This window comes from Phyllobates terribilis, unplaced genomic scaffold (genome assembly GCF_046119375.1).
Source record: "Phyllobates terribilis strain yellow unplaced genomic scaffold, ASM4611937v1 Scaffold_3__8_contigs__length_932513732, whole genome shotgun sequence".
Classification (NCBI taxonomy): Eukaryota; Metazoa; Chordata; class Amphibia; order Anura; family Dendrobatidae; genus Phyllobates; species Phyllobates terribilis.
Genome location: NW_027362763.1, coordinates 98,298,343 through 98,370,431, shown reverse-complemented (window position 1 = coordinate 98,370,431; position 72,089 = coordinate 98,298,343). Strand labels below are relative to the sequence as shown.

Sequence of the window (72,089 nt, the reverse complement as noted above, 5' to 3'; positions counted from 1 at the left end):
GAGTTGGGCCAAAAAATGGCAAATGGGGTTCAATGCTGATAAATGTAAGGTCATGCACATGGGAAAGAAAAACAGCAGTCACCCATACATATTAAATGGGAAACCGTTGGGGAAATCTGACATGGAGAAGGACCTGGGCGTCTTGGTTAATAGCAAATTAAATTGGAGTGCCCAGTGTCAGGCAGCAGCTGCGAAGGCAAATAGAGTCATGGCATGCATCAGAAGAGGAATAGGGGCACATGATGAGAACATTGTTCTTCCTCTGTATAAAGCGCTGGTAAGGCCGCACTTAGAATATTGTGCACAGTTCTGGGCTCCGGTGCTCAGGAAAGACATATTGGAGCTAGAGAGGGTACAAAGGAGGGCGACTAAGGTAATAAAGGGAATGGAGGGACTAGAATACCCAGAGAGGTTGTCAAAATTAGGCCTATTTACGTTGGAAAAGAGAAGGCTTAGGGGAGACCTCATAAACATGTATAAATACATCAGGGGGCAGTACAGAGATCTCTCCTATGACCTGTTTATACCAAGGATGGTGACAAAGACGAGGGGGCACACTATGCGACTGGAGGAAAGGAGGTTCCTGCACCAGCATAGAAGGGGATTCTTTACGGTCAGAGCCGTGAGACTCTGGAACTCTCTGGGAGAGGAAGTGGTGATGTCCAACTCACTTAATGAGTTCAAGAGAGGCCTGGACGCATTTCTTGAGAACAATAAAATTACATCTTATGCTTAGTGATAGTTAACTAATCCAGGGATTTAATCTGACTGCCAGATTGGTGTCGGGAAGTGAATTTTTCCTCAATGATGTAAATTGGCCTATACCGCATGTTTTTTTGTTGCCTTCCCCTGGATCAACGCTGCGGAATAGCTGCAGTGCACAAGAAATAGGCTAAACTGGATGGACGCTTGTCTTTTTTCGGCCTTATAAACTATGTAACTATGTAACTCTCCGTACCCCGCCATGCCCTCCCTGGAGCAGCTGCTCAGCCCGGAATCTCCACCCCCGGGCGCTGATCCTGAGGACCTTCTACTTGGTGCCCTCCAGGAACCTCCGCTCCCGGGTGCCGAAGCCAGGAACCTCCTGCTCGGTTCCCTCCCGGAGCCTCCACCTCCGGCACCCGAGTATGGTGTACGGCGCGCCGGCCTTCGAGGACCAGCAGCCGTGCCCGCTACTCCCGACACCAGCGTCCCCGGTTGCCTGGCCCAGCGGAGAATAGTTTAGTTGGGACAACCAGGGGGGGACCTGATGGGGTTCCCGCAGGAGACCCAGGCCGAAGCCCTGCAGAGGAAGGAGTTCTGCAGGCGGGAGCTCCAGCAGCTGGAGAAGGAGCGGCGCGCTCGGCGGGCACGTTGTGAGTGACTGGAGGCCCGGAACAAGGCCGCAAAGGCTCAAGCCCGTCAGGCGGAGTCTGTCCACCCCAGCCCTCGTGAAGAAGGACTCGTGGTTAAGTTTGACCTGAAGGCTGGGTGGGGCTTCATACGAGATCCCGACTTTGCGAGGGACATTTTTGTAAACTGGCGGGATGTGGAGCCCGAGCTGGAGCAGGGCCATCCCGACTGGAACCTATACCCCGGTGACCGTGTCACCTACACTCGGCACCACGGGGACCGTGGGTGGTACTCCCTACAAGTGTACCGCGTGATTGAGGACACACCCCCGCAGGACATACCTTGTGACCCGGCTGGGTCCGGTAAGAACCAGAAGTACCCCAGGCAGGGACCCCACTACTAGTCCAGTAGTTGGACTAAAAAAATGTAAATAGTCACCCGTAAGGGTACCACCAGTTTTTCTAATAGTGTGTAAATAATTACCAGTCAGGGTATGCAGACTCCAGGCCGGGGACTGTGAACAGCTAAAAACTTATCTTGTATATAGTTTTGCACTTCTTAAGGTGCTTCCTATTGGTTTTATATTAGCAACACATGACCTCAGAAGAAAAACCCATTTGGCGTGGCGGAAGATGTGGTCCAGCACCAGGATCACCTATGCCCTGCAGCCACGCCCAGGGCCTACATTGAGGGTTTGCGGACGGGTCCCTCATGCTGCTACCTTTGCACCAGTTTAAAAAGTAAAAAGGACATCCTGCTACAAAATGTTATTAAAAATGTTTTTATAGTGTAATAATGACCTGTAACGTTCAAGAAAAGTGCCTCCCAAAAGGGGAAGAAATGTTATGTTTTATGATCTTATATGTGATGCATCTAAAAATTTGCATGTCTGTAATATATGTGTTTCCTGCTGAGCCCTGTCACTGGCTGGAGTGGGGGGAACCCAAAGGTAGGGGGAACCAGTAGTGGGTGTGGGTGGAGGAAGCAGTTTAGGGGAGCACTTTGACAGTAGGTATATAATGGGAAGCCATCTTAGGGTGGCAGGAGAGTCAGTAAGAGGAGTGAGAGAAGACAGTGTAGGAGCAGAGTCTCTTTAGGAGCTCTTCTCCACAAGTAGGACCCAGGCCTAGAGGCCCAGGAGGGGAGCAGAGGAGTAGGATCCGATCTACAGAAGGGATACTAGGGAGTACGGCGAGTGCAGGACGGCACCCGTATGCCCCAAATCTGTCAGAAGACAGAGGGATCATAGGCCGCAAGAAGGGGAGCGGCCCCTGGACCATTTGTGTAACTTCAAGTCTCGGCTGGAAAAACCGGAGGCTTCTGGCTTTCATAGACCAGTCACCGCAGCCTTATTCCAATCCCCGTGAGGGTCAAGCAGGTCCGGAAACTCCAGTAAGATAGGATGGACTTCAGAGCACCCGAGCGGGATTGAGAGTGGGGAAGCGCAGGGCAGGAGGGAGAAGACCCAGCTTGAAGACGGTCTAGCTAGGACCATTATTTCAGCTGTGCCATCTTTCCCTCCCTACTAGTGTTGAGCCACCCCCGTAGTGTTCGAGTTCGGTTCGGTTCGTCGAACACCCGTGTGTTCGCCGAACTGTTCGTCGAACTGTTCGTCGAACACCTTCGAACACCGTTAAAACCAATGGCAGGCAAACAAAAACACATAGAAACACATAGAAAACACCTTCAAAGGTGTCCAAAAGCTGACAAACTGCTCAGAAGACATAACTAACACATGGAAAAGTGACAAGTACATATAGTCATGCGAAAATAAAAGAGGTGGAGGAGTAAAAGGAGGGGGAGACACAGATATAGGCATGTCATGCCCTTCTAAAATCCAAAAAGTGAGAAGCCGACACGGCCAGTCCGCTCCTGCCCGTGCCACCTCCGTGTCGCCGGGTTTGTGCCAGAGCCGCGGTGAACCCTGACGGCCAGCCCCCCTCTCCCAATACTGGTGCCTGTCCGCTGGTGGGTCGAGCGAGCCCCCCTGTGGTGGAGGCAGCTCTAAGCTTTTTAATTTAAATTGTCTCTCTAATTTGAATGAATACACTTTAAATCCATTTACAAGGATCTATTGGAGGGCAAGTCTCATGCCAGCAGCCGCGGTAATTCCAGCTCCAGTAGCGTCCACTAAAGCTGCTGCAGTTAAAAAGCTTTTATAAGGATCGAGCTCGGCTGTCCACCGCAAGGCATCCTACTGCCAGTCCCAGCCCCTATGCCTTGGGGTGCCTCCTGATGCTCTTCACTAAGTATCCCATGGTCCCGAAGCATTTCCTTTGAAAAAATTAAGTGTCTAAACTACAGGTGGTGCAGCTTGCTTAACAGCCGGGATAATCCGCTTACTAGCAGACACTGCTACTAGGCACAAAGTATTTCCTGGGCTAGATGCAGTTAAAAATTTGTAATTAGATACTCTCGTTGGATGCTGAGAAAGCATTCCATAGAGTCTCCTGGCACGCCATATATGATTCTCTTAAAAAGCTTGGGGTAGGGGTCTAGGGGACCCTTTTATAGCCAAAATCACGGCCCTGTATCGCAATACGTCACCTAGGCTGAAGATAAATGGAACTGTAGCACCCTGAGGGCTCGGTTGCTAAAGACGTATTGCACCTCACCCAGAGGTGTGATATCTCACTCTCAGGTAAGGATGGAGTGTGGATCAGGACCCGACACCTGCATGCATTACACCACATTGCCGTGGGGCAGGGCGACCAATATGCCCCTGAGATGGGCACGACAGTCCCTGTCCCTGGCTGGAGTGGGGGGAGGGAACACTGAGGAAGGGGAACCCTGTAGTGCAGGAGCAGGGAGGAAGCAGTTCCTGGGTGCATTGAGAAGGGAGTATAAAAGGTGGGCACCATCTTAGTTCAGTGCAGAGAAGTCTGAGCAGAAGTGGCAGGGAGCAGGGGCTCTGCATGAGCTCTGCTCCGGAGGCGGGCCTAGTAACAGAGGCCCAGGCCTGGAAGAGGGAGAAGGAAGGAAGAGGAGCGGAGAAGGCTCCAGGAACGAGGAATGAAGGGATCCCAGGGGTGCGGACGGGCGAGTCGCCACCGCACGCCCGAATCCACCTGCGTGGAGGGGTCAGGCCAAAGGGGGAGACCGGTCCCCGAACTAGTGGAGGCAGGAAACGACCCTCAGCTAGAAACCGGAGGCTCTGACATTTTATGTGGCGCAGCCCCTCGCTACACCCGCTAGGAAGGCACCACATAGGGTCAGGGAAACTGGCGCCAAGTTTACCAAGAGGAGGCCCGAGGCAGCCGGACAGAAGTGTTGGTAAGAAAGGCCAGACAAAGGACACACAAAGGGGGTCCTGTGAAGTGCTCCAAAGTTATCTGGGAGTTGTCTGAGCCCCTCACCTGGTGAGCACAGTACGACGTGGGCAGCCGTTACCTGCAGACGTGGTCTGGATAATAAGAACTGTGAGTAAAGGCCCTGAACTGCATCACTGACTCCGTGTCGTTACTGCTGCTGCCCTGCACCATCACCCCCATCCTCCGCATACACTGCCCTGAGGCTATACTCCTCCCGTGGGGAGTTATGCTACGCTCTGCTGCACCCACAACACCAGCCTCAGTGGTCTGCCCTGTAGCGGCGGTTCACTCTGACCGCAATCCACGGGTGGCGTAGTCGGACATTTAAACATGAAAACCACATAAATAGTTCCGCCACTGGTTTGACCGCCCTGAGCCACGGAACTGGGTCGCCGCCACGAAGACTACAACCACCAGCATCCACCAAAAAGGGTCCGGCTCCGGGTGTCCCAAGGCCCAGGGGGTGCGTCAGAACATTTTCATCACCTTTCACAATCACCAATGGGACAAGGCAGTGATGTCCTCTGTCCCCTCTCTTATACATCCTAGTGACGGAGCACCTGCTCTCATCAATTCGCCATAACCCCAATATTAGGTGGATTGAGGTGGGAGGCACCGAGTACAAGTGCTCTCTATTTGCTGATGATGTCCTAGTATATATCACTCAATCACATATATCCATCCATGCTGTTATGGCTGAAATAGATCACTTTGTTACATGGTAAAATTTTAAAATCAATGCAGCGAAGTCTGAGGCCCTCGAAGTCTCCCTCCCCAAATCCATATAGGATTCCATCCAGTCCAACTTTCCCTTTGCCTGGCCCTCACAGGGTATCAAATACTTAGGAATTCCTATTCATAGAGACCTCTCCCATCTATGTTATCTTAATTTTGGGCCCTTTATTGAACAACTCCATACAGACCACGGTTGGCAAGTTAGAACTGTAAGATTCACTACGTGAACCACTGGTGTTTTGTGGAAAAGCACATGTACACTGCGTTCCAAATTATTATACAAAAAGTGTTTAGGAGTGATAAGGGAAGAATTTGTTTGTTTGTCAGTTAAACTCATTGATGGTGATGTGTGTCAGGGCTCTTTATATCACTGTAAGCAATTGCAGACACCTGTGCTAATTAGTTTGGCAGGTGTGTCCAATGAAAGGCAAGACTACTTAAGAAGGCTCTCTCACATTATTAAGCAGCCTACATTTTCTGCCAAAATGGGAAAGAAAAAGGATGTGTCGGCTGCTGAGAAGCAACAAATTGTGGAGTGTTTAGGTCAAGGCATGACTACAATCAACATTGTGCGATGATCAGGATGAAGTGTCCTGGCAATCAAGAAGTATGTAGCTGATTCACAGTACACACGTGTGCGTGCTGATAAGGGCAAATTGAGGACTCTTTCCTACAGGCAATTACGTCAGGTTGAAAGAGCAGCGGCAAAAAAGCCTTGTCATAGCAGCAGACAAGTTTTTGAAGCTGCTTGTGCCTCCAACGTCCCCCGAACAACAAGATGCAGGGTCCTTCAGAGGTTTGCAGCTGTGCATGCGCCATCCTGTCGACCTCCTCTATCCACTTCACACAAGCAGAAACGGCTCCAGTGGGCCAAACATTACATGAAGACTGATTTCAAAACTGTTTTGTTCACGGATGAGTGCCGTGCAGCGCTCGATGGTCCAGATGGATGGAGTGGAGGATGGCTGGTTGATGGACACCCCACGCAAACACGGCTACAGCGCCAACAAGGAGGAGGTGGAGTAATGTTTTGGGCTGGAATCATGGGGAGAGAGATTGTCGGCCCCTTTAGGATCCCTGAAGGCGCTAAAGATGAACTCCATAATGTATGTGGATTTTCTCAAACAGCACTTCCTGCCATGGTTCAAGAAGAAGAACCGTGTATTTCACAGCAAGATCATTTTTCTGCATGATAATGCACCATCTCATGCTGCACATAAAACATCTGCATCTCTGGCTGATATGGGCATAAAAGGGGACAAACTTATGGTGTGACCCCCATGCTCCCCTGACCTCTACCCCATTCAGAACCTTTGGAGCATCATTAAAAGGAGTGTCTATGATGGCGGGAGGCAGTTCACATCTAAGCAACAGCTCTGGGAGGGTATTCTGTCCTCATGCAAAACAATTGAAGCAGAAACCATCCAAAACCTGACAAATTCAATGGACGAGAGAGTTCAGAAGCTCCTTTCGAACAAGGGGTCCTATGTGAAAATGTAACATCACCTAGAATAAAGTTTTGAGTTGAAAACTGTTTGATTTCAGTTTCTAACAACCTGCTAATGCTTATAATTTCAAAAATGACCATTTTTTTGGTCTTTATTAAAATGAAAAGGTTGATCGAAAAGTTTGGGGGATCTAAGAGTGTGGCAACCCAGTAGTCATGATTACTTCGAATTCTGACAATATGAGGGTCATGCTGCAGGTAGTGCAGCAAGAAGGCACTTATGTGCCTTGCGCATCTCGGAGCCCCAAAATTATTTTCCGGGCTAGATGCAGCTAAAAATTATTTTTAATTTTAAATCTGGTGAAGCTTTAGTATAGATGGCCTAATAGGATCAGTGCTGCACACTGCTACAAAGCCCAAATTATTTTCCAGTCAAGATACAGATAAACATGATTAGTAATTTGAAAGCTTAAAACGGTTGGTAGGGTGATTTTAACCAATCATCAAGCTTTTACTCTCCCCAGGATGACACAGGGGTAGAAAAGTCGTTTCGGATCCATGATTTGTTCATCTTTATGAACGTGAGTCTGTCTACATTATCAGTGGAGAGCCGCGTGCGCTTATCTGTCAGCACACCACCAGCAGCGCTGAACACATGTTCAGACAGAACGCTGGCTGCGGGGCATGACAAGATCTCCAAGGCGTAAGTGGCTAGCTCCGGCCATTTATCCAGATTGGAAGCCCAAAAAGAGCAAGGGTCCAGTGACACAGTCGTGGCTTCAATGTTTACTTGGAGATACTCCTGTACCATCGTCTCTAGGCGTTGACTATGTGTCAGACTTCTTGTCTCCTGTGGCCTTGCAAAGGATGGGCTAAAAAAGTGGTGAAATGATTCCGCAAAATTGATGTTACCAGCAGATACTGTGGTTCTGTTACGGTTTGAGTGCTGAACACTTGACGGTCCCACGGTTGGCAAGTTGGAACTGTGAGATTCACTACGTGCACCACTGGTATTTTGTGGAAAAGCACATGTAAGATTCTGCAACAGTCTCTGCTGATACTCCTGCATGCGTGCATCCCTTTCTATGGCAGGAATAATTTCTGCAAATTTACTTTTGTACCGGGGATCTAACAGTGTGGCAACCCAGTAGTCAGGATTATTTCTAATTCTCACAATTCGAGGGTCATGTTGCAGGTAGTGCAGCAAGAAGGCACTCATGTGTGTTGCGCATCCAGGAGCACCAAGTCCCTGTTGTGTTGGTGGCGAGGTAACAATCATGCTTCCTTCCTCTGTCCTCTCCCCCCAACCTCGCACAACAGAAATGTGATCAAGGTCTCCCTCATCTGATGAATCTTCCATCAGTTCGTCCTCCACTTCTTCCTGGGCTCCTGCACCTTCCTCACTAGTTTGGCTGCTACCATGTGCCCTGGTAAAACCATCTCCCCCACCCTCACATGCCTGCCGCCTTGGTGCTGCCGACCGTCTGGACCTTGCAGATGTTAGCCCTTCCGCATACAACTCCTCCTCCTCTACTTCCTCCACCTCCTCTTGTGCCACCACCTGACTCCGATTTCTGTTTAACATGTGCTCCAGCATGTAAATCACCGGAATAGTCATGCTGATAATGGCATCGTCAGCACTAAACATCTTCGTCGCCATTTCAAAACTGTGCAGAAGGGTGCATAGGTCCCTGATCTGAGACCACTCCTCCAGCGTGATTTGCCCCACCTCTGAATCTCGTTGGCCCAGGCTATACGTCAGAACGTATTGCACCAGGGCTTGTCGGTGCTGCCACAGTCGCTGCAACATGTGCAGAGTTGAATTCCACCGGGTAGGCACATCGCATTTTAGCCGGTGAAGTGGCAGGCCCAACGACTTCTGTAGAGATGTAAGTCGCTGAGCTGCGGGATGCGAACGGCGGAAGTGAGCACACAGCGACCGTGCCCTCTGCAGAAGGCCATCTAGTCTGGGATAGTGGGCTAAAAATTGCTGGACAACCAGGTTCAACACGTGAGCCATACAAGGCACGTGTGTGACATTGCCCCGGCGAAGGGCCGCACCCAGGTTTGCAGCATTGTCGCACACGGCCTTCCCTGGTTTCAGGTCCAGTGGAGACAACCATTCATGAAATTGGTTCTCCAGAGCTGACCACAACTCCTCAGCTGTGTGACTCACATTTCCCAGACATTTCAATGTAAAAACCGCCTGATGACGTTGAGCCCTACTGCCAGCATAGTAAGGAGGTGTGCAGGATCCCTTCTGCGCAGTTAGAAAGCTTGTGGCATGACCAGACAGGCTTTGGGTGCAGGTGGAAGACCGAGAGGAGGTTGAGGAGGCAGAAGCAGTGGAGGAACTTTGACATAAAGAGGATTGACGCACAACTCGTGGGGACGGCAAGACTTGGACAGCAGCCCCTTGTCCTGCTGTCACCATAGTTACCCAGTGCCCAGTCAGCGACATGTAACGCCCCTGTCCATGCCTACTCGTCCAAGTGTCTGTGGTGAAATGCACCCTGTCACACACAGAGTTTCTCAAAGAAGCGGTGATGTTGTGTGCGACATGCTGGTGGAGCGCAGGCACACCTTTCTTTGAGAAGTAGTGCCGACTGGGCATCTGGTACTGGGGCACTGCGACGGACATAAGGTCTCGAAAATCCTCTGTGTCCACCAGGCGGAAAGGCAGCATTTCTGTAGCCAAGAGCTTGCAGATGGTGAAATTCAACCTCTTAGCTTTCTCATGGCTAGGAGGAAATGGTCTTTTACTTGTCCACATCTGAGGGACCGAGGGCTGGCTATTGTGCTTAGACGGGGTTGATAAGGGTGTCCCCGGCAAACTGCCGGTCTGTGAGGAAGATGCAGGCGGACATGTTAGGTTGCCTTGATCCAAAGGTGGTGCTATCGATGTCGGACAGCGCTCAACACCAGCTGGTGTTACCACCTCCAAAGAAAATGATGACCTGCCAATCACGCTGGCTGTTGCGGGTAAAGAGGTGGCAGGTCTGCGCCCCAAAACAGGTGTGACTGCTGTCCCCCCAGTCACAGAGGATGAAGAGGCCGCGGATGCACAAGATATGGCAGACGGTGATTGGCCCGGCCGGCTAGGCCGCATTGTAGCACACTGAGCTTCCCACTGCAACTTATGCTTCATGTCCATGTGCCGGTTCATGCATGAAGTACTCAAACTATGTATTTTTTGGCCTCTACTTAGCTTTGGCTGACAAATGTTACAGATAACACGAGTTGGGTCATCTTTATCGATCTGAAAAAATGCCCAGGCTATGCAAGGCTTAGCACCCATGCGACCTGAAGAGCCACCACGACTTGTGGTGAGAGACAGAGTTGTGTTTGAGGATGCAGTTGTTGACGTGCTTCCAGTACTACGTCTCTGTCCAGGAAGGCGCAACCTGACCTCGTCGTCACTAGCATCTTCCTCCACCTCCTCTGCTGACCTCATCTCTTGGCTGACTGTGGGTTGACAGTAAGTGGGATCTCCGACCTCATCATCATCACCCTGTGCGTTATCACACCCGTCGTCCTCAGAGCCAACCTGTTCCTGCCCTGACAAAAAACTAAAGTTGTCGCTCCAATCAGGTATTTGAGTCTTATCATCGTCTTCCTCATTGTCTCCACCAACAGGAGTTACAGTTTGGGAATGAGGGTCTACATTATGGTCAGAACCTTCTGCGTCTGGTCCTGGATCCGACTCATAAAGATTCTGGGCATCAGTGCAGATCATTTCCTCGTCTGGATTCACAGAAGCGCTGGAGTCGACCTCTGATTCCCAGGCTATAGTATGAGTAAACAGCTCTGCAGACTCAACCATCTGTTCTACCTCACACTCAGACGGGCAGCTGGAGATTTGGGAGCTGTGAGGAAGCAAGTGCGATTTGGGTGACACCTTTGAGGACTGGAGTATTTGTGATGTTGAAGTTGATGTGGAGGAGAGCCCACTTAAAGGAGCACTTGATATCCGTTGAAGCACCTGCTGTTTTTGTGCCTCATCTGGAATTTGTAGCGATTGGCGTGGCCGTAAGAAAGGGATCTTATCACATTGTCCGCTAAAAGAAGTAGACATTTTAGTTTGGCTGGAAGATGGTCTTTCTTCTGCACCTACCCCACGGACACAACCTTTTTTCCCCTTCCCAACACGCCTATTCCCCTTTCCACCAGCAGCAGGCCTTTTTCCACTCATTTTGGTGGTTAACTAATTCACAACTCTGGAGTTGTTTGCACAAAAAAACAATGGATGGTAACCGAGCAGAGCTGAGTGGCCAAACTGTGGTATTAGGCCAAAACTATTGGCTGGGTTAGATGCAGAAAAAAATTATTTTTAATTTGCAACCTGATGGAGGTCAGTATAGATGGACTAATAGACCAAGTCCCACACACCGCTAGAAGCCCAAATATTTTTTCAGAGCTAGATGCAGAAAATTTTTTTATTCAATTTGCAACCTGATGGAGGTCAGTATAGATGGACTAATAGACCAAGTCCCACACACTGCTAGAAGCCCAAATATTTTTTCAGAGCTAGATGCAGAAAAAAATTATTTTTAATTTGCAACCTGATGGAGGTCAGTATAGATGGACTAATAGACCAAGTCCCACACACTGCTAGAAGCCCAAATATTTTTTCAGAGCTAGATGCAGAAAAAAATTATTTTTAATTTGCAACCTGATGGAGGTCAGTATAGATGGACTAATAGAACAAGTCCCACACGCTGCTAGAAGCCCAAATATTTTTTCAGAGATAAATGAAGAAAAAAATTATTTTTAATTTGCAACCTGATGGAGGTCAGTATAGATGGACTAATAGACCAAGTCCCACACACTGCTAGAAGCCCAAATATTTTTTCAGAGCTAGATGCAGAAAAAAATTATTTTTAATTTGCAACCTGATGGAGGTCAGTATAGATGGACTAATAGACCAAGTCCCACACACTGCTAGAAGCCCAAATATTTTTTCAGAGCTAGATGCAGAAAAAAATTAGTTTTAATTTGCAACCTGATGGAGGTCAGTATAGATGGACTAATAGACCAAGTCCCACACACCGCTAGAAGCCCAAATATTTTTTCAGAGCTAGATGCAGAAAAAAATTATTTTTAATTTGCAACCTGATGGAGGTCAGTATAGATGGACTAATAGACCAAGTCCCACACACCGCTAGAAGCCCAAATATTTTTTCAGAGCTAGATGCAGAAAAAAATTATTTTTAATTTGCAACCTGATGTAGGTCAGTATAGATGGACTAATAGACCAAGTCCCACACACTGCTAGAAGCCCAAATATTTTTTCAGAGGTAGATGCAGAAAAAAATTATTTTTAATTTGCAACCTGATGGAGGTCAGTATAGATGGACTAATAGACCAAGTCCCACACACCGCTAGAAGCCCAAATATTTTTTCAGAGCTAGATGCAGAAAAAAATTATATTCAGTTTGCAACCTGATGGAGGTCAGTATAGATGGACTAATAGAATGATGCTATGCCCAAAAGATTTTACTTCACTAGGTGCAGTAAAAAAATTGGTATTCTATACACAGGTGGTATATCTTGCAACACAGATAGGCTACTCCACTGACTAACACACTCTGCAATAGGCCAAAAAGGATTAGCTTTGCTAGATTCAGCCAAATGCTGTGAAAAAAAACTTGCACAGCACTGGCACAGACCTGCCTGGCAAAAACTGATAGGAACTCATGTAACCTAGTCCTGAAAAGGACTCCAATTACAATTAGTCTTTACTCCCACAACCTATCTATTTAAGAGCACAGACCTCCCTGATAAAAGTCGTAGGAAATGCTGTAACCTAGTCCTTAAAAGGACTGCAATCACAACTATTCCCTACTCCCAAGCTATCTGTATATTTGTGCGAAAATTGGCTTGAAATTAACAAGGTATAGCGCACACAGCAACAGCGGTGCCGTCTAACACGCAGCTGCAGCAGTGAGAAAATGGTGGCGACGGGGAAAATGGCTTGGTCTTATAGGGCAAGGACATGTGACATACACTGCCAATCACACATGCCCTTGCTTGTGTGAAAAAAAGCACTTCGCTCCGTGTGTGCGCTGCTGATAGGCTGACAGATTGCACCTCCCCACTGCAAATGCGGGAAAGAGAAAAAAAAATGGAGATCTTCATTGTTCCTGCAGAGATCCATCCCCTGCCCCTCCCCCCGCCCCGCTGTACACTCAAACTGCGTATTAACATTAATTTTCATCATTACTGAGAAAAAATCCAGTTATGATTTTGGTGCACGAACAGTTATCGAACATAACCTCGAACAGCCGAATTTTTCTCAAATTGTTCGTGTTCGCCGACCGGCTCGAACACCGCCCAAAACAGCTCGAATTTGAGATTGGCGAACAGTTCGAGTAGAACAACGCTCATCTCTACTCCCTACACTACAACGCCCAGCACAACCCTCACTTTCTACACTGCCCTGCGGCCTGCTGCTCCACCTGTGGGGAGACGTTCTATCATAAGCTGCCTTAACATCTGCCTCAGAGGACTGCTATGCAGCGGCAGCTCCATTTAGACGCATTCCACAGGTGGCGTCACGAACTTTCCAAATCCCCTATAAATAATCCCCCCTTTTTGTTGAACGCCATGGACCGGGCCAGCCACTGTGATTCCCCCAACCGGCATCCAGAGGCCCGGCTGCCGAGTACCCCACGGCTCTGGGGGCGCGTCACTGGCACAAAAAGGAATAACAGAACAAAGCTCAAAATAACAAGTCCATGCAGCACGGCCTCAGCCGTTTAAACAAAGTGCCTTCCTCTGCCTGCAGCAGAGTCTGAGAAGCACATGCAAGATCTGCTCACCTTGCCCAACACACACGAACAGTCTGAGACAGGGGTAGCTGTCTTAAATCAGCCTTCCAAGACCTGGACTGGAGGTAAGTGAGCAGCTGCCCCCCCCCCCCAGCTCTTTCAGCTGCTCGTAAAATCCGGCCTTGTAATCCGGGACCTTTAAATTCCTCTCAGCACTGTGTGTGCTGGAGTCTGCTTCTCCGGGTCCTACATCACAGAAGCCTTGCACTTCGGGGACACATACCTCCCGTCCACGACCTGTCTGGCAGCGACTTTACAACAGATACAGAAAGAGAACATCTGAGGGGCAATACCAGGAAGGCATAGCAAAAGTATTCTAAAGCAGCAGCTGATATCATCAAACATGTGTGTCAACAGATATGGACATCTAGCAAATGGCCAAGGACTGGACAATATCCGTGTTTATTTCTATTCCGAAGATTGGAGATGCTACCGGTTGTGGAAATTATCGGACAATTGCGCCCATACCTCATGCCAGCAAAATACTATTGAAGATCCTACAAAGATGGCTACAGCCTTACTTTGGCAAAGAGCTGCCAGAGAAACAAGCAGGATTGTGAAAAGGCAGAGGAACAAGAGATGTTATTGCTAACATTAGATGGATAATGGAAAAAGAGAAAAGAATACAACAATGAGATCTTTTTTAACTTCATCGACCACAGCAAAGCCTTCGACTGTGTTAATCACCAGAAACTTTGGAATGCCATGAAGGATATGTGTGTGAAGAACCATCTGATTAGCCTCATTAGGAACATTTACATTGACCAAGAAGCAACAGTCCAAACAGAACACGGTGACATGGCATGGTTCAAAGTAGAGCATGGCGTGAGACAAGGCTGTGTCCTGTCACCACTTTTCTTCAATTTATATGTGCAAGCTATTTTCAAGAAGGTTGGACTTGCTGAAAAAGAAGAAGGAATTAAAATTTCTGGATGAATCATCAATAATTTTAAATACGCAGACAATACAACATTGATAGCAACAAGTGTAGATGGAATAAAGGACTTATTATGGAATGTCAAGATGGAAAGCTCGAACATGAGACTGTTACTCAACACAAGGAAGACAAAGATATTGACTACTGTCAGGTATAATCGGGACACATGAACAAATGAGAAAACAAATCCTGAAAATCACATTGTTTGATTTGGACAGAATTTTTTTTTCAAATTTTGGTGGAAAATAAGTATTTGGTCTATTACAAAAGTTCATCTCAATACTTTGTTATATATCCTTTGTTGGCAATGATAGAGGTCAAACGTTTCTGTAAGTCTTCATAAGGTTAGCACACACTGTTGCTGGTATGTTGGCCCATTCCTCCATGCAGAGCTCCTCTAGAGCAGTGATGTTTTGGGGCTGTCACTGGGCAAGACAGACTTTCAACTCCCTCCAAAGGTTTTCTATAGGGTTTAGATCTCTAGACTGGCCAGGCCACTCCAGGAGCTTGAAATGCTTCTTACGAAGCCACTCCTTCGTTGCCCTGGTGGTGTGCTTGGATCATTGTCATGCTGAGAGACCCAGCCATGTTTCATCTTCAATGCCCTTGCTGATGGAAAGAGGTTTGCACTCAAAATCTCACGATAAATAGCCCCATTCATTCTTTCATGTACACGGATTAGTCGTCCTGATCCCTTGGCAGAGAAACAGCCCCAAAGCATGATGTTGCCACCCCCATGCTTCACAGTAGGTATGGTGTTCTTTGGATGCAACTTAGCATTATTTCTCCTCCAAACACGAAGAGCTGTGTTTCTACCAAACAGTTATACTTTGGTTTAATCTGACCATATGACATTCTCCCAATACTCTTCTGGATCATCCAAATGCTCTCTAGCAAACTTCAGAAGGGCCTGGACATGTAATGGCTTAAGCAGGGGGACACGTCTGGCACTGCAGGATCTGAGTTCCTGGCGGTGTAGTGTGTTACTGATGGTAGCTTGTGTAACATTGGTCCCAGCTCTCTGCAGGTCATTCACTAGGTCCCCCTGTGTGGTTCTAGGATTTTTATTCACCGTTATTGAGATCATTTTGACCCCACAGGGTGAGATCTTGTGTGAAGCCCCAGATCGAGGGAGATTATCAGTGGTCTTGTATGTCTTCCATTTTCTAATTATTGCTCCCACTGTTGATTTCTTCACACCAAGCAGCTTGCCTATTGCAGATTCTGTCTTCCCAGCCTGGTGCAGGGCTACAATTTTGTTTCTGGTGTCCTTCAACAGCTCTTTGGTCTTCACCATAGTGGAGTTTGGAGTGTGACTGTTTGAGGTTATTTTCCACCAACATTTGAAAAAAAATTCTTTCCAAATCAGACAATGTGATTTTCAGGATTTGTTTTCTCATTGTGTCTCTCATAGTTGAGGTCGACCTATGATGTCAATTACAGGCCTCTCTCATCTTTTTAAGTGGGAGAACTTGCACAATTGGTGGCAGACTAAATACTTTTTTCCCCATTGTATGTCTTATATTAATATTCTATGAAATGAATGTTATTTGATTATTACCAGCTTTCTGAACGTCCCTTCTCATAACATAGTGTTTATTCTTCCTATCCAGCTCATACCTTCAAACCATATATTTCTTCTAAGTTTTATTAGACTCTGTTCACATATGTGTTGAAGACTCTGTTAGAAATTCCATCAGATTAAGTGATAAAGGCGGTGTTAATGGAGATTTTTTTCCATTAAAATTAAAAATAAAAAAAACTGATGGACCACATATTATATCAATTCAGTCTGGGAAGTGGCAGTCTACCCATCAAATAACAAATTCAGCTTTGCCACTTGATTTCTGTATTAATGGAAGCAGTGAAACTGATGTTATCAGATTCTAAGGTTTACCAAGTAAGTCTATTTGATATCTAATGAATTTTATTTTCTGTGTATTATTGTGTTGTATTTTTGTACACTTTTGCTGTAAATTTAGCTTTGTACTTGTCATTGGTAAATCTCTTTTTACATGTATATTTCTTAACTGTGTATCCTGTACAATTAATATTTTATAAAAAATGATAATATATATGTAAAAAAAAACTCACACTGTTGACGTAATGTCAGTGTTGCAGACGATAACAAACACCGAAAGTAGCAGTGGAGTGAGTGAGTGAGTGAGTGAGTGAGTGAGTGAGTGAGTTGTTTTCTGAAGCCATAAACTGGGTCAATGTCCTAAAAAATAAAAGTAAACTAGAAATAGGAGAAACCCAGCTGGTCTGAATAGAGCTACATAGGAGCAATAAATGGCAAAAAGAAAGAGTATACAGCACTATAGCAAAAGGGTAAAAATAATGCAATGACAAATTTTTGAGAACAAAAAAATTATGAAAGAAACAAATCAAAGTAGAGAAACTCATGGGAAAGTAAAAATCTAAAAAAAAAATGTTCTTCGACATGAACAGTAAGAGACTCAAAAATGATAATGTTAGCCACCTCAAAAATAATGTAGGTGAAATGGTGGAAGAGGATGAGGGAAAGGCTGCTCTATTAAGTGCCTTCTTCTCTACAGTATTTATACAAGAAAATCCAACGACATGATCAGAGATACCATAAATTCTCCATTAAATGTCATCTGCTTAACCCAGCAGGAAGTACAGCATCTCCTCACAACTACTAAGATACACTCCTTAACATTGGAATTGCAAAACTAAGAAGGCAATGTTGTGGAATTATGGAAATGACAAGATCGATAAACATGCTAATGATAAATGATTAAAGAAAATTTTAAAAACATCTTAATTTATTCAGTATAGATTATGATCACCTTGTGATGAAATCTCAGCACTTACAGCCTTGGCTGCTATCAATGAGGTTATGAATGGTCGTCTGAGGAATGTTCTGAATGCACTTGGACAAATCATCAAGATCCACTGCTGGCAGTTCCTGTGCAATGGCCAACCAATTACATCCTAGATGTGCTCGATGGGAGACAAGACCGGGGACACTGCAGGCCATGGGAGTATATTTAGACCATTTGTGTAAATTTCCCACTTTCCTTTAATGAGCTCATTATCTGATCACAGTTTCCACTTGGAAGATGTAAACAGTTAAACTCGACACATTGTAACAGCGAACAGTGGACTGGACACATTGTAACACAATGTCTGGCCTACATGGAATATTTAGTCTGCCCCTGGAATCCCTGCTGGTACCAGACTATTCAGATTCCCTAAAAAAAGCCTAATTGTCACTTGTTTTTCCTAATGTAATCCAATGGAGGACAATGGATAATTTGGCATTGACTTCAATATCAGTTTTGGTGCCAATGTTTTGTGCCAATAGTCCAGGGCTATTATAAGTGGGTGATGATTACAACTACAATTTAATTTAGGTTGAGAGTCGATGAGTAATAGGAAACCTCTTCCTTCCACCAGTTTTAGAAGAGGTGGGATCCTGGGCCTTACCTTAATGTAGGGACTTAACTTCTATCTTCAAACTATATAAGGGGATAATATTAAACCCTAACAGCTTTGGTAGGTGGGAATAAGGGCAGCAGCCGGCATTTATTAATTCAATATACCCCAATATATGAACATGACTTGAATGAGTTGGGAATGAAAACTATTGTAATGTGACCAGTCCGTTATACCGGGAAAGTTCACTGTGTACGGTACTAGAGAACAGAGGTCCTCGATATCCGATCCTAAGTGGAAATCAGCCTTCTCCATTTTCCCATCGTTGGCCTGTTTCCCATAGATTAGTTATACAGTCACGGCCAAAAGTATTGAGAATGAGACAAATAGTAATTTTTCCAAAGTTTACTGCTTCATTTTTTGTAATGGCAATTTGCATATACTCCTGAATGTCAAAGAGTGATCAGCTTAACAGCAATTACTGTACTTGCAAAGTCAATATTTGCCCAGAAAATGAACTTTAACCCCCAAAACACATTTCAACATCATTGCAGTCCTGCCTTAAAAGGAGCAGCTAACATCGTTTTAGTGATTGATCCATTAACACAGGTGTGGGTGTTGATGAGGACGGGGCTGGCGATCAATCAGTCATGATTAAGTAAGAATGACATCACTGGACACTTTAAAAGGAGGCTGGTTCTTGGTATCATTGTTTCTCTTCAGTTAACCATGGTTATCTCTAAAGAAACACGTGCAGCCATCATTGCACTGCACAAAAATGGCCTAACAGGGAAGAGTATCGCAGCTACAAAGATTGCACCTCAGTCAACAATCTATCGCATCATCAAGAACTTCAAGGAGAGAGCTTCCATTGTTGTCAAAAAGGCTCCAGGGCGCCCAAGAAAGACCAGCAAGCGCCAGGACCGTATCTTAAAACTGTTTCAGCTGCGGGATCGGACTACCAGCAGTGCCGAGCTTGCTCAGGAATTGCAGCAGGCTGGTGTGAGTGCTTCTGCACGCACTGTGAGGCGCAGACTCTTTGAGCAAGGGCTGGTTTCAAGGAGGGCAGCAAAGAAGCCACTTCTCTCCAGAAAAAACATCAGGGACCGACTGATATTCTGCAAAAGGTACAGGGAGTGGACTGCTGAGGACTGGGGCAAAGTCATTTTCTCTGATGAATCCCCTTTTCGATTGTTTGGGACATCTGGAAAACAGCTTATTCGGAGAAGAAGAGGTGAGCGCTACCACCAGTCTTGTCTCATGCCAACTGTAAAGCATCCTGAAACCATTCATGTGTGGGGTTGCTTCTCAGCCAAGGGAATCGGCTCACTCACAGTCTTGCCTAAAAACACAGCCATGAATAAAGAATGGTACCAGAATGTCCTCCAAGAGCAACTTCTCCCAACCGTCCCAGAGCAGTTTGGCGCCCAACAATGCCTTTTCCAGCATGATGGAGCACCTTGCCATAAATCAAAGGTGATAACTAAATGGCTCATGGAACAAAACATAGAGGTTTTGGGTCCATGGCCTGGAAACTCCCCAGATCTTAATCCCATTGAGAACTTGTGGTCAATCATCAAGAGACGGGTGGACAAACAAAAACCAACAAATTCTGGCAAAATGCAAGCATTGATTATGCAAGAATGGACTGCTATCAGTCAGGATTTGGTCCAAAAGTTGATTGAGAGCATGCCAGGGAGAATTACAGAGGTCTTGAAGAAGAAGGGGCAACACTGCAAATATTGACTTGCTGCATTAACTCATTCTAACTGTCAATATAACCTATTAGTACTCATAATATGATTGCAATTATATTTCTGTATGTGATATAAACATCAGACAAACACTAATAAAAACCAGAGGCCAGCAGATCATGTGAAAATATAATTTTGGTGTCATTCTCAAAACTTTTGGCCATGACTGTACAGTAGATCCCTTACCACTTACAGTACTTTGTCTCTACTTATTATGCCAATCTATATATTTTAATGCCCTCACGTATTGTTGGCAATGGAGAGGTGTTTGGATACATTTATAACCCTAATGAGCTCATTATCTTATCAGGGATTACACTTGAAAGGTGAAAACAGTGAACACAATGGACGGAGGGTGTAATCCTTCTTATGGGGATCAGCGGTCAGTACAATGGCTGCAGTGTCCATGGCTGGTGTACGTGGAATATTCACTCTGCCCCTGGGACCCCTGCAGGTGCTGGAATTGTCACAATTCCTGACGAGCAGCCTAATTACACTGGTCTACAAAATAAAAATTCTCAGGTCGAAAGGTTTTTTTTAATGGATTTAAGGTATTTTGAGGAGCGCTGAATTCAAGAATCCCATGACTTTTGCTGAATTGGTTCTAGTTTTTGAGATAATTCAGAAAAATAATGCTTTCCCAATGCAACTTGTGTGTGATAACAAATGCAATAGCTTTTTTTCTGTCCTTTGACTCTTTAACAGTATCGAAGGTAATGAAATATCCCATATAATTATTTGGTATTTCAATTTATAAGCTTACAATGCTATAAAAACGACTTTTTGAAGCCAGAATTCTACTGTATTTAATTAATTAACTATTAAATATCTCAGAAACTAGAGCCGATCTGGCAAAACCAAAGTCATATTCTTAATCAGCACCATAAACTTAATATAAAACCGTTCAGACATAGTTGGCACCAAAATCACTCTATACCAGTGTTATCACTAGTTCCTCACCATGTATGTCACCCATCTGTTTCTTACTTTCAGTATTCTCTTTTACATTCACAATTCCATTACCTGTCCCATATTATTCACTTCCATTATTAACTACATATTGCACATTACTCATTCAAGCTCTCTAATGCGCATGCGCTCAATCACAGCTTGTCCCAGGCATTTTTTCAACAATTGTTGACTTTTATATATAAGATTTCCATACAATCCATAAAATGTGTCTAAGGGAAATATAGTCACCCGGCACATAAAACTCCAACCATGGATAACAAAAAGAAAAAAGGAAAAAAGAGGAGAGAAGGTGTGCAATTTAAGATATTTTAATCAAGTGATAATATATAATTTAAACAGCTTATTTCTGGAAACAGAAAGGTGGATACAAAAAGAGGTCAATGCATAGCACACACAATTGTACACTTCATGATATACAGTCATACAGTACAGACCAAAAGTTTGGACACACCTTCTCATTTAAAGATTTTGCTGTATTTTCATGACTATGAAAATTGTACATTCACACTGAAGGCATCAAAACTATGAATTAACACATGTGGAATTATATACTTAACAAAAAAGTGTGAAACAACTGAAAATATGTCTTATATTCTAGGTTCTTCAAAGTAGCCACCTTTTGCATTGATGACTGCTTTGCACACTCTTGGCATTCTCTTGATGAGCTTCAAGAGGTAGTCACCGGAAATGGTTTTCACTTCACAGGTGTGCCCTGTCAAGTTTAATAAGTGGGATTTCTTGCCTTATAAATGGTGTTGGGACCATCAGTTGTGTTGTGCAGAAGTCTGGTGGATACACAGCTGATAGTCCTACTGAATAGACTGTTAGAATTTTTATTATGGCAAGAAAAAAGCAGCTAAGTAAAGAAAAACAAGTGCCCATCATTACTTTAAGAAATGAAGGTCAGTCAGTCCGAAAAATTGGGAAAACTTTGAAAGTGTCCCCAAGTGCAGTTGCAAAAACCATCAAGCGCTACAGAGAAACTGGCTCACATGAGGACCGCCCCAAGAAAGGAAGACCAAGAGTCACCTCTGCTTCTGAGGATAAGTTTATCTGAGTCACCAGCCTCAGAAATCGCAGGTTAACAGCAGCTCAGATTAGAGACCAGGTCAATGCCATACAGAGTTCTAGCAGCAGACACATCTCTTCAACAACTGTTAAGAGGAGACTTTGTGCAGCAGGCCTTCATGGTAAAATAGCTGCTGGAAACCACTGCTAAGGACAGGCAACAAGCAGAAGAGACTTGTTTGGGATAAAGAACACAATGAATGGACATTAGATCAGTGGGAATCTGTGCTTTGGTCTGATGAGTCCAAATTTTAGATCTTTGGTTCCAACCACCGTGTATTTGTGCAACGCAGAAAAGGTGAACGGATGGACTCTACATGCCTGGCTCCCACCGTGAAGCATGGAGGAGGAGGTGTGATGGTGTGGGGGTGCTTTGCTGGTGACACTGTTGGGGATTTATTCAAAATTGAAGGCATACTGAACCAGCATGGCTACCACAGCATCTTGCAGCAGCATGCTATTCCATCTGGTTTGCGTTTAGTTGGACCATCATTTATTTTTCAACAGGACAATGACCCCAAGCACACCTCCAGGCTGTGTAAGGGCTATTTGACCAAGAAGGAGAGTGATGGGGTGCTACGCCAGACGACCTGGCCTCCACAGTCACCAGACCTGAACCCAATCGAGATGGTTTGGGTTGAGCTGGACCGCAGAGTGAAGGCAAAAGGGCCAACAAGTGCTAAGCATCTCTGGGAACTCCTTCAAGATTGTTGAAAGACCATTTCCGGTGACTACCTCTTGAAGCTCATCAAGAGAATTCCAAGAGTGTGCACAGCAGTCATCAAAGCAAAAGGTGGCTACTTTGAAGAACCTAGAATATAAGACATATTTTCAGTTGTTTCACACTTTTTTGTTAAGTATATAATTCCACATGTGTTAATTCATAGTTTTGATGCCTTCAGTGTGAATGTACAATTTTCATAGTCATGAAAATACAGCAAAATCTTTAAATAAGTAGGTGTGCCCAAACTTTTGGTCTGTACTTTAAGTCCACAGGTTATGGTAGTAAACAGAATAATGTCAGTCCATATCAATTATATATTAAAATGATTACAAATTACCATATTTGTCTACAGACCACAACGATTGTGAAACAAAAAACCACAAAAGGACAATAGTAAATAATCACAAAGTAAGGCATGAGGTTACAAATACAAAGTGTGGTTAAGGAATACCATGCCCAACTTAGGCATAGTGTAGTGCCATGCATGGACCCCACAGTGGAGGAATTCCCCGCTTACAAACCCCAAACTACATTTCCTCTTTGAGTTATAGCTTCTAAGGCGCCCTGCTGCGCAGTGGTGCCACAGATCCCAGAGGGGTGCATGGACGGACTTCTCCACAAGAGGCCCTCATAGCATTCATACACCTCCACCTTCCACCTCAGACCAGCAGAGGGAGCCCGTTAGGGATATATAAAGGGAAGGTGGAGCCAGGCAGCTGAGTGAAGTCATGGTCTTAGTTTCAGTTCAGTCTGTGAGTGTCCAGACAGGAACACAGCTCTGAACAGGCTGGAGCGGCCGCTCCACCAGCAGGGGTCGTAACTCCGTTGATCCCTATGGCCCTGCCGTATATACCTGGGGCGAAGTGGTTCCCCCAGTATAATGGTAAACTGGACACACTGTCCGGATTCAAGAGGAAAATATGCGGCATACTGGATATGTATTCTATGACTGGCAAGCAGAGAGCTGCTGTAGTGTTCGGACAATTGACTGGTGCCGCTGAGCGAGAAGTTGAAACCTGGCCAGCCGCAGACCAAGAATCAGTGTCCATCATCTTTAAAACATTGCAAACAGCGTTTGAAAACCGCACTGAGACAGATCTCCGGATGAGGTTCTACCAGTGTGTCCAGAAACCCGAGGACAGTATCTGGGACTATGCCTGGCGCTTACAGGAGGCCCTGCGGGCCCTGAAACAGGTTAATCCAGCCAGCATCCATGAGGAAAATAAAATGCTGAGGGAACAGTTCATCCGGGGGTTAAAGTCCCAGGAGGAGAGCAGAACTGTACGGTGGTGGGCCTTAGACCATCCAGATACCACCTTTGACACCCTTAAGGACATGGCTATAAAGAGCCTGCAGCCCCTGGAAACCACAGACACTGCTATCCAGCGTTACCAGGGTGGGGCCACTCCATTGCCTGCAGCACCCACTGTTCCTTCACTAACGGTCGAAACAAGGACGCAAACAGTGCCCTCTAGTGAGCTGGACAGCCTTCACTCTGAAGTGCGCAAGCTAAGTAAAACCCTGGCCACTGTTATGAGCACCCTTCAGCTACAGACGGAGCCTGAGCCAGAAGGAAGGATCCTGCTAGCCGATAGCCCTGAGGATGTCCCCTGGATGAGAAGAAGAAGGAGGACAACGCCACCCAGTAGGAGGACAACGCCACCCTCGAGAAGGACAACACCACCCCGTGGGAGGACCAACGACCAACGACGCCCACCAGAAGACTTCATCTGCTACCGCTGCAATAAAGCAGGCCACACCACGCGGATCTGCCCTTTAAACGAGGAAACCCTGGGGCCGAGGGCCGGCACCCAGGAGTAGACCAACCAGGCCCATCAAACTGGTACCGCCGGTTCGTAGGAGGAAGACCTTTCCTGTCCATTGTGCTGGATGGCATCGCGACACCTGCCCTGCTGGACACAGGATCTCAGGTAACCATCATGCCTGATGTCCTCTACAAAAGGTTCTGGTCCATAGACGAACTTCGCCCGCCAGCTCCAAACCTTTCCGTGTATGCCTCTAATGGCCTCCCCCTTAACCTAGTCGGGGTTAAGGATGTGGCAGTAAAGGTGGGAAGAGTGGAACTGAAGGACCAGGGACTAATTGTAGTAGAGACTAATCCTGATGATACAGACTTGTATATGGTACTTGGCACAAATATTGTTAGTAACTGTTTGGGAGAAGTGTTGTTCTTGCTCCAACAGATGGCTGACACCGCCAGACCAGGGCAGAGGAGGGTGCTCCAGAAAGAGATCCAAGCCCTTATGTACCAGCAACAGGTAAAGCTATCAGGTGGTGAAATTGGTAATGTACGGGTGACAGACCCGATACCCATTGTGATTCCCCCGATGAGTGAGATGCTGATTTGGTGTAGAGCAGCAATAGGTCTCAGAGGACTGAGCTACCAGGCGGTAGTAGAGCCCCTTAGCTCGGAGCATAGACCTACACTCTTGACTGCCAGAGGAGTAGTGGATGTACGCAATGGGAGGGTGCCCGTACGCCTCCTAAACTATGGGGAGGACGAGGTTAGATTACCACGCTACGCCACTGTTGCCAAACTGTACACAGTAGATTACAACTCCATACACACGGCGGAGTCTTTAACCTCACCAGATGAAGTGGAGGATAATGACCCGGAAACCCAGGTGGAGGATTGGTGTCAACAGCTCCATGTTGGGACAGACACCACTCCTGCCCATCAGAAGCAGGGTGTACACCGGGTGGTTCAGGAATATGAGCAGGTATTCAGTAAACACCCACTTGACTTTGGGAGGATTAAAGGGGTACAACACCATATACCCACAGGTAACCATCCACCCATCAAAGAACGTTACAGGCCCATACCGCCAGCACACTACCAGAAGGCGAAGGAGATGTTGCACGACATGAAGAAGGCAGGGGTAGTAAGGGATAGCTGTAGTCCCTGGGCAGCTCCCTTGGTCCTAGTCAGAAAAAAGGATGGAAGCATGAGAATGTGTGTAGATTACAGACAGGTAAATCGCATAACACACAAAGATGCATACCCTTTGCCCCATATAGAGGAATCCCTGGCTGAATTAAAGTCTGAAAATTACTTCTCTACCCTTGACCTCACTAGTGGGTACTGGCAAGTAGCTGTTGCTGAGGAGGATCGGGAGAAGACAGCCTTTACTACCCCGATGGGACTCTGCGAGTTCAACAGTATGCCGTTTGGACTCTGCAACGCCCCCGGAACGTTCCAGAGATTGATGGAGTGCTGCCTGGGACACCGCAACTTCGAGACTGTACTGATATACCTGGATGATGTGATAGTGTACTCCAAAATGTACGAGGACCGTTTGAAGCACCTGGCAGAGGTATTTGAGTCGCTGTCCCGGTATGGGATGAAGCTGAAGCCCTCCAAGTGCCACCTGCTCAAGTGAAAGGTACAGTACCTGGGGCACATCGTCAGTCCAGAAGGAGTAGCACCGGACTCGGAGAAGGTCACTGCCATCCAGAAATGGCCAGAGCCGAAGAGCCTCAAGGAGTTACGTCAGTTCCTGGGACTAGTCGGGTTTTACGGAGGTTTGAGAAGGACTATACCAAAAAAGCGGCGCCTTTGCAAGATCTCCTAGTAGGACAGTCTGGGAGAGGCAGAATCCCCCCGTTCCAGTGGGGTAAGGAGCAAGCTGAATCCTTTGAGGTGATGAAGGAGATCCTGACCGGCGAAGAGATCCTAGCCTACCCTGACTTCAGCCAACCATTCCTGCTGTACACTGATGCCAGCAACGAAGGATTAGGAGCTGTGTTACGTCAGAAGCAGAATGGCCGAGAGAAGGTGATCACCTATGCAAGCAGGAAGCTCCGCCCGACCGAGAGGAACCCAGAGAACTATAGCAGCTTCAAGTTGGAGTTCCTGGCCCTGGTCTGGGCCATCACCGAGCGGTTCAAGCACTACCTAGCCTCCAGTAAGTTCACTGCCTACACTGATAATAACCCCTTGACTCATCTGGAAACAGCCAAGCTAGGAGCCATGGAACAACGATGGATGGCTCGGCTGTCAAACTACCAATTCACTATTAAGTACCGGGCAGGCCGCAAGAACGCCAACGCCGATGCCCTGTCCAGGATGCCTCACCAGTCGGACACTGAGGAAGAAGTGGATGACCTGGAGGAGATTGAACTACCTGCCTTTCATTGGAATGGAATGGTCCACGAGCAACGAGCCTCCAGGAGGCATCGCGGTAAAATGTTAGACCCTTTGCCTCACCACAGCTTGAAGGAGACCCAGGACAGTGACCCGGTTGTCAGCCGTATCAAAGAACTGATAACCCAGGAAGGTTCCTCCCTGGAGAAGAACGCGTTTCCACAAGCCAAGCAACTGTGGAATGAGAGGAGCCGGCTGTTCATTTATAGAGAGAAACTGTGCCGGAGGTACGTCAACCCCAAAACCCATGAGATGGTATGGCAGATAGTGTGGCCCAAGACAGACATCCAGATGGTGTTGGAAACCTACCACGATCAGGCGGGGCACTTTGGCTGGAAGAAGCTAGAAACCCTGCTGAAGTGTCGGTTTTATTGGGTAGGAATGCGCAGTTCCATTGAGAGGTGGTGCCGGAATTGTGGACCCTGCAGCCTCAGAAGAAAAGACTACAGCAGCCAGAAGGCACCCCAGCAACCCATCAAGACGACTCATCCCTTGGAGATCGTGGCCCTGGATCATGTCAAGCTGTCACCCAGCAGGTCAGGATATTCCTATGCCCTGACCATGGTGGATCACTACTCCCGGTTCCTGTTGGTCGTCCCCGTCAAGGATCTGATGGCAGAAACTGTGGCGAAGACGTTTCAGGCGTACTTCTGCAGGCCCCATGGATACCCGGAGCTGGTGCTGACAGATCAAGGCTCAGCCTTTGAAGCCGAATTGTTCAAGGAGTTCTGCCATCTGTACGGGTGTAAAAGATCCGGACTACACCGTACCACCCCCAAACCAACGGTCTCTGTGAAAAGATGAATAACATTGTCATTGACCTGCTGAAGACCTTACCACTAGAAGAGAGAAATCAGTGGCCAGACCTACTACCTGACCTGGTAGATCTGTACAATCACATACCTGTGAGTTCCACCAATTGTACTCCAGCATATCTCATGCGAGCAAGACCCGGGAAGTTGCTCATGGACATGGAGCTTGGTGTAGTAGAACCAGAAGCAGATATGTCCACTGAGGACTGGGACACGACCAGACAGGAGCAGTACAGAAGAGTACAGGCCTGTGTCGAAGACAGTCTCACTCGGGTAAGAGACAAGCAGGAAGCTCACTACAATAAAAGTGCACCCGCAGAACCCTTCGCACCAGGAGAAGTGGTGTTAAAGAGGAAAAGGAGAAACCACAAACTTGGTGACCAGTGGGAGAGAGAACCCTACACTGTGTTAAATTCAAGATTTGATAACAAGAAGACCTGTTTGATTAGCAAGGACGGAGGAATAACGACTGCAACGGTATCTAGAGACCATCTGAAGTTGTGTCCAGACCTGCTAAAGCCCAAGAAGAAGTGCCTCTCACCGTACCGGAGGAGCCTAAAGAAGTAGTACTCCATACTGAGATTCCCCGGCAAATTGGCCTCAACTAGGAGGAGCAGTAATAATACCTGTGATACACTTCTTTCAACAGCCAGAAGACCCTCCACAGCAAGAAGAGCCAGTAAGTGCTTCAGAAGAGCCTGCTCAAGAAGAATCCCCGGAAGAAGGATCCCCGGTTGGAGCAGAGCAAGAAGGCCCAGCCAATGGTATACTTGCCAGTCCCGTAGAGAGGTTAAGGCAACCCTGCTGTCCCCCTACACTTAGAACTGACAGAATGGGAGGTAGTGCAAACACTAGTGTCTCAATTATCCCAGTACTACATAGGTCGACACGTAGCACACGAGGTCAGACCCCTGTCAGATACAGAGAATAGAGAAGGAAACTCTGATATTATAAATAGTTGCCCCTGGGGTATGTTGTTCTTGTGTAAATTTCATTTAATTATTGATGTGTTTTGCTTACAATGGACAATTTAGGTGACATGGACACTTAGCATTGCATTTAGTTACCCATAAGGGTATATATGTATAAAAGACTCTGTGGCTGAGGACTGTGAGCAGCCCAAAAATTCTTATGTATGTAGTTGCACTCTCTGGAGTGCCCCTTAGTTGACCACTGAACAAAAACCTGCTTGGCATGGCCGAAGACGTGGTCCATCACCTGGATCACTTATGCCCTGCAGCCACGCCCAGGGCCTACGTTGAGGGTTTTCGGACGGGTCCCTCATGCTGCTCATCTTCACCAGTGAGATGGACACCATTAACTTGTAAGACTCTGAGGACGCTCTATATCTGTATATATTTATTATGTTTTTATACCTGTAACGTTCAAGAGATGTGCCTCCCATAAAGGGAAGAGTTATTGTTAATCTGTTTTGAAAATTACTTCAGTCCAGGAGTACTGAGCTTTGCTAGGGGGGAATGTGGCGCCCTACTGAGCATTGGTGCCAAAGATCCCAAAGGGGTGCATGGACGGACTTCTCCACAAGAGGCCCTCATAGCATTCATACACCTCCACCTTCCACCTCAGACCAGCAGAGGGAGCCCGTTAGGGATATATAAAGGGAAGGTGGAGCCAGGCAGCTGAGTGAAGTCTTGGTCTTAGTTTCAGTTCAGTCTGTGAGTGTCCAGACAGGAACACAGCTCTGAGTGAGCTGAGAGCGTGCCGACGCTCAGAGAGCGGTGAAGACGCAGCACGCTAGCTGCCAAGTAGTAAGGGCCCCGAGTGTGGTCGACGGCGAGGAGAAAAGGAGAGTGGAACTCAGGGGGCAGAGGAGCATAGTAGCTCACCCCGATTTATATACCGGACACCGGGTCCGCGCCTACAGGGACTCCTTACACCCAGTAGGAACCACCGGAACCCCTGGAGAACTACAGGTCCCAGGTCCACCTAATGCTGCTTGTAGTACCAGAGCCAGGAGTCACAGAGGTCCCAGCATCCAGGGAGATTGATCTCCAAAGAGAAGGCCCTACCACCAGGTCAGCAGGTGCAGAGAGAGAGAGTAACCAAGCTAGGCCCAGCTCCAAGCAGGCCAGAAGCTTAGAGAGTGAAGCAATGGATCAGGAGGCACTATACCCGCTCACTGGGGAGAGTCCAGAAGTGCGCCCTTCACCTGGAGTACCCTGGACCGTGCCTGCAGCATCACCAGTAAAGGTACTGAAGCTTACCCCTGTGTGAGTGTGCATCCTTCCTCCGGGACCGACCTGCCGTCTCTCCCCTGCACCACTATCCAGTGCATCCCCTACACTGCCCTGAGGCCTGCTCCACCTGTGGGGAGCTGTCCCATCATTTGTTGCCCTAACATCTGCCTCAGAGGACTGTTGCAGTGCTGGTGATCCTCACCAGACACCACAGGTGGCATCACGAATAATTTCAAAAACCCCAAATAATAGAAGTTTCCCCATTTCAATGACCGCCCTGGGTCACGGACCGGGCCAGCCACCATGATATCCCCCGGCAACCAGAGGCCCGGCTGCCGAGTACCCCACGGCCCTGGGGGCGCGTCACTTCATCAGGGGTAAATATCAATATATTAGGCTAAATTGCACACCTTCTCTCCTCTTTTTTCCTTTTTCTTTTTTGTTAATTGTTGACTTTTGTGTTTTTATTGGCTGTAAGCCATAATCATCAACATTAACAGAAATAAACACTTGTAATAGATCACTCTGTTTGTAATGACTCTATATAATATAGGAGTTTCACTTTTTGTATTGAAGAACTGAAATAAATTAACTTTTTGATGATATTCTATTTTTGTGAGATGCACCTGTACTTATAGAAAAAAATTACACTATTGAGATTACGTCAGTGCTGCAGAAAATAGCAGATAAAGGGAGCAGCGGCAGAGACTCAGGGTTGAACCTGGAGAGGGTGAGAAAGGAAAAGTTTTTTAAAACCATAAACTGGGACAATATTCTAAAAAAATAAAAAATTAAAAATAGGAGAAAACCAGTAACAATTAAATTTTATAGAGAAAAAACAAATAAAAGCAAAGAAACTCAATGGCAAGAAAAGTAAGAATAATCAAAAAAATATTTTTCAACAAGTAAGAGACTCAAAAATTGTGTTGGCCCCCTCAGAAATAAACTGGGTGAAATGGCGAAAGTGGATGAGGGGAAAGGCTGATCTATTAAATGTCTTCTTCTCTACAGCATTTATTCTGAAACTTCGAGGACAGAGACAACATGATCTGAGTCACCGTAAATTCTCCATTAAATTTCGCCTGCTTAACTCTGAAGGAAGTACAGCGCTGACTCACAACTACTAAAATACACTCCTTAACCTTGAAATGGCAACTGTAAGGAAAAATCGTGGAATTATGGAAATCACAAGATGGATAGACATGGTAATGATAAATAATAAAAACTGTAAACATTTTTCAAATCTTCTCGATTCATTCAGTATCAAGTATTAGCACCAAGTGCAGAAATCCCGGCACTTATAGCTTTCTCTGCTATCAATGAGGTTATTATTGTTTGTCTGAGGAATGTTCTGCTGCGCTGAATACACTTTGACAGCAAATCATGAAGATCCGCTGTTGGCATCTCCCTGTGCAATTGCTGACCAATGATGTCCCAGATGTGCTTGATGGGAGACAAGTCCGGAGTTGCTACAGGCCATGGTAGCATGGTTAGACCACATAGGTTGCTCACAGGAGCATGAGCACCATGAGGCTTGGCGTTGTCATATTGAAAAACAGCTCCTGGGTCACATTGGAGAAATGACGGTACCACTGGTTCACAACCAAATCAATATAATTCTGAGCTGTTAGTGACCTGGAATGAAGACTAGAGAGATCCAGCTACGCTACATTATGCCACCCTACAACATAATGCCAGAAGTTGGACCAGCGTGATGTTCTCTCATGAAGGGCCTCTTCATGGCATTGCCCACACGAACTCCAAACCAATCTCCAGTTATCATTGCATCCATGACAAAAGCAGAGTTATGGAAAAATGCAAGAGAGCAATAGGGTCTTATCCAATTAATAAATGTTACATAAAAGTATTAAAAACTGCTCACCTAGTAGGGTTGTGTGGGACACAACACCTATAAAGCCTGGACTCCAAATGCTGCAGCTTCCTATGGATATGTCAGAGATAGATGCTGGGAAAAGAAGTTGTTTCTGCGCTCTCTGGAGTCACGACAAACCATTAGTATGGATAAAAATGTAGGTTTATTGTCTACGCGTTTCAGAGTCCACCGACTCTGCAAACCATGTCCTATGAGGAACGGTTACAGGATTTTGGAATGTTTAGCTTGCAAAAAAGAAGACTGAGAGGAGAATTAATAGCTGTCTACAAATATCTCAAGGGCTGCCACATTGTAGAAGAATCATCTTTATTCTCATTTGCACAAGGAAAGACTAGAAGCAATGGGATGAAACTGAATGGGAGGAGACACAGATTAGATATTAGAAAAAACTTTTTGACAGTTAGGGTGATCAATGAGTGGAACAGGCTGTCACGAGAGGTAGTGAGTTCCCCTTCAATGGATGTCTTCAAACAGAGGCTGGACAGACATCTGTCTGAGATGATTTAGTGAATCCTGCTTTGAGCAGGGAGTTGGACCAGATGACCCTGGAGGTCCCTTCCAACTCTACCATTCTATGATTCTATGACTCCTTCCTCAGGACAACCATACATAACAACGGGGTAATCAACATACATGGGTCCCCCCTTGTATTTATTCCATGTATGTTGATTACTCGAGTGATCAACATCAGAGTCGGTGGACTCTGAAATGCGTAGACAATAAACCTACATTTTTATGCATACTAATGGTTTGTCGTGACTCCAGAGAGCGCAGAAACAACTTCCTTTCCCAGCATCTATCTCTAAAAGCAGAGTTAATCACTGAAAGAATAGATCCTCAATTCCAGCCTCCATAGCCATAATGCTCTGCACCATGATAGCCTGTGAGAGCTGTGTCATTTGGCCAATGGATGACCTGTTGCTGGACATCTATCTCATAGCCCAATGTCGTGCAAATGCCTTCTGATGTTTTATGTAGACACTCTTTAAAGACTTATGTATAGTATGTGACATACAACTTCACTTGCAGTACAGCCATTTTTCTAATTTGATGATCCATCTATGCAAAGGTTCCCCTTTGTGTTCTTCTTGCCATCATTCCAACTCATTATTGTTCTCCCAAGCACTGGGATATCCAATGTTGAACAGTGCTGAAATATCGGCCTATACGTGTAGTGAACTTGCACAGTGATAAACCAAAGTCTCCCAATTTAATGATTATGGGACTCTTAGTTTGTGACAACATGTGATAATTAGCTAGTTTATGAACAAAAGACATGGCATAATCATCCCACAAGATTTGATCTGATTTTTGAGGTTTCATGTGGCTAAAAAAATTTTTACTTTCAATCTGAGTTTTATAGTCTTCCCACATACTACACATTGGAGCTTTGTGCTTAAAAAAAGATCATTTGCAGGTCTTAGTGACACCTGCTAATTCCTAGACTGGTGTAACTCCACAGCTTGTCCTTCTTGTCCATGAACTTTCAATGTGGAGTGGTGTAGATAACTCAACAGGAAGAGATGACACCCCCAGGGTACGGCAAGGATTAAGTATTGTGATAGAAAGACCATTATTTCTAATATTTAGGGATGCCATACTAACAGGGGCTGTACCACAGAGCTGGTTAAAAAGTAACTCAAAAGCTGAGCCTGGAAACCATAGGCTAGAAAGTTTAACCTTGATTGTGGGCAAATCCTTTGAGGGTTTTCTTAGAAATCTTGTCTTGTAGTTTTTCAATTAAAATAATGTGATAACCCAGCATGAGCATGGGTTTAGGAGGGATTGGTCTTGTCAAGCTTATCTGGTAAACTTCTATGAGGAGGTAAGTTCCAGACTGTGGAACTAAAGCTATGGATGTTGTCTAACTGGACTTTTCAAACGCATTCAATATGGTACCAAAAGGTTGGTACATAAAATGACAACAATGGGACTTGGGGAAAATACGTGTAATTAAGTTATCAACTAGTTTTGTGATACAAAACAGAGGGTGTTTTTTAATGAAATACAGTCTGATTGGGTTACAGATAACAGTGTGGCACTACAGGGGGTCAGTATTGGGCCCTCTTATTTTTAAAATATTTATTGACCTTGTAGAGGAGATACATAGTAGAATATCACTATCTCCACAGATGATACTAAACTCTGCAGGGTAATTAACAAAGAGGAGAATAATTTGATATTAGAGAGGGACTTGGGGAAGCCTTATACTTGGGCTGAGAAATGGCAAATGAAGTTTAAACTTAGATAAATGTAAGGATATGCACTTGGACAGAGGAAACAGATATACAACTATATATTAAAAGTAAAGCTCTGGGTAGAACTGTTATTGAAAAAGACTTGGAAAGTAAAGTAAACTTTAGTAACCAATGTCAGGCAGCTGCTGTGAAGCAAATATAATAAGGTGTTGTACAAAAAGAGGCATTGATACTTATGACAGAAACATTGTTTTGCTCTATACAAGTCGCTAGCTGAAGTAGAGCGGGCGCAGAACAGCAACCAAGGTTATTAAGAGAATGGGTGGACTGCAATACCAAGATATATTATTAAACTGGGGCTAGTCAATTTGGAAAAACAAAGACTTAATGATATTATTACAATGTGCAAATACATGAATGGACAGTACATAGATTTTCCTAATTATCTTTTTACTCTTAGGTCTACAATGACGATAACTGCACTCCATGTGCAGAGAAAGGTATACTCATCACAGATGGCGATTCTTCACTGTATTGCAGTGAGACTATGAAACTCTATAACATAACATGTTTTAATGGTCGATTCACTAAACAAGTTCAATCAAAGCCTGGATACCTGTGTAGAAAAATATAAAACTTTAAGTTATGGGCACTAGATACTCGTAAGTTGACCCAAGGATCTTGTCTGATTGCTGCATGTGAAATCAGGAAGGAATTTTTCCTCTATTGTGGAGTAATTAGCATTTGCCTTTTGGGGTTTTTGACTTCCTACAGATCAACTTCTTAGGTTATAGGCTGAGTAATGTAAAAAGGGGAAGGAAAATGAATGTGAAAATGAAAAGAAAACATAACTTTTATTGATGCATATGTTAAAATAATTCATATAAGTGCTCTTATTAAAACAAAAATTACACTGTATCTTGACCAAAAGTTAAGGTAAAGCTGCTTGAGAACAAGTAGTAGGCTCACGTGAATGAATGCAGTTAAATGCCCAGATAAAAAAAGTTGTGTTACAGGGTTACTAAATTTTTAGTCAGGATACAGTGTAAAAATCTTTAAGAAGAGCATCTTAATCTTAACATTTACATCAATAAAAGTTATATTTTATTTTTATATTCAAATTCTATTTCCTGCCCCTTTTTTATTACTCATTATTTCAGGTGGTGTACACTAATGTGAATTGATGTTAAATGCTTTTTCAGCAATTCATGAGAATATACAGTACAGACCAAAAGTTTGGACACACCTTCTCATTTAAAGATTTTTCTGTATTTTCTTTACTATGAAAATTGTACATTCACACTGAAGGCATCAAAACTATGAATTAACACATGTGGAATTATATACTTAACAAAAAAGTGTGAAACAACTGAAAATATGTCTTATATTCTAGGTTCTTCGAAGTAGCCACCTTTTGCTTTGATGACTGCTTTGCACACTCTTGACATTCTCTTGATGACCTTCAAGTGGTAGTCACCGGAAATGGTTTTCACTTCACAGGTGTACCCTGTCAGGTTTAATAAGTGGGATTTCTTGCCTTATAAATGGGGTTGGGACCATCAGTTGTGCTGTGTTGAAGTCTGGTGGATAAACAGCTGATAGTACTACTGAATAGACTGTTAGAATTTGTATTATGGCAAGAAAAAAGCAGTTAAGTAAAGAAAAACGAGTGGCCATCATTACTTTAAGAAATGAAGGTCAGTCAGTCCGAAAAATTGGGAAAACTTTGAAAGTGTCCCCAAGTGCAGTTGCAAAAACCATCAAGCGCTACAAAGAAACTGGCTCACATGAGGACCACCCCAGGAAAGGAAGACCAAGAGTCACCTCTGCTTCTGAGGATAAGTTTATCCGAGTCACCAGCCTCAGAAATAGCAGGTTAACAGCAGCTCAGATTAGAGACCAGGTCAATGTCACACAGAGTTCTAGCAGCAGACACATCTCTTCAACAACTGTTAAGTGGAGACTTTGTGCAGCAGGCCTTCATGGTAAAATAGCTGCTAGGAAACCACTGCTAAGGACAGGCAACAAGCAGAAGAGACTTGTTTGGGCTAAAGAACACAAGGAATGGACATTAGACCAGTGGAAATCTGTGCTTTGGTCTGATGAGTCCAAATTTGAGATCTTTGGTTCCAACCACCGTGTCTTTGAGCGGCGCAGAAAAGGTGAACGGATGGACTCTACATGCCTGGTTCCCACCGTGAAGCATGGAGGAGGAGGTGTGATGGTGTGGGGGTGCTTTGCTGGTGACTGTTGGGGATTTATTCAAAATTGAAGGCATACTGAACCAGCATGGCTACCACAGCATCTTGCAGCAGCATGCTATTCCATCCGGTTTGCGTTTAGTTGGACCATCATTTATTTTTCAACAGGACAATGACCCCAAACACACCTCCAGGCTGTGTAAGGGCTATTTGACCAAGAGGGAGAGTGATGGGGTGCTACGCCAGATGACCTGGCCTCCCCAGTCACCAGACCTGAACCCAATCGAGATGATTTGGGGTGAGCTGGACCACAGAGTGAAGGCAAAAGGGCCAACAATTGCTAAGCATCTCTGGGAACTCCTTCAAGATTGTTGGAAGACCATTTCTGGTGACTACCTCTTGAAGCTCATCAAGAGAATGCCAAGAGTGTGCAAAGCAGTCATCAAAGCAAAAGGTGGCTACTTTGAAGAACCTAGAATATAAGACATATTTTTAGTTGTTTCACACTTTTTGTTAAGTATATAATTCCACATGTGGTAATTCATAGTTTTGATGTCTTCAGTGTGAATGTACAATTTTCATAGTCATGAAAATACAGAAAAATCTATAAATGAGAAGGTGTGTCCAAACTTTTGGTTGCAGGTTGAACTTAGTAGACTTGTGTCTTCTTTCAACCTTAAAACTATGACACTTTTTTTTTTTTTTTACTTTGAGAATGGTGATGTTCCGGCCCCGAAACGCGTTGTGAATAAAAAAAAACCTTGCTTATACTCTCTGGATCACACCTTTTCCATTAGTGCAGTCCACATATTGTGATGATAATCTCCACTTTGCCAAACTTCTGTACGATATTCTCCTCCAGCCATGAGGCTGCAGCTACGACACATCAGGCTTCTAAAGGTGTTGTTTCCTCACACAACCCTTACAGGGGAGTGCTACCATCACCCTCACCCCCTACAGATGTTGTTTCCTTACACAACCCTTACAGGTAAGTGCTGCAATCACCCTCGCCCCCTATAGGTGTTGTTTCCTTACACAACCCTTACAGGTGAGCGCTACCATCACCCTCACCCCCTACAGGTGTTGTTTCCTTACACAACCCTTACAGGTAAGCGCTACCATCACCCTCACTCCATTTTGTTTCTTACGGTATTGCACTATCTGTGTGCATTTGTCCCATCCAGATCTTCCCAACCTTAAAACTATGACGCTATTATAGAGATATATGAGGGTTTGATTTTTGCAGTCACAGCTGAAGGTTTTATCATTACAATTTTAGACTTCATACAACTTTCTGATCTTTTTTATTCCATGTTTTTGGGGAAGCAAAGTGACCAAAAATAGCAATTCTGCCACATACAGTGGGGAAAATAAGTTATTGTTTGGAGAGGTCTGTCTTTTTTATCGTAGGTACACTTCAACTGTCAGAGACAGAATCTCAAAAACAAATCCAGAAAATCACATTGCAGGATTTTTACATAATTAATTAGCATTTTATTGCATGAAATAAGTATTTGATACAATAGAAAAACAGAAGTTAATATTTGGTACAGAAACCTTTCTTTGCACTTACAGAGGTCAGACGTTTCCTGTAGTTCTTGACTATGTTTGCTCTCACTGCATCAGGGATTGTGGCCCACTCCTCCATACAGATCTTCTCCAGATCTTTCAGGTTTGGGGGTTGTCACTGGGCAATATTGAGTTTCAGCTCCCTCCAAAGATTTTCTATTGGATTCAGGTCTGGAGACTGACTAGGCCACTCCAGGACCTTGAAATGCTTCTTACGGAGTCACTCCTTAGTTGCCCTGGCTGTGTGTTTCGGGTCATTGTCATGCTGGAGGACCCGGCCATGACCAATCTTCAATGCTCTTACTGAGGGAAGGAAGTTGTTGGCCAAAATCTCGCGATATGTGACCCCATCCATCCTCTCTTCAATACGGTGCAGTCACCCTGTCGTCTTTGCAGAAAAGAACCACAAAAATATGATGTTTTCCCCACCATCCAACCCAGTCTTGTGCAGGTCTACAATTTTGTCCCTGGTGTCCTTAGACAGCTCTTTGGCTTGGCTATGGGGGAGAGGTTGGAGTGTGATTGATCGAGTATGTGAACAGGTGTCCTTTATACATGTAATAAGTTCAAACAGGTGCAATAAATACAGGTAATGAGTGCAGAGTAGGAGGGCTTCTTAAAGAAAAACTAACAGGTCTGTGAGAGCCAGAATTCTTGCTGGCTGGTAGATGATCAAATACATATTTCATGCAAAAAAAATGTAATTTAATTATGTAAAAATCATTCAATGTGATTTTCTGTTTTTTCTTTTTAGATTCTGTCTCTCACAGGTGAAGTTAACCACAATAAAAATTACAGACCAAGTGTGAAAGCTTGCATTATTAGCAGTGTATCAAATACTTATTTTCCCCACTGTAGGTTTTGTTTTTTTCATCGGTCACCATATGGGAGAAATATCATGATATTTTATTAGTTCGGACAGTTATGCACATAGCAATTGATTTTCCCTGTTTACATCTCAATATTGATAAATTGGAAGAATTCTGAAATGTGAGTCTTAAAGGTGTCATTTCAGTAAAGATCCCACTTTCCTCATCAACTTACACTAATGGGCTCATTATCTGCAGATCACACTTGGAAACTGTAACCAGTGAATCTGGACACAATGGAACAGCAGGTAAAACCTTCACATTATTACCGGTCAGTACAATCTCTGCAGTGTCCATGGCTGGTGTACGTGGAATATTCACTCTGCCCCTGGCACCTCTGCGGGGACTGGATTTGTCACATTCTCTAACATAAAACCTAATTGTCATTGTTCCTTCTAATGGAAGTCACCTGTCTGAATTAATGCCTTAACGTTGCATTTACACTGCAAGACAATCGTGAATGACTAAATGATTATACAATTGCAAGATCATCTTGCCATGTAAACAGGTTGCCGATCACACGATGAACGAACAAGATGTGCATTCATCTTGTGAAATGATGTTTTGCGTTCTCGGCGTTGCATCGTCCAGGGTAAACATAACTCGTGCTGCCAAAAACTATGGCAGCCAATGCGTACTTAGCGATCACTTTAGCTGCATAGCTCACTTTAGTCAGCATTGATTGGTTAAAGTTTACAGATCGGCAATCGAATTCTGCCTCTGGTCAGTGCAGTAGTCCATGTAGACTGGGTTCAAGCATTACTGTTGTGTTTTTAGCCCCCCTTTTTTTTACCAAGTGTTTGCCAGTTTTGCCATCAATTAAGATAATCATGCCAAAAAATAAGCAATGATTTTTATGTGTAAACCCAACTCCAATATAACATGAGTAACCTGACCCTGATACAAAATATATAGCAAGAACATAGCCCCTAGGGGCCACTTCTAGTAATGCTATCATCTTACGTGCAAGGATGACCCCCTCAGGCACCAAGGTCTGCCTCTTCGATGCTTGAATATATAATTAGAGCAATCAGCATGTAAGGGAGGGGTCTGAGGACCATCACCACCACCCATGGTGAAGGGTCAGGCTCTGTGTGAGGATTGGCTGTTCTCATCCTCTTGGGGGGTTTATATACAGCATCTATGCTGCATCTTTTACAGGTGTTTGAGCAGTCACTAAATACAAAGTACAAGACCATGGAGGGGATGAAGTTGGCTTTCTTGCTATGTTTGTCTGGCCAGGTTCTGCCAAGACCGGTAAGTCATAATCCACTTGCCCGTTTTCCCTATGACTTTGGGGTCCTAGACCTTATGAAATGCTTGTATATACCACATTGTAATGCTTGGGTTTTCATTTTCTGAAAAGTCTTCACCTTTCTTCTTAGACTTAATGGTCACTTTTTTGCTTCTTCTCACAGGTGTATGAACCTCGTATTCAGGGTAAGTTCTCCATATTTTCAGAATATTAATGTGAGTATATAATAATATCTCCCACAGATATGAATTTGCATTTTACCTCCAGTATATGTATGTGATGCCCTTCCCTGATAAATTCTTTCTGAGACAACCACTTTAAGATAAGATAATTGTCTAGACCTTTAGTTGACACATATTGATCTGAAGGACCAGTGCTATAGAAAGTAGGACCCTAAGTAACAAGCAACATAGGATGCCAGGTCATAATTTCTCTTCATACAAAGGGTAATCACATGGTTAATGGTCTACTCCAATGTGGTTTAGGTCAGTAATGGCTTTAGTTTTAAAATCAGGTTGGCAATCTATTAGAAGGAGACTCCTTAAAAGATAGGAGCCTTGGAAAAATTCCTGATAACTTGTGCTTATATGACCAGATCTGCTCCTCGATATGTGACCAACTCATTTCTATATTCATCAAGAAATATCATTCACCTTATCAAATATAATGATCCCACAAGTCTATATGGACTCATTACATTATCCTGTGTTCATAGTGATGGTGCTTTGTCCTCATGTATTTTATCTCTACAGATGATAGTATTTCTGGCCAAGACCGCACTGTATTTGAAGTCATCCAGGCTGCAAACAGAGGTAAAGTTTTCAAAAAGTTGACTTTTTTTCTTGTGTTTTCCATGGAGGCTCAAAGTGTAACTCACAAGATCCTGAAATATGTAACTAGTCCTTGGTGGATTTATAGAGAACATCATTAAAAGTAGATTGCACAATATTGAATAGGCTTCTAATAATGAACCCTCTCTTCTGAAACCTCAATGATTGTGAGGAGCTGTGGTTGATCATCAATTTTCCCTACATCCATTGTAGGTGAAATATAGTATTGCATGGTAGTAATTCGAATATACGGACCAGGTCCTCCAGAGTGAAATCATCCTTAATGATATCTCTCCAGTCTAATTCACTAAGGGTGATCCAGAGTTGGGGTCTTCCTTCTATGTAGGAGTAGTCTATTTTTGGTGCAATGTCTATGGGAAGGCTTAGGTTTTGTGCTACATCTACATAGAGATATATTTGGCAGGTGGAGCAGGAGACAAATGGAAGAGAATGGAAGGCCTTTTGCTCGAGCTTGAGCCATGGCGACTTAATGGATGAAGGATCTGTAGGAAGATCATTCTTGTGCAAGCCTAGATAGGTTCACCAGGGTTATCTCTGTCATTATCTTGATTGTATCAAGCCATCAGGTTGCTGGTCATAGAGACACATTGGTTTGTATATGGGCTGTATACACAAAACTGTAGTTTTTTTATATCAAGATCTATTGCGAAAACATCAGAAATAATATCCATTTTTCCATCTTAGATGTTCGCATTTTGCTGAAAGAAAGTGATGTAGCCTTTACCATCAACCGTAATGCTAGAAAATGTAGCGCATGCAAGTGGCTGAAGAACGCCAATGGAATCGTCCCAGTACCATATACCATATCTTCTCAGTACTGTAAGTGCCTCCTATTTGTTTTCTCATTGTCTCGAGTAACAAATCTAGCAACATCAATAGTATTTTCCATCACTTTATTATTGATGGACTATCCTTAGGATAGTCAAGTAACAAAGCCACAGCAGTTTAGTGTCCACTTTATTGTGTACCCAGACACAGCGCCATATGCACAGTTGTGGCTATAGCTGGTACTGCAGTTAAATGCAATTCCTATCTATGTGAAGGGGATTTAGTTGTAGTTCCAGGCACAGTCACATCTGCATATACAGTGCTATGACCGGGTAAATAGTGCATGTTAGATAGGTTTGTCCTATCTCAGACATTTATGGTATATACACAGGGTATGCAATAAATCTCAGCAGCAATCGGTACCAGATGAGTAAATCATACAGTACCGGAAACTGATATCACCCATGGGGTGCAAAAATATATCCCAAAATGTGCAGGAAATTCATCAAACAATGATATAAATAAAATGTCTTCTATTGGCAAGATAATATGATCTCAAAAGATCCAACATATTTCGAGGCTTTAGGGCTGCTTTATGAGGCATATACAGACATGTCTATATATATACTTGATAACGAGCCCCTAGTGCCTCTTTGTCCAGAAACATGTCTATATATACTTGATAAAGAGGCCATAGTGCCTCCTTGTACAGAAACATATCTATATATACTTGATAAAGAGGTTCTAGAGCCTCTTTGTCCAGAGATATGTCTACATATACTTGATAAAGAGGTTCTAGAGCCTCATTGTCCAGAGACATGTCTATACATACTTGATAAAGAGGTTCTAGAGCCTCATTGTCCAGAGACATGTCTATACATACTTGATAAAGAGGTTCTAGAGCCTCATTGTCCAGAGACATATCTATAAATACTTGATAAAGAGGTTCTAGAGCCTCATTGTCCAGAGACATGTCTATACGTACTTGATAAAGAGGTTCTAGAGCCTCCTTGTCCAGAGACATGTCTATACATACTTGATAAAGAGGTTCTAGAGCCTCATTGTCCAGAGACATATCTATAAATACGTGATAAAGAGCCCCTAATGTCTCCTTGTCCAGAGACATATCTATAAATACTTGATAAAAAGGTTCTAGAGCCTCCTTGTCCAGAGACATGTCTATATATACTTGATAAAGAGGTTCTAGTGCCCCCTTGTCCAGATACATGTCTATATACTGTATACTTGATAAAGAGCCCCTAGTGTCTGCTTGTCCAGAGATACGTTTTTTAATACTTGATAAAGAGGATCTAAAGTGAAAAAATGCATTGTATCTTTCGAGATTGTTTCTTTTGGGGTACTTTCCTACAATTTTTAGGATTTTTTTGGTTCCCATGGGTAATGTCTGTTTCTATTACTGTATGATTTATTGATGTGGTATTCATACATCCCTCTAAATGTGGTACATTTGTGTTGTGCCTATACTAGCACAATACACTAAGGGGATCCTTCCTAATCCACTAAATCTACATGGCATGGCCATGTCTCCTGACCACAGAACACTATTTGGATCTCCCAGCCCTTTATACTCCTCTTTATTTTGTATTATAACTATTATTAGAGGTATTAGCACTTTTACTATTATGATACATTTCAATTTCTTTCCAGTACTATTTTACTTGCCCGTGGCATGCACACAGCAGTATCAGGACTCTAAAGGGAGTCTGTCACCCCCTGGGAGATATCAGACCTCCAATATGGGCATGCAGGTTATAGAAATGTAAATCTATACATACCTGTATGGCCCATATTAGCGGTCTGCTTGCAGAGAAATGTAGTTTGATAAAATCGGTTTTCATCTGCTTGGCACCCGGGGGATGCCAAGAAATCCCCGCCTATCTACTTAGGAAGCTCAGAAATCCCTGTCTATCAGTTTATTTTGCATTTTCCTCCCCTCACCTGCACGTCACAGGGCCCTGTGATGTGCACTCTTCTAATTGACATCCCCCGCATGCGCAAAGCACCGTTACCATCAGGAGCGCTTTTTTTTCCTCCCGGCCCCACTTTTCCCTGCACAGTGACTGCGTGGGACGTCAATGAGAAGAGTGCACGTCACAGGTCCCTGTGACGTGCAGGAGAGGGGAGGAAAATGCAAAATAAGCTGATAGACAGGGATTTCTGGGCTTCCTAAGCAGATAGGAAAAATCCCCTGAAAACCGATTTTATAAAACTTAATTTCTCTGCAAGCAGACCGCTAATATGGGACATACAGGTATGTATAGATTTACATTTCTATAACCTCTATGCCCATATTAGAGGTCTGATATCTCTTCACTGTCCCTCCTCCATGCTGCTAAATCACAACCCACCTAGCCTGATTGACTGGTCCTCAGTGACCCTCCTCCCTGCTTCTGCTGAGATCTCCCAGTTCTCATTACAAGCTGCATCTGTCAGTCTGACTGGGTGGGCAGAGACCGACTGAATACTCTTGGACTCTTGAGCTCTCTCTATTGCCGGACTCAAATAATGCTCATTTTAATATTAGAATTTTTTTGCCATTCTGACATAGTTTTTTAAAGCAGGTACACTAGTCTCATCAGGTATAAGACATCTGTTTAATAACGTTTGCAATTTATATTGTAAAATCTGCTGACAAATTCCCTTCAAGAAACCTTGCAATTGATCCTATAGATATATATGAGCCATTCTGTATGAAAAATTCAGAAAAATTAATGAATATGGAAAAACAGATATGCTGCGCTGCTGGCGTGTCAATAAATATAGATATCCAGAAAAAACTTGAGATAATAAAACAGGTAATGCAGTTTTATTTTCAAAGCATTTCAAAATGTACTCACTTCTTCATCAGGAGCACTATAATTCACAACCACACTTGTGGTTCTCCTGATGAAGTGAGTGTGCTTCGAAACTTGTTAATAAATATAGATGTCCAGAAAAAAATTAAGATAGTTGAACTGGTAATGCAGTTTTAGCAACGCGCTTCAAAGTGCACTCACTTATTCATAAGGAGAACCACAAGTGTGGTTGTGACTTGTGTTTCCCCTAAAGTGAGTGCACTTCAAAACGCATTGATAAAATCTCTATAATGCAGGGCACCCATATGGGAGCACACGGAGTGCCAAGGGAACCGAACTGTAGTGACCCTGCATGTCATTCTGAAGGCTCTGTACATGACTTTTCCTGATTTTATTGATTCTGAAACTTACTCTGAACTCTTCTCATCTTCAGCGGCATCAGAAGTATCTTTGATTAATGAAGCATTGAAGGAGTTTGAAGTGATGACCTGTGTTCAATTTGTGGACCGAAACTCAGAACCGGACTATCTCAGTATAGAACCTGGATCTGGGTAAGTGCTAATATTCACTTAAAGAAGTTGTCCACTACTTTCTCATTGATGTCCTATCCTATGGATAGGGCATCAATGTATGATCGGCTGGGGTCCCGCATGTGGCACACCCACCGATCAGCTGTTATCGGTGCCGGCGGCGGGAAGTGCTCAACTGCGGGGGTCCGCCGTCAAGTGGTAGTGGCCGCCGCGGTGTACTGCACATCTGCCTTCCATTCAATTAAATAGGAGGCGGATGTGCAGTACACCGCGGCGGCCACTACCACTTGACGGCGGAGCCCCGCAGTTGAGCACTTCCGGCCGGCGGCCGCCTCCGGCACCGATAATAGCTGATCGGCTGGGGTGCCGTGTGCAGGATCCTGGCCAATCATACATTGATGCCCTATCCAATGTAAAAGTAGTGGACAACCCCTTTAAAGGGGTTTTCCCATGAACAAAAGTTTACTTTAGTCAATAGATCTGGAAATAATAATAACTTCCACAATAGGATGTGTTTAAATAAAATGTTCCTGTGCTGAGATAATCTTATAAATGTGCCCCTGCTGTGTACTGTGTAATGGCTGTGTCTGACTGTACAGGAACATGGTCTGATCATACCACATCTCCTGGGCAGGGGAGGAAGGAAAAGAGTATACAGACATTACAGCAGGGGATCACAGCTGATTCTTTGTTAGGTAAAACATTTCACTGCCTGTTTATAAACAATGTTTTACTTCAATAAAGAATCATCTCTGATCCTGTCCTGTCTGTATACTCTTTTGCTCAGACCATGTTCCTGCACGGTCAGACACAGACATTACACAGTACACAGCAGGGGCACATTTATAAGATTATCTCAGCACAGGAACATTTTATTTAATCACATTCAATTGTGGAAATTATTATTATTCCAAGATCTATTGATTAAAATCAACTTTTGTTGGTGGGAAAACCACGTTAAAGGGGTTCTCTATAACTGATGCCATAACTGTTTGCTGTTAAACAGTAATTGTCAAATTTACAAAAGGGGAAAAATGTACTAAGAACGATTTTTTAAATACCTGACACTTCATTGACATTGCTGTGAGATCGTGTTTCTTTTTTGTATGAAGTCATACATTATTTATATATTTTTTTAAGTGCAATTCACCAAAAAATCTTGTACTTTGCATCTGTCCCAAAACTCAAAATTATTTAAATTCATTGTAAAAAATTTGGATTTTTACATCTTATTTTTTAAACTTTAAATAAGATTTATTTTCAAATGTCCCGCTTTTCCTTTGCAACAATTTTTTTTAAAATCTACTCAAGCTTTTCCTATAATTTTTGGGGATTTTATATTAGTAAAGGATAATAGGATGTGTAAAATCTTCAGCGATAGTTGTCCATTTTACCAGGATTCTAATATGAAAAATATATAACATCATCCTATTCTTATCGTAGCTGCTGGTCTTACATTGGGAAAATTTCTGGCAAGCAGACAGTAAGCCTGGCCAGTCCAAGCTGTATGGTGTATGGTGTGATACAACATGAAGCGATGCACAATATTGGCTTCTTCCATGAGCATACCAGACAGGACAGGGATGACTATGTTGACATCTTGTGGCAGAACATAGATCGAGGTGAGAAGTTTTACAAATGGTGGTGGTCAATCCTCTGTTGATATTGGTTGCATGATCCTCATACATAATCTCCACTCATTGTCTCTGAAGAGAAGCTGCTAAATCCTTACATTAGGTTGTATTAATATGTAATATTATCATTTCCATATCTTCCAGGTAACTATGGTAATTTCGACATGGCTGAAGGAAACACCTTCAACCTTCCCTATGATTATACATCAGTGATGCATTACCACAGGTAAGTCCAGATATATGTTGTACCTTATTCCATTTACTGCTATTTCCTATTACATTGTCACAAATGTTTTGGGCAAAAGAAAAACTTCACACATTTTGCAATGTCGGACTTCTGAAAGTCAAGTTTTCATTGTATTAATACAGTTATTCCCTAAGACCTAAAGGTCCTGACTCCTTAACCTTTGAGAGCCACATTCAGTTCTGAGAGATGGTCGCAAGACACAACCTGTGAGAAGAAATCACAGAAGCCATATTGCGACCAATGCACCAGTCTGGTCTATAAATCGGACCAGTCTACAGTATGCTGTGATTTCTTTCACAGCACATAGTATAACATTTGACAATTCATGGACCAAAAATTATGTTTGTTTACATAGACCTTAAGACTGAATTAAGTTATCCGTATACCTCGGTCTCAATACAGACCATGATTTTCAGCTGACCCCTGAATATACAATATACAAATAGCTGAGAGAAGCCTGAGGTCGAATTCAGACGTCTATGTTTTGCAGTCTGGGCACGGACCTCAATCAGGGACGGCGTCACCACCCAGCACACTAGGACAAGTGCCTGGGCCCTGGACAAACGGAGGGACCCTCTCGTCGTCGGAGACACTGGCACACTATGGGGCCAGTGAGTCGAGGGGGCCCGATGCCAGCACCTGCATCGAGGACCCCTACATTGTACTTTCAACAGTTGAAAACAGTGATGGGAGAGGGAGCATCAGCTGACGCCCCCCTCCCATCATTTCCCCACTGCGTCTGAGCTCTGCGATGTCTCACAAAAGAGTTATTTCTATGGTAGCATGATTGTAAAAGTCAAACTACTGATAACCAATAGAATTACATACTGTAGGTCTCATTCTAATGGGTGACATCGACAATGCCAAGCATGGCTAAGCCATGTTTTCTCATGGTTCTTCACCCTGGCTAACTCTTTCACTTAATATATAGTCAACCCCTTTAAACTGACCATAGATCTCAAGATAATTTTGCTGGTGCCAACAATAAATAATTCTTGTATATTTTTGTCAATCTTGTATGACACGGATATGTATTTATAGGACTATCTAATTGGCCACAGTTTTCCATAGTGAAATTAAGCTGCAAACTCAAAGGAATTTACTCTAATGAGACAAAATTTTACATAGTGAAAATAAAAATGACCACTAATGAATATATTTATTAGGTCGACTTTAAATCAGTCATTAAACACATCTTTTTGACATCTTGTAAAAGTCTGCAATACCATAACTGAGGCAAATACATCTTCATTAGTGATGAGTGAGTATGTTTTGTTAACTCTTTCGGCGAGAATGCTCGGGCGAGCACCGAGTAGTTACAGCTGCTCGGTGATATGTTTGAATCACTCCCTTTTGCATGATTTGCGACTGTTTGACAGCTTTAATACATGTGAGGAATGCTTGTTTCTTAAGCATTCCTCACATGTATTAAAGCTGTCAAACAGTCGCAAATCATGCACACGGGAGTGATTCAAACATATCACCGAGCAGCTGTAACTACTCGGTGCTCGCCCGAGCATTCTCGCCGAAAGAGTTAACCGAACATACTCGCTCATCACTAATATTCATCCATTCTCTCTATAGGTTTGCCTTTTCCCTAAGGGACTCATTGTCTACTATAGTCCCGAAGCCTGATGCTTATGTGCCTATAGGACAGAGATCAGGAATGAGTAGCCTGGACGTGATGAAAATTAATGCCAACTATGGCTGCAGTAAGTTTTCTTTGCCTGATGTCTTCTCTGAGATCCTAATTGTTCTTATCTCTGTTATTTGATGTTAACTTTATTCTTCTCACTAACTTTCTCCATTTATATCACCACCAAAAGACCTTTGTAGGGTAAAGCTGGTGACGGCTTCAGGATCTCTATCCGGAGACAGCTCTTCGGCAAACCAAGGTGGTGGAAACTGCCTCTGGCTTATTCAGGTCCCATACATGAAGGTAAAATCCATGAATACAGAAAAAAAATCATTGAATATAAAAATTAGATATTTTTGGATTTTTTTTTTTAATTGATCCAAACTAATAGCACTCTTTGTTTTTGTTCCAGATTTTATTGCAGTTTAGCTATCTTAACATCGCTTCTACTGACTATGTGACAGTCTATGATGGTTACACTAAATCATCACCTGTCCTGCTGGAGAGGATCGTTGGGTTTGGGCCAATCTTACCTCTGGTTTCATCTAAGCGTAACATGCTTGTAGAGTTTGTGAGCAGAGCTGGTTCCCTAAACAGTAAATTTACAGCCTCTTATGTCACTGGTAAGTGTTTAACATTCATCCTAAGAGGGCCAAAAATATTCATCCAATGGAAAATACACGGCCCTGTTTCCCTCATTAATTTCCATGTTTGTCTACGGCCAAACATGAGTATTGGTCAGTATTCGGTCAGTAATTTTTCTCAGGAGTGGGAGCCAAAACCAGGTGAGGAACAATCAGAGAAAAGGTATAATAGAAACAAGTCACCAATTCTGCATTTATCACCCACTCCTGTTTTGGCTCCCACTCCTGAGAAAAAATGCTGATCAAATACTGATAGTGGGACCGTGGCCTTAGCATCTATCTAGCATCTTCTGTTTCACTAAAAGTTCAGGTCATTTCACTAGAGGATGGCCGAACACCTCTAGCATAGAGGTAAAAATTCATATTGTCGATCCTTGAGGTGATCAACTTGCCAATATTAAGGGACTTTGCCAGGTGCCATAGAAATGAAGTGGGATCAACTAATAATAAATAATATATTGTCTATGGTCAGTTTTGCTTTTCATAGAAATTTGATCATTGTTGGCTCAATCCAATCACAATCTATTGTCCATGGGCACAAACCAGTAGTCAGTGACTAATGATTCAGCTTGTGCAACTGCTCCATTCACAAAATTCTAAAAGCGTTCCGAAATACCTGGCGGTTGTCCATTTTTCTGTCTATAGCCATCCACTACCTTATCTTTGCTACCTGTTTTAATCAATTTGGCCCCGATTTATCAAGACTGATGACTTTCTCACCGGTCTTGATGAGGGGCGTGTTGAAGTCAGACACTTCTGATTCATTTAAAGTCACACACCTCTTAATGACTGAGGATCTAATCTAATGTGTGGTGTTTGCCTCCATCCATGCACCATGCCAGAAATCTAGGTTCAGTGCCAGACTGGAGTAAGATTTTTGGTGTAAAGAACGCCACAGCTTGTCATGAATTACCGTATGTTGCGGATTATAAAATATACCAGATTATAAGACGCACCCCAAACTTTTGGGTGGAAAATAGAAAAAAAAAGGGTTTTTTTTAAATAAAATGATGCGCCTTATAATCTGTTTTACCTGGGGGGCGGTTGCGGTGGAGCAGGGGTCACAGGAGCCTGGGTCACTGGGGTTGGTGGTGACTCCAGCAGAAGTGGGGGGATGCTGTGGACTGCAGGCCCCGTACTCTCAGAAGGGTTGCTAATTCAGAAGGACTGGGGTGGTTGCAGGAGTGGGGCAATGCTGCGGTCCCCGTCCTCAGAAGAAGTCGGTGGTGAGCGGACTCTCCCTCTCCCATACCTTGCCTTGCGTCCCCGTCCTTTTGAGAGGACGGGGCTGCAGCATTGCCCCACCCCTGCCGTAGCCACCACCAATCTCCTGTATCTGTGACCCCGATCTACCGCTGCCACCCCCCCAGGTAAAATACCGTACCTTCGCATTATAAGACAAACCCTCCTCACAATCCAAAAAATACACTAGACATCATGCCCCCTGTGGCACCCCTCTCCTGCCCCAACCCATTTTGTAAAAGCTGGGGGAAACTGGTGTGAAAACATCAAGAGTCGCAAAATTTAAGCCCAACGCCAAGTTGTGCAAAAATTTAGTGACTTTTCAAAGCAATTTACACCAGAATTCTGTATAGATGGAGGGTTCTTCTCTGAATTAGTTCTTCTAGTGGACAAAAAAAAAACACTATAACATTAGACCCTCCATAGATGTCTACAAATCCACCAGAGATGATAAGTGGCCAACAAAACTATAATCACTAAAGAATAGGACCAGGAAAAGGGGGATTAGATAAAAAATTGGATTCTACCCAAAGAAAGCCACAAAAAAAAACTTCTTGTCCTGTAATAATTCATTGTTTCTAATTATTTATGTTCTTTTCTTTTCAGTGGCTACAAACTATAAGAATTAAAATCCTTCGTGAGAGACACCAGAAGATGACAGGAAGGATAAATACTTTTGTTCCGTCCATTTCAATCCTTTGTTTTCTATATTGTTATAGAAGACATTATCTTAATTACAACATATAATGCATCTCCCCATAATGCCTGTTATTCCATAGTTATGTATGCTGTAATAATATACTGAGTATTTGGAAAGGAGACATCCTCGTTTCTGAATCCGAATAATTGTAAGCTCTTGTGAGCAGGACCCTCGTTCCTCTTATTTGAATTGTTGAATGTCTGATGTTGACTGTACAAGTCCCTTCTGAATTGTATAGTGCTGTGAAATATGGTGGTGGTATGTAAATAAAAAATATTATTATTATTACTATTATTATGTCCTAATTAGTGTTGAGCGAGCACTAAAATGCTCGGGTGCTCGAAGCTCGGCCCGAGCTCGCCGTGATACTCGGGTGCTCGACCAGAGCAACGAGCCCAATGTTAGTCTATGGGAGAAAGCCTAAAAAGTGCCCAAACGATAGTGACAGTGCTCAAATGACATGGGGACAGCATGGGGATCGCCCCAGGAAGCATTTCTGACCCCCAGGTCACTGTAGTCAACAACGTGTTCAGAGGTATTAAGTCACTTTTACAGGCTCATAATAAAACGTTCAAAAATGAAAGTGAAACTTTTTCCTGTGAAATATGTGAAGGAATTTCTTTTCCAGAGTAAAGACTTGTGTATAAGGTAAAATAAATAACCAAAAACAAAAATACTCCTCCACACCTTGGGCTATGTTCACAAGTAGCATTTTTTATGCGTTTTTGCACTTTTGTATTGCTTTCAACTGTGACAAATGCATTCACCGGGAAATGTCATTTTAACATTTTACAACCTTATCTAGCCATGTGCTGTGTGACACATGCATACAGTGCTGAAAAGACATGGGGACAACATGGGGAAGACCCCTGGAAGCATCTCTGACTCCCAGGTCACTGCCTAAAAGTGTGCCCATCAGAAGTGATCCTTGCCGCATCAGAAGATGCAGACTTGCAACTATCCCCGTGCAAGTCCTTGTCCCAGGGCAGTGTTCAATTGTACCTCCCCCATTCCTTGCAATGCAAGCGCAAATATGCAGCCAACCACCCACCCACACCCAGGCTGCAATACCATACTGCTAGCTTGCACATGAAATGGGGCCTTTTAGTTTTGAGGAGGCCGAAGCTGGCCACTACCACATGGCTGCTTCAGCAGCGAGGTATCCATACTCAGTCCCCAGCCGCCCGGCTGCCGGGTGTCCACGCTCGGTCCCCAGCCGCCCCGTGGCCGGATGTCCACACACGGTCCCCAGCCGCATGGGGGCGGCCGGGTGTCCATAAACGGTCCCCAGCCGCCCCTATTTCTCCTGTTACCGACCTACACACTTTTCTTAGACTGGCCTGCTTTAGGGCAGCATTGGACGAGCCCACCAGAGAACCCGACTCCTCCAGTGGGCCCTGCCTTCTCCATCAGGGGAGTTGAGAGTGCCAAGGTGAGGAGCATGATGATGATAGAAGTTAGCATCTGCTTTGTTTTGTTGGAATGCAAGCGTAAGTGTGCAACCTGCCACCCACCCACCCCAAGCTGCAATACCATACTGCTAGCTTGCTTGCACTTGAAATTGGGCCTTTTAGGCATGTGGAGGCAGACGCCGGCCACCATGTCATGGCTGCGCCGGCGGACCTTTGATCCATACTCAGTCCTCAGCCGCCTGGCGGCCGGGTGTCCACGCTCGGTCCCCAGCCACCAGGGGGCGGCCGGGTGTCCATGCTCGGTCTTCAGCCGCCCCACGGCCGGGTGTCCACACACGGTCCCCAGCCGCTTAGGGGCGGCCGGGTGTCCATAAACAGTCCCCAGCCGCCACAATTTCTCCGCGGAACATCCCCACAGACTTTTCTTATCCTGGCCTACTTTAGGGCAGCATTGGACGAGCCCATCAGAGAACCAGACTCCTCCGGTGGGCCCTGGCTTCTCCATCAGGGGAGTTGAGAGTGCCAAGGTGAGGATCATGATGATGATGATAGAAGTTAGCATCAGCTTTGTTTTGTTGGAATGCAAGCGTAAGTGTGCAACCTGCCACCCACCCACCCCCAGGCTGCAGTACCATACTACTAGCTTGCTTGCACTTGAAATTGGGACGTTTAGGCATGTGGAGGCAGACGTCGGCCACCATATCATGGCTGCCTCGGCGGCCCTTTTATCCATACTCAGTCCCCAGCCGCCCGGCGGCCGGGTGTCCACGCTCGGTCCCCAGCCGCCTGGGGGTGGCCGGGTGTCCACACTCGGTCCCCAGCCGCCCCGCGGCCGGGTGTGCACACACGGTCCCCAGCCGCATGGGGGCGGCCGGGTGTCCATAAACGGTCCCCAGCCGCCCCTATTTCTCCTATTACCGACCCACACACTTTTCTTAGACTGGCCTGCTTTAGGGCAGCATTAAACGAGCCCACCAGAGAACCAGACTCCTCCGGTGGTCCCTGGCTTCTCCATCAGGGGAGTTGAGAGTGCCAAGGTGAGGAGCATGAGGAGGATGATAGAAGTTAGCATCTGCTTTGTTTTCAAGGAATGCAAGCGCATGTATGTAGTAGCGGCTAGGCCTGAGGTGGTCAGCGTTTTGGCGCATATCCTACCTCCTCCGAGGATTGCTGGATGTTTTCCTGCTACTATCCAAGTTCTATGACTCCCGTTAAAACAAAGCTTCAGGTGATAAATGATGGATGAGGTAATGGCAAAGGAGAAAGAGCAGGAGGAACAGGGACCATTCACATCAATATCAGGCCAGTCAACCACATATGTCTTGTAGGATATGTTTCTGTAACAAAAGAAGCGGTTCGGCTACACAGTTATAGGGCATACAGTGAGTGCAATGCCTACCAAAAATTTTGAGGCACTCCAATGCCCCTTGGAAATGACATGGAGGTCAGAGGGCCTTAACTAAACCTTTTTTTCCATTTATAGCAACTGGGTCTCCTGTGCACTGTTGGCCTAAGCAGTGAATGGAAGGCTTTCCAAAAATTTTGAGGAACTGCAATGCCCCTTGAAACAGACGTGGATTACAGCGTACTAAAAACCTTCTACCCATTATTGGGGAGTGTGTCTCCCTTAGTTTTCGCCATTGCATTGAAAAGCAAAAGCTTACTAAAATTAGGAGGAAATGCAATGCCCGTTGGAAGAGTCAAGGAGATTAGAGGTAAGGTAATTAAAAACAACATTTCAATACCCCTTGGAAGGGCTGTGGAGTTCAGAGTGGCTTAAGAAGACACTTTTAATGCCCCTTTGAAGAGACGTGGAGGTCACAGTAGATTAACAAGATGGTTTTAATGCCCCTTGGAAGAGCTGTGGAGTTCAGAGTGGTTTAACAAGACGGTGTTAATGCCCCTTGGAAGAGACGTGGAGGTCACGGTAGCGTAACAAGACGGTTTTAATGCCCCTTGGCAGAGTGATGGAGGTCGCAGTGGAATAAAAAGACAATATCAATGCCCCTTGGAAGAGATGTGGAGGTCACAGTAGCTTAACAAGACGGTTTTAATGCCCCTTGGTTGAGTGATGGAGGTCGCAGTGGAATAAAAAGACAATATCAATGCCCCTTGGAAGAGACGTGGAGGTCACAGTAGCTTAACAAGACGGTTTTAATGCCCCTTGGAAGAGTGGTGGAGGTCGCATTGGAATAAAAAGATAATATCAATGCCCCGTGGAAGAGACACGGAGGTCACAGTAGCTTAGCAAGACGGTTTTAATGCCCCTTGGAGAAGTGGTGGAGGTTGCAGTGGAATAAAAAGACAATATCAATGCCCCGTGGAAGAGACATGGAGGTCACAGCAGCTTAACAAGACGGTTTTAATGCCCCTTGGAAGAGCTGTGGAGTTCAGAGTGGTTTAACAAGATGGTTTTAATGCCCCTTGGAAGAGACGTGGAGGTCACAGTAGCTTAACAAGATGGTTTTAATGCCCCTTACAAGAGCCATACAGTACAGCATCTAAAAAACATTATTCCCATTATTGGGGAGTGGGTCTCCCATAGTATTTGCTTATGCCTTCCAAGCAAAAGCTTCCAAAAATTAGGGCGGAGCAACTTGCAATGCCTCTTACAAGAGCCATGCAGTACAGCATATTACAAACATTATTCTCATTATTGGGGAGTGAGTCTCCCATAGTATTTGCTTATGCCTTTCAAGCAAAAGCTTCCAGAAATTAGGACGGAGCAACTTGCAATACCCCTTACAAGAGCAATGCAGTACAGCATATTACAAACATTAGTCCCATTATTGGGGAGTGGGTCTCCCATAGTATTTGCTTATGCCTTCCAAGCACAAGCTTCCAAAAATTAGGACGGAGCAACTTGCAATGCCTCTTACAAGAGCCATGCAGTACAGCATATTACAAACATTAGTCCCATTATTAGGGAGTGGGTCTCCCATAGTATTTGCTTATGCCTTCCAAGCAAAAGCTTCCAAAAATTAGGACGGAGCAACTTGCAATGCCCCTTACTAGAGCCATGCAGTACAGCATATTACAAACATAAGTCCTATTATTGGGGAGTAGGTCTCCCATAGTATTTGCTTATGCCTTCCAAGAAAAAGCTTCCAAAAATTATGAGGAAATGCAATGCCCGTTCGAAGAGTCGTGGAGGTCCCAGTAGCTTAACAAGACGCTTTTAATGCCCCTCAGAAGAGATATGGAGGTCAGAGTGGTATAACAAGATGGTTTTAATGCCGCTCAGAAGAGACGTGGAGGTCAGAGTGGTAAAACAAGACGGTTTTAATGCCCGTTGGAAGAGACGTGGAGGTCAGAGTGGTATAACAAGACGGTTTTAATGTCCCTTACAAGAGCCATACAGTACAGCATATTAAAAATATTATTCCCATTATTGGGGAGTGGGTCTCCCACAGTCTTTGCTTATGCCTTCCAAGCAAAAGCTGACAAAAATCAGGATGGAGGAACTTTCAATAATGGCAAAACGGACCACGGTCACCCTGGTGGTATAGTGGTGGTGGAGGCTGAGGATAAGGAGAAGAACATAAAACAGCCAAAATGAGGAAGCGTATACCCATGTGTGGGTGTGAAGCGGTGCATGTGAATACACCTCCCGAAATAACACAGTGGATTTGACTTTATGTTACTCTGCTGTCATTTGGTGGTGATGAGAAGTCTGGCCCAATCCAGCCCTTGTTCATTTTGATAAGGGTCAGCTTGTCAGCATTGTTAGTTGACAGGCGAGTGCGCTTATCAGTTATAATTCCCCCAGTGGCACTAAAAACATGCTCCGATAACACGATAGCGGCAGGGCAGGCCAGGGCCTCCAAGGCGTACAGAGCGAGTTCATTCCAAGTGTCTTGCTTGGATACCCAATAATTAAAAGGCACAGAGGAATCACGGAGGACGCTGGTACGGTCAGCAAGGTACTACCTCACCATCTTTTGAAACTTTCCACTCCTTGTGAGAGTACCCCACGCCTCAGGGTCTGTCCGAAGGGAGGGTCTGAGAAAACTGTCACAGAACGTTGACAGTGTTCCCCTGCCTCTGCTGGATTGGAGTTGTGTCTCTCTCGCATGTACGCCTTGGTTGGGCAATGAACTGTGACCTCTGCCGCTAGCATGTTCAGATGGGAATTTTTTAACAGTTCTGCAGCAAGAGCCTTCTGGTACTGCCCCATTTTTGTAGACCTCTCCACCTCAGGAATAAGAGAGTGAAAGTTCTCCTTGTAGCGGGGGTCTACAAGTGTCACCAACCAGTAATGACTGTCACCCAACATTTTGACAGCGCGAGGGTCACGGTTAAGGCAGCGTAACATAAAGTCAGCCATGCGTGCCAGACTGGTAACGGGCAAGATTTCCGTGTCCTCACCAAGATGATGACTGACCATGCTCTCCTCCTCCTCCCCCCCTGTCCTCAGGCCACCCATGGTGAACCAACTGTATGACAGTTGTACAGGTACTACTGTTTACAGCGCATGATACCAGCTCCTGTTCTTCCTCCTCCTCCTCCTCCTCTCCCTCATTGTCCCCCAATGCATGTTGGGATGATATGAGGCTGGGCTGTGTGTAATCGCCCACTACGGCTTCTTGATCCATCTCATCATACTCTGGCTGCAATGCCTCCTCTTTAATTCTCTGCAGAGAGCGTTGCAAAAGACAGACAAGTGGAATGCCGATGCTAATGATGGCGTCATCGCCACTCACCATCTTGGTGGACTCCTCAAAGTTTGTCAAGATGGTACATATGTCAGACATCCAGGTCCACTCCTGAGGTCTTATGTGTGGAGTCTGACATGAATATCGACGGCCTTGTTGCAGCTGGTACTCCACAACTGCTCTCTTCTGTTCACAAATCCTTAGCAACATGTGGAGGGTAGAGTTCCAATGTGTGGGGACATCACACACCAGTCGGTGTGCCGGAAGCTGCAAACGCTGCTGCAACACAGCAAGGGCGGCGGAAGCTGTAGCCGACTTGCGAAAATGAGCTGACAGGCTGCGTACTTTCACGAGCAGATCTGGCAACTCAGGGTACAATTTAAGAAACCGCTGAACTACGAGGTTAAGCACATGAGCCAGGCATGGTACGTGTGTGATCTCGCCTCGCCTCAGAGCCGCCACCAGGCTACGGCCATTGTCACACACGACCATGCCTGGATGTAAGTTCAGCGGTCTCAGCCACAGATCTGCCTGCTCTTTCACAGCTGTCCACAACTCTCAAGCAGTGTGAGGTTTATTACCTAAGCTTAGGAGTTTCAGCACAGCCTGTTGCCGCTTCGCGGAGGCAGTACTGCAGAGCTTCCAGCTTGTAACTGATGTGGTGATATCTGAGATGGAGGCTCACCAAGAGGAGGAGGAGGAGGATGATGCACAGGAGCTGTACACTGTGGGGGCAACTCTGACTGACATAGGGCCCGCAATCCTTGGTGTGGGGAGGATGTGTTCCGTCGCAAGGTCCGACTGGTTCCCGGCTTCCACTATGTCTACCCAGTGTGCCGTCAGGGAGATGTACCATCCCTGGCCACAGGCACTTGTCCACGTGTCCGTTGTCAGGTGGACTCTCCCAGTAACTACGTTGTTGAGGGCATGACAGATGTTTTGGGACACATGCTTGTGTAGTGTGGGGATGGCACACCAGGCAAAATAGTGTCAGCTGGGGACCGAGTACCGAGGGACGGCCACCGCCATAAGGTTGCGAAAGGATTCCGTCTCCACCAGTCTAAAAGGCAGCATTTCCAATGCAAGCAGTCGTGAAATGTGCGAATTTAGGACTGTGGCCTGTGGGGCGTTAGCTGCGAATTTCCGCTTTCGTTCAAAGGTCTGGGATATGGACAATTGAACGCTAGGGTGGGACGTGGACGTGGATGTTGATGCTGTTTCATGAGAAACTGCCATAACAAGTGAAGACTGAGAGGAGGGGGCATCTTTACATGCAGTATGGACAGGGGATTGCCTTGCACACACAACAGGGGGTTCTATTGCATGCACAACAGCGGAAGAAGCAGTGGTGACCCCCGCTGACACTAGTCGTGGACCCTGGGGTTCGCCCCACAAAGTCAGGTGCTTTGCTGCCATGTGCCTGATCACGCTGGTGGTGGTCAGGCTGGTAGTTTTGTCACCCCTGCTGATGCTGGCATGGCAGGTGGTACAAATGGCCTTTTTGGGGTTATCAGCAGAGTCTTTAAAAAAATTACAGACTCTGGAAGACTTACCGCTTGTACTGGCAACATCCCTCGTGTTGGTGTTACGGGGAACGGTTGCCCGCCTTCTGTCTGCGGCCACCACACTGCTTCTTCATGCCCTCTGTATGCTTCTAGCCTCACTCTGCATATCTTCCTGCCACGTTGGGTCAGTTACTAGATAATCCACCACCTCCTCCTCTTCCACTTGCGCACCACGATGCTCCTCCTCACTTCCTGGCAATTGTGTCTCGTCATCATCCACCTCTTGTGACAAATTGCCAGCGCCGACTTCCTGTGGCCGTGGCTGTTCAAATATTTGGGCATCGCTACATGGGATCTCCTCTTCCACCACTTCAAGCGGAGCAGGTGAGGGGCACAAATATGGAAATGGACCAGTGAACAGCTCTTCAGAGTGTCCAAATGTGGGATCAGTTGCTGTCTGATGACACTCGGCATGGTTGGAGGAAGGAGCATCAGGGTGAGGAGGAGTATGCGGTCGAGACTCACGGCTACTAAGAGTTGACCGTGTGGAAGACAGACCGGAGGTGGTGGTGCCCAGGTAACTGGAAGTATTATCTCCTATCCAATTAATAACCTTTTCACACTGATCAGTTCGCAATACTGGTGTTGTTCTGTGCTTCCCTAGTAATTCGGTCAAGAAGTGGGAGCGAGAAGATGTGGCTGTTGGTTGTGGCACATTTTCACCTTGGCCACGGCCCCGTCCTCTGCACGCACATCACCAGAACGTCTACTTCCACGTCCCTTGCCACGCGCCTTGCCCATTGTAAAGGAAGTAAAATAGCTTACACTCGCACTATCAATGGAAAAAGGGTAATAAAAAGTAGATTAGAACCGTGGAAGAGGAAAACCACAGTTCTATTTCTCTGGCCTACACCTGACTCTTTTAAACAATCAGAACAATCAGGGAGAAACTATTACTGTTTTTGTTTATGGAAAAAATACCAAAACCTGAATAATAGAGATTTTTTTACCGTGGAATGGCAAAACCACAGTTATTGTTTACTGGGGTATACCATAAAATTTAAAATATATATATTTGCGGCTGAACAGTGAGCGACACACTCAAACTGTTTTATTTTTAGATACAAACGGCCCAAAACTGGATAATACAGAGATTTGACCCGTGGAACTGCAAAACCACACTGGGATTTGTCGGGCCTACACCAGACTATTTTCAACAGATATATTTTTGTGTCATAACAGTCAGGAGACACTACTGGGTTTTTTTAAGGCAAAAAATGTGAAAAACAGGATAATAGAGATTTTTTACCGTGGAACAGCAAAACCACAGTTTTAATTTACTGGTGTATACCAGACTTTTTTAAAAATATAGATTTGCGGCTGAACAGTGAGCAACACACTCAAACTGATTTTTTTTTAGATACAAACGGCCCAAAACTGGATAATACAGAGATTTGACCCATGGAACTGCAAAACCACACTGGGATTTGTCGGGCCTACACCAGACTATTTTCAACAGATATATTTTTGTGTCAGAACAGTCAGGAGACACTACTGGGTTTTTTTAAGGCAAAAAATGTGAAAAACAGGATAATAGAGATTTTTTACCGTGGAACAGCAAAACCACAGTTTTAATTTACTGGTGTATACCAGACTTTTTTAAAAATATAGATTTGCGGCTGAACAGTGAGCAACACACTCAAACTGATTTTTTTTTAGATACAAAAGGCCCAAAACTGGATAATACAGAGATTTGACCCATGGAACTGCAAAACCACACTGGGATTTGTCGGGCCTACACCAGACTATTTTCAACAGATATATTTTTGTGTCATAACAGTCAGGAGACACTACTGGGTTTTTTTAAGGCAAAAAATGTGAAAAACAGGATAATAGAGATTTTTTACCGTGGAATAGCAAAACCACAGTTTTAATTTACTGGTGTATACCAGACTTTTTTAAAAATATAGATTTGCGGCTGAACAGTGAGCAACACACTCAAACTGGTTTTTTTTTTAGATACAAAAGGCCCAAAACTGGATAATACAGAGATTTGACAAGTGGAACTGCAAAACCACACTGGGATTTGTCGGGCCTACACCAGACTATTTTCAACAGATATATTTTTGTGTCAGAACAGTCAGGAGACACTACTGGGTTTTTTTAAGGCAAAAAATGTGAAAAACAGGATAATAGAGATTTTTTACAGAGGAACAGCAAAACCACAGTTTTAATTTACTGGTGTATACCAGACTTTTTTAAAAATATATATTTGCGGCTGAACAGTGAGCGACACACTCAAACTGTTTTGTTTTTGAGATACAAAAGGCCCAAAACTGGATACTACAGAGATTTGACCTGTGGAACTGCAAAACCACACTGGGATTTGTCGGGCCTACAACAGACTATTTTCAACAGATGTATTTTTGTGTCTGAACAGTGAGGAGACACTACTGTTTTTTGTTAAGGCAAAAAATGCGAAAAACAGGATAATAGAGATTTTTTACAGAGGAACAGCAAAACCACAGTTTTAATTTACTGGTGTATACCAGACTTTTTTAAAAATATAGATTTGCGGCTGAACAGTGAGCGACACACTCAAACTGTTTTTTTCAGATACAAAAGGCCCAAAACTGGATACTACAGAGATTTGACCCGTGGAACTGCAAAACCACACTGGGATTTGTCGGGCCTACAACAGACTATTTTCAACAGATGTATTTTTGTGTTAGAACAGTCAGGAGACACCACTGTTTTTTTTAAGGCAAAAATGCGAAAAACAGGATAATAGAGATTTTTTACCATGGAACAGCAAAACCACAGTTTTAATTTACTGGTGTATACCAGACTTTTTTAAAAATATAGATTTGCAGCTGAACAGTGAGCGACACACTCAAACTGTTTTTTTTTTAGATACAAAAGGCCCAAAACTGGATACTACAGAGATTTGACCCGTGGAACTGCAAAACCACACTGGGATTTGTCGGGCCTACAACAGACTATTTTCAACAGATGTATTTTTGTGTCTGAACAGTCAGGAGACACTACTGTTTTTTTTTAAGGCAAAAAATGCAAAAAACAGGATAATAGAGATTTTTTACCGTGGAACAGCAAAACCACAGTTTTAATTTACTGGTGTATACCAGACTTTTTTAAAAATATAGATTTGCATCTGAACAGTGAGCAACACACGCAAACTAGGTTTTTTAGATACAAAAGGCCCAAAACTGGATACTACAGAGATTTGACCCGTGGAACTGCAAAACCACACTTCTGTTTCTGTGGCCTATACCAGACTCTTTTCAACAGATATATTTGTGTCTGAAATATCAGAGACACACTTTTTTTTTTGGGGGGGGGGGGGACACCAAAAGGTTAATAAGACGGGTATTTGTACAGTGTGATGGAGGAAAAAAAAAAGAGGCTTTAGATGAAAAAAAAGGATTTTTCCTAGCCCACGAGACCTGGAGCTAAGTCCAGCAATTTCAGAAACAGGAGCACACAGGACTGTAATGCAGCGTTTGCAGGTATAACCACTGCCTCTCCTGTACAGCCCGCCTGCCTGCCTGCCTGATATCTGGGATGGATATTAGTCCTGAGAAGGACTGTTTGTTTGATCTGGCAGCCTTTACAGACCCTACACTAACTATTTCGCAGGATAAATCTCTCCCTAGCTCAGCAGCACTGTCCCTACACTGTCTAATCCGGAGCGACTGTGTCCAAGATGGCGGCGCCCGGTTTTAAATACTTGAGGTGACGCTGTGCGGCCAGCCAATCACTGTAATGCCCACAAACAACATGGCTGCGGCATTACAGTGACTGGCTGGCAATCCCTGCATGTTCATTGACTCTGTAAAGAGCGCCAAACATGCAGGGTGGAGACCCGAGCTCCCGCCCGAGTAACCCGGAAATGCTCGGTGCTCGCCAAACATCCCGAGTAGCGTGATGCTCGGGCGAGTATCGAGCAGTGTCGAGCATGCTCGCTCAACACTAGTCCTAATCCATGATAGTTTAAAAATAGAAATCCATACTAAAAATCCAAAAATATAAAAATAAGGGTCAGGAAAATAACATATAATGAGAATATGCACACTTTACATATAAATTAAGAGAGTACAATAATGATGATACATGAGAAAGGTTAACTTAAAGGGGATGTCCAACTTTGGGGACATTTTTTTAACTTAAATAAACACTCCCATCAATGTTTTTATCCTATTAATATATTGAAGTCATCATATTATACAGCACTGTGTACTTACAATTGCTCATTTTTCCTTTCTACCCAGCTAATTCTTCTTTTATCTCTGCTCTATGTAGAAACAGAAACTCTCTTTTCCTTGCATAAATCATTCCCCTCTTCAACTCCTGAACCAGCTGTTCCCTTTTCTCCCCAGCCAGGGACTATTACAGTGACTCATGACTCATGCAGGGAAAATGACCTCCTGTTTCTACATAAAGCTTAGAAGGATTCAGCTAGTCAGTTTTTAATCACGTGATGCCATAGACCTAATGAAAAGAGAAGAATTAACTGGTTATAAAGGCAAAATGAGCAATTGTAAGAACATAGTGCTCTACAATATGATGACTTTAATATATTAAGAGGATAAAAACTTTGATGGGAGGAGGAGTGCTTCTATAAATGCATTTATTTGTGGCTATAAATCATATTTGCAATTGGTTTTCATTAAAATGTTGCACCGTTTGCTTTCTATAGCTTCTGTCATGCACTACTGCTTCTACAAAATGAGTTAACTGGAAATCCGACATTGAGCTTGTTCTGATGGTCTTGCTGGAAACTTTGTCACACTTTTATCTGTCTTTTTCTGAGCTCCTCTTAGCTGATTTATGACCACCGACCACATCAAAGTTGAATCTGCAGTGAAACAAAGAACCTGTAAAAGCCAAACGGTGCAAAATGTTTAATGAATCCCAATTGCAAAAATTATTTTTAACCCCTAAATACATGCATTTAAATAATAAAAAAAAGTTATTCTCAAACTTGGACAGTCGCTTTAAGCTCCATCTACAGCACAGACCAAAAGTTTGGACACACCTTCTCATTTAAAGATTTTTCTGTATTTTCATGACTATAAAAATTGTACATTCACACTGAAGGCATCAAAACTATGAATTAACACATGTGGAATTATATACTTAACAAAAAAGTGTGAAACAACTGAAAATATGTCTAATATTCAAGGTTCTTCAAAGTAGCCACCTTTTGCTTTGATGACTGCTTTGCACACTCTTGGCATTCTCTTGATAAGATTCAAGAGGTAGTCACCAGAAATGGTTTTCACTTCACAGGTGTGCCCTGTCAGGTATAATAAGTGAGATTTCTGGCATTATAAATGGGGTTGGGACCATCAGTTGTGTTGTGCAGAAGTCCGGTGGATACACAGCTGATAGTCCTACTGAATAGACTGTTAGAATTTGTATTATGGCAAGAAAAAAGCAGCTAAGTAAGGAAAAACGAGTGGCCATCATTACTTTAAGAAATGAAGGTCAGTCAGTGTGAAAAATTAGGAAAACTTTGAAAGTTTCCCCAAGTGCAGTTGCAAAAACCATCAAGCGCTACAAAGAAACTGGCTGACATGAGGACCGCCCCAGGAAAGGAAGACCAAGAGTCACCTCTGCTTCTGAGGATAAGTTTATCCGAGTCACCAGCCTCAGAAATCGCAGGTTAACAGCAGCTCAGATTAGAGACCAGGTCAATACCACACAGAGTTCTAGCAGCAGACACATCTCTACAACAACTTTTAAGAGGAGACTTTGTGCAGCAGGCCTTCATGGTAAAATAACTGCTAGGAAACCACTGCTAAGGACAGGCAACAAGCAGAAGAGACTTGTTTGGGCTAAAGAACACAAGGAATGGACATTAGACCAGTGGAAATCTGTGCTTTGGTCTGATGAGTCCAAATTTGAGATCTTTGGTTCCAACCACCGTGTCTTTGTGCGACGCAGAAAAGGTGAACGGGTAGACTCTACATGCCTGGTTCCCACCATGAAGCATGGAGGAGGAAGTGTAATGTTGTGGGGGTGTTTGCTGGTGACACACTTGGGGATTTATTAAAAATTGAAGGCAAACTGAACCAGCATGGCTACCACAGCATCTTGCAGCAGCATGCTATTCCATCCGGTTTGCGTTTAGTTGGACCATCATTTATTTTTCAACAGGATAATGACCCCAAACACACCTCCAGGCTGTGTAAGGGCTATTTGACCAACAGGGACAGTGATGGGGTGCTACGCCAGATGACCTGGCCTCCACAGTCACCAGACCTGAACCCAATCGAGATGGTTTGGGGTGAGCTGGACCGCAGAGTGAAGGCAAAAGGGCCAACAAGTGTTAAGCATCTCTGGGAACTCCTTCAAGATTGTTGGAAGACCATTTCCGGTGACTACCTCTTGAAGCTCATCAAGTGAATGCCATGAGTGTGCAAAGCAGTCATCAAAGCAAAAGGTGGCTACTTTGAAGAACCTAGAATATAAGACATATTTTAAGTTGTTTCACACTTTTTTGTTAAGTATATAATTCCACATGTATTAATTCAAAGTTTTGATGCCTTCAGTGTGAATGTACAATTTTCATAGTCATGAAAATACAGAAAAATCTTTAAATGAGAAGGTGTGTCCAAACTTTTGGTCTATACTGCATATTATAGGTTTTCCTCACCTCATTCTCTATAAAGTACGCCTTGTAATACGCCGATCATATGGTGTCCCACATCTGGGATCAGCAGTAATCACTAAGAGAACACCGCAGCAAATGTTCAGTTCCCAGTGCAGCGCCCTCTAGAGGGGAAATTACTTTCTACCATATTCTCACTGAGATCAGCGGGCTAACCGCCATGCACTGTAGTGGATGAGCTGGGACCACCTGCATAAGAGAAACTCTTTACAGCCACTCTAATACAGGAGGCGGGCGATCAGGCTACCAAAATTAGTCACAATACCAAAGTTGGTGGCCAAAAGGCTTTGCATCCAAATGGTTCTCAAGGACTACAAAATTGATGGCCTATCCTAAGGATAAGCCATCAACATCATATTGATCAGGGTCTGACTATTCCATTCCTGCTGACAAGCGAGCATCATATCCCATTTATTGTTTCGCAGACTCAACTTTATACCATATGTTCTGTTCTGATCTTACTGAAGCTGGAATTATTGGGACAATAACAGAACATCTCCTTTTACTGACCACAAGTGGGGTGCATAGAAATCATGGGGCCCCAAAATTCCTAATTGCAACCACCATCCCACCCATCTACATTTTCCCCCCTCATAAAAAAAAATTGCCGAGTAGGTGGGGTCATACCTCCCAAGTTTTAAAATCAGTGAGAACGACATGTTAAGGCAGGTACACCATAGTTATGCTATTACTGGAGCCCCTTAGTGTTCTCATCCACTGCTATACCCCTTTCATGATAGAATATAATGTCTTAAAAATGCCCTCCATACTGCCATGATATCCTCACAATGAATTCCACCCACAGTCCTCTCTCACACACGCACAATGATGACACAACAGTGCCTCCAGCAAAGCATGATGCCGCCACAGTAACCCCAACACAATATAATTCCTCCTACAGCATCATGCCCCTAAAGTACCCCACCACAGCTCCCCTATATATAGCATGGAGGCCCCACAGCTCCTTATACACAATATGATGGTCCCCACAGTCCTCACACAAAGTATGAGGGCCCCCACACACAATATAATATCCTTAACAGATCCAACAGTCAGTGTGAGGACCGACCATACAGAATATTACCCACACATAGTGTGCAAAGGGGCCCTCATACTATAATGTCACCAACAGCACCCCACAAAGTATGAGGACCCACACCCATAATATGATGTCCTCTACAGCCCCAACATGCAGTATGAGGGCTTCCACAACCCTCAACATAGTATGAGGGCCCCTACACACATTATAATGTCACTCACAGCCTCTCACAAAGTATGAGGACCCCCACCCACAATATGATGTCCTCTACAGCCCCAACATGCAGTATGAGGGCTTCCACAACCCTCAACCTAGTATGAGGGCCCCTACACACACTATTATGTCATCCACAGCCCCCTACAAAGTATGAGGACCTCCACCCACAATATGATGTCCTCTACAGCCCCAACATGCAGTTTGAGGGCCCCACAGTGTGATTTAGAAACCATGAACACTAGTGAAATATTTGATGTGGTGACCATGTCTTCCCTCACACTATTGATACTGTTCCCTTGGGGGCCGGTGGCAATAGCCTGTGATGTAGTGTGGTGGACGGGATGAGCAAGTGACGCGCCCCCTGGGCCGTGGGGTACTCGGCAGCCGGGCCTCTGGTTGCCGGGGGATATCACGGTTGCTGGCCCGGTCCGTGACCCAGGGTGGTCAGTAAAAGGGGGGATATTTATAAGGGATTTAAAGTGTTCGTGACGCCACCTGTGGAATGTGACTAAGGGGTGCAGCCGCTGCGGAGCAGTCCTCTGGAGCTGGTGTTACGGCAGCAGGGATGGTGTGGCTCTCCACAGGTAGAGCTAGCTCCAGGGCAGCGTGGGGTGTAATGGATGGTGGTGCAGGGGAGATGGGACCCAGCCGGGTCAGAAGAAGAACAGACACACACACCGGGGCTAGTTTCAGTACCTTTACTACAGATGGTAGTCAGGTACGGTCCGGGGCACTTGTAGGTGGTCTGCACTTCTGGTCTTGCTCCCCAGTGAGTGGGTGTAAGGCCTCCTTCCTGTATCTTCCTGTCTCTCTTCATGGAGCTTCTGACCTGCCTGGAACAGGGTCTAGCTCCCTTGATGTTTGTATCACCCTTCTTGCTTGGCTGCGAGGGCTTTCCCACTGGTTACCATGATCCCTGGACGCTGGAACCTTCGTGGTACCTAGTTCTCTGAGTGTGCACTATTCACGGGTGGACTGAGGGATATGAAATCCTCCTCAGTATGCTGGATTCCCTACTGGGCATAGAGATCCCAATAGGCTCGGGCCCAGTGCCCGGCTTGCAACAGGGGACGAACTCTCTGTGGTTCCTCTGTCCCTCATGGCTCTTCTATTCTCCTTGACTTCTAGCCCACTATAGGCTCTCACTGGCCAGACTAGCCCGCAGCTTGGGCCTAGCCTGGCTTTCAGCCACACAGACTTCAGCTTGTCTGGTGCTGCAGCATCGTGTCTCACACACTGCTTCCCACTGACTGACTTCCTGAACTCCACCCCCCAGTATATATATACCTGACAGGGCTCCATCTAGTGGACTTGGGTGGAGGTGTCTGCATGAATTGAGGCCACTGGGGAGAAACCATCTGTGCAACACCCAGGGGTTCTGTGACAGCCTGCAGCCGCAGGGCGTCACACAAGGAAGTAGGAGAGACCATTACAGTGAACAAAAGAAAGTTTTTTACTATGGTAGAAGTTGAAAAGACTTAACAAATAACTGACATCAGACTGGATGGTATTCATATTTGGATATGACACTTTTCATATAGATGGTTATGCATGGCAGTACTTTACATTTTATCTTCAACACAATCATACAATGATTCAGTTCCATATTAGCAGAATCCTTCCGTGCTACTTCCAGTTGCAGCAGCTCCATCTCCAGATGCTCCCATAAGGTAAGAAATAGAATGCCTTCTCTAAATCTTTCACACTATTGTAAGCAGGTAACAGAATGCAAGAGCGGAGACACAGGCGGAACAGTCTATTTTTTTTATTTAACAAACTAATATTAATTATAAAACACTTATTATATGGTAACAATATTCATAATGTTTGACAGTAAAATAAGCAGGAATTTGCACAACAGAATAAATTATTAGAACACACTAGAATTCAGGGGCTGGTAGTTTACTGGAGGGAAGGGAAACAAGATTGTCATTAACTACATCGGACGACGGGCAGTCCTAGAAAACATTGGCAATACTCTGTTACTATCACAACTCGTTGCCCATTTTCCCCATCACTCTCTACCCACTTTTGCGGCGCCTCTCTGGCATCTGCTGGTCCCATTCTGACTACTGTCTTTCCCTTTATTTGTGCCCGAAACCATATGTCCCTGTCACAGGTAATTGCCCATCTTGCGCGTCCCTCCTGGTCGCCAACCCAACCGTGAATCTCCGGTCTGACACCTCCAGAACTTCTGCGACGTCCTGACACTGTCGCACACGTCTGAGAACCGTGCCTCCGCAACCTGCTCCCATCCTGGTGACCAACGTCAATCGTGTGAGGAATCTTGACGGATGTCACTCGGGTCTTCGGGGATGGACCATCAACGTTTGGGCTGGGAACTTTGACTGGCGTCGCTTGGGTCTTCAGGGCTTGACTGTCAACGTCTGGGTGGATGCGCGGAACTTCTCTTCCTGATAGGAACTCCGGATGCTGCTGCGGCTCTTCCCGTCTCTCTCCTTGGTGTCAAAATCACCTCAGACGTTGCGCACATGCTTTTTATCTCCAAGGCTGGTCTCTCTGACGTCACTTGACCCGGAGTCCTACTTAATCTCGTCCCCTCTGATACATCTCTTTGCTGTTTCGGTTCCGCAGTGTTTTATCTCCTTACGCTAGCACCTGGTAATCCACCACTGTATCAGGGCGACCTTGTCCAGCCCACAGCAGTTTCAGGTCTACCAGTAGCTCTGCTCCACCAATGTTCCCAACTATGCTCCCATTTGTGCCTCTCCCAGCTTCCCACCAAGCTGTACTCACTTCCAGAATAATGCTCCTACCACTTTTGCTGGATTCCTGTTCTGGTAGCCTTTGCTTTCTGTCTTTCTGATGCTCACTGTGCTGTAATTACAAGCACTCTGGTGTATTAGGCCTCTAAAGCCCCTTATATAGATGAAGCCCTTCACTGAGATTCCCACTAATTGCTAACGTTTTGTTACCCAAGACTCCTGCAGCTTACAATAGTTTTCACAGTACACTTATGAATCAATGCAAGAACTGTAAAATGCATCAACATAACAGATTACATTTATTATAACATCTTCAAGGGTGCTGATCATTCTTCCACTCTCTTACAGACACCACATGTTACTCTGCTTAATATGATGGAGCTTGGAGGACCTGTACCACAGATACTGAGGGGAGAGGAGTAGCCTGGGGGTAGGAATAATCCTGCTGCGAGCAGATTATTAGTACCCCTCCTTGTATATGGCCTATATGCTGATCCTCCTATGAGCACTAGTATCAGACGTGTGCAGATTATTAGTACCCCTCCTTGTATAGGTGCTTCTCACAAAATTAGAATATCATCAAAAATTTAATTTATTTCAGTTCTGCAATACAAAAAGTGTAACTCATATATTATATAGAGTCATTACACACAGAGTGATCTATTTCAAGTGTTTATTTCTTTAGAAGAACCCTAATAGGGAGAGAGGGAAGAAAGACAAGTGCCGGGCTTCCTCTGAGCGCAATACGTAAAAAATGATTTTCGTTGTGGTTATGCTCACCTTTAATCAGTAAGAAATGCACATTGAGATTCTCAAAGAATCAATTCTTTGGGCACCTCTCCTCCATGTGTTGTATAGTCCAATAGGGTGTGCAGCTCACTTTGGAGAACTATGTACTGATCCTCATTAGGATCCACATAGGTAGTAAATTCTGAGTGAAAAAGAAACTCCAATCGAATATGGCGCTAGTCGCCTTAGAATTTCTTAAATACATCCGATTTCAGTGAAAAATCTGTTTCAAAAAATAAATGTAATTTCTCAAAGAAAAAATGTTAAAATGCAGTGCAACGCGTTTCGGCTGCTATTTTTACAGTGCAGCCTTCATCAGGTAACAAAAAACAAACAACATACAAAATACAAAAAGCACTATAAAGTGGTGTTACAACCTCAAGGCTTTCCTATTTATGAGAGTTCTCCCTGACGAATATCTACATAGTTGCTTCTAAAGAGACTCACTTTCCTTATATATGTTACTGGAAAAGTCAGAAGGCCGGTAAAACCTAGGATTTACCGGTCTATCTGGACATTTACCGAGGCCGTCGGTAAAAGCTCAAAATGAAAAGTAAAATTGGACTTTTACCTGTGAAGTCTTGGTAAATCTTAACATTTACCGTCGAGCGTGATAAAAGTCAGAAATATCAGGTGTGAAGATGGAACATCTGACTTTAACCAAGCGCAGTTGGTAAATGTGCACATTTACCACGGCTTCTTGGTAAATGTAGCTGAGAAGGGTGTAAGCGCAGTTTTACCAACACATGCTGGTAGTTACTTTTACCAACACATGCTGGTAGTTACTTTTACCAACACATGCTGGTAAATGTAAAGATTTACCAATTCGCCCAGGTAAAAGTCCAAAATCGTTTGTTTATATGGAATACATCTGACTTTTACCAACGCTGTTTTACTTTTCATTTTGAGCTTTTACTGACGGCCTCGGTATATGTCCAGATTGACCGGTAAATCCTAGGTTTTACTGGCCTTCTGACTTTTACAGTAACATATACACTAGTGGCCAAAATTGAGGCAACACCCTCAAGATTTATGAATTTTTAGCATTTTGCCGATACAAATCCAAATTTCATGAATGTTTTTGATTTCACAGTCAAGTTTTTAAGTAGAAATAACAAAATCTCATATAGAAACACAATATTAGCAGGAAATGTGTTCATTTGAAAACAAATTGGACACTATTGTCACTCAGATGACTGTGGGAGAAAAGCCATTGATTTGTCCTATTTTCATATCTAACACTAAAATGTTAATACTTAGTTGGATAGCCCTTGGCCTTCATAACTGCCTGGCATCTACTTGGCATGCTATCTACCAGTTTGAGTAAATCAGATGGTGTGATGATAGGAAGCCATGATCTGATGATGGCTGCAATGAGTTCCTGCTTGTGTGAAGCCCGCTATTTTGACACCACTCTTTTGAGCAGAGCCCAGAGATTCTCAATAGGATTGAGATCTGGGCAGTTTCCTGGCCAATTCAATAGCTGGACATTTTTGTCCTTGATCCAAGAGAGACATTTTTTAGCTGTATGGCATGGGGCTCCATCTTGCTGAAAAATAAACGGTGCCCCTTCACCAAATACATCACGTGCCGAAGGAATGAGTTTAGGCTGAAGGACTTCCTTCATGTACTTTTCAACATTAACTGTTCCTTAAATTACCTGCAGCCTACCAACTGCATCTCTGGACATGCAGCCCCATACCATAACACTCAGAGGATGCTTCATGGTCGGTACTGTACCCTCTGGCAAGCAATCCTCTCCAGCTCGTGGTCGAATGTAGAGAACACCGTCGCTGCCAAAGATGGATATGCGTGTCTCATCGCTCCATAAAACATTTCTCCAGTGTTCAATGGTCCATTTAGACTGTTCTTTGACCACTGCAGAAGTTTCTGACGCTGTGAGGCATTCAAAAATGGCTTTTTACGTGGTATTCTGGCTTTTAACCCCGCGTTTACCAATCGTCGTCGAACCGTCCGATCGGACACTGTCACTTCAGTGTTGACAAGCTCCTTGTTGATGTCACCAGCAGTTGATTTCCTGTTATTTAGGGCTATTCTTACAATTCTTCTATCAGTCTAAGGAGTTGTAGCCTTCTTCCTTCCTCTACCTGGTTTATTCTTTATCGAACCAGTCTCTTGCAACCGCTTACACACTTTGAGAACGCCCGCCGCTGAGATCCCTTTTCCAATTCGTGCTGCAATTTCCCAGTAACTGTACCCTTCTTCTCTTAAAGTAACAGCTTTGGCTCTCTTCTTAGGTGACCACTCCTGTCTAATACTGCTGGCACAATATCAGTCTTAAATCACACCCA

At 44.4% G+C, this 72,089-nt stretch overlaps 1 protein-coding gene across 1 annotated transcript; it reads left to right on the top strand.

Annotated features, from left to right (window-relative positions):
* Positions 1-14,029: 14,029 nt before the first annotated feature.
* On the top strand, positions 14,030-50,670 carry LOC141258448 (astacin-like metalloendopeptidase). The gene is made up of 15 exons (XM_073673447.1): positions 14,030-14,211; positions 14,318-14,480; positions 36,778-36,968; positions 38,617-38,722; positions 39,580-39,675; positions 39,837-39,858; positions 40,426-40,485; positions 41,209-41,343; positions 44,542-44,659; positions 46,082-46,260; positions 46,417-46,498; positions 48,104-48,231; positions 48,346-48,458; positions 48,568-48,778; positions 50,648-50,670. Exons 1-15 carry the CDS (start codon positions 14,030-14,032, stop codon positions 50,668-50,670), a joined length of 1,809 nt encoding a protein of 602 aa, XP_073529548.1.
* The last annotated feature ends 21,419 nt before the right edge of the window (positions 50,671-72,089 follow it).

What these genes read in the sequence shown, in the direction of transcription:
- LOC141258448 (XM_073673447.1), top strand. Translation starts at nt 14,030, where the DNA reads ATGGCCAAGGACTGGACAATATCCGTGTTTATTTCTATTCCGAAGATT. An exon ending in TCCTTACACAACCCTTACAG is followed by an intron (nt 36,969 to 38,616) that starts GTAAGTGCTGCA and finishes CATTATCTGCAG; the next exon opens with ATCACACTTGGAAACTGTAA. An exon ending in AGTATAGAACCTGGATCTGG is followed by an intron (nt 44,660 to 46,081) that starts GTAAGTGCTAAT and finishes TTCTTATCGTAG; the next exon opens with CTGCTGGTCTTACATTGGGA.